Source organism: Sinocyclocheilus grahami, unplaced genomic scaffold (genome assembly GCF_001515645.1).
Source record: "Sinocyclocheilus grahami isolate Dianchi unplaced genomic scaffold, SAMN03320097.WGS_v1.1 scaffold350.1, whole genome shotgun sequence".
In the NCBI taxonomy this organism is placed as follows: domain Eukaryota; kingdom Metazoa; phylum Chordata; class Actinopteri; order Cypriniformes; family Cyprinidae; genus Sinocyclocheilus; species Sinocyclocheilus grahami.
The window spans coordinates 32,515-99,683 of NW_015505529.1; the positions used below are offsets into that span (position 1 = coordinate 32,515).

At 37.6% G+C, this 67,169-nt stretch overlaps 4 protein-coding genes across 4 annotated transcripts; 1 reads left to right on the forward strand and 3 right to left on the reverse strand.

The window, feature by feature from the left end:
• Window positions 1–4,350: 4,350 nt before the first annotated feature.
• On the reverse strand, window positions 4,351–32,839 carry LOC107548543 (replication protein A 70 kDa DNA-binding subunit-like). Its single transcript, XM_016229259.1, has 16 exons — window positions 32,816–32,839; window positions 32,578–32,656; window positions 32,000–32,108; window positions 31,357–31,445; window positions 31,116–31,184; window positions 25,113–25,230; window positions 24,906–25,008; window positions 24,764–24,832; window positions 24,444–24,636; window positions 23,741–23,877; window positions 22,840–22,988; window positions 15,488–15,614; window positions 10,855–11,031; window positions 8,881–8,988; window positions 8,510–8,596; window positions 4,351–4,981 (listed from the first exon to the last, which is right to left on the reverse strand). Exons 1-16 carry the CDS (start codon window positions 32,837–32,839, stop codon window positions 4,877–4,879), a joined length of 1,743 nt encoding a protein of 580 aa, XP_016084745.1. The 3' UTR covers window positions 4,351–4,876.
• Window positions 32,840–32,842: 3 nt separating this feature from the next.
• On the reverse strand, window positions 32,843–38,502 carry LOC107548563 (alpha-2-antiplasmin-like). Its single transcript, XM_016229282.1, has 9 exons — window positions 38,407–38,502; window positions 37,489–37,560; window positions 37,292–37,369; window positions 36,911–37,211; window positions 36,584–36,727; window positions 34,543–34,731; window positions 34,204–34,346; window positions 33,469–33,673; window positions 32,843–33,350 (listed from the first exon to the last, which is right to left on the reverse strand). The coding sequence occupies exons 2-9, from the start codon at window positions 37,543–37,545 to the stop codon at window positions 33,019–33,021; spliced, it is 1,449 nt and encodes a 482-aa protein (XP_016084768.1). The 5' UTR covers window positions 37,546–37,560; window positions 38,407–38,502; the 3' UTR covers window positions 32,843–33,018.
• Window positions 38,503–39,155: 653 nt separating this feature from the next.
• Window positions 39,156–52,222, reverse strand: LOC107548562 (WD repeat-containing protein 81). The gene is made up of 11 exons (XM_016229281.1): window positions 51,819–52,222; window positions 48,013–51,539; window positions 47,788–47,895; window positions 47,493–47,686; window positions 47,207–47,388; window positions 46,932–47,097; window positions 45,856–46,021; window positions 44,537–45,364; window positions 42,760–42,905; window positions 42,419–42,601; window positions 39,156–41,058 (listed from the first exon to the last, which is right to left on the reverse strand). The coding sequence occupies exons 1-11, from the start codon at window positions 52,175–52,177 to the stop codon at window positions 40,732–40,734; spliced, it is 6,186 nt and encodes a 2,061-aa protein (XP_016084767.1). The 5' UTR covers window positions 52,178–52,222; the 3' UTR covers window positions 39,156–40,731.
• A 2,183-nt stretch (window positions 52,223–54,405) lies between these two features.
• LOC107548552 (solute carrier family 13 member 5-like) lies at window positions 54,406–63,308 on the forward strand. The gene is made up of 12 exons (XM_016229271.1): window positions 54,406–54,507; window positions 57,844–57,972; window positions 58,079–58,215; window positions 58,330–58,541; window positions 59,541–59,712; window positions 59,787–59,909; window positions 59,990–60,202; window positions 60,404–60,510; window positions 60,619–60,740; window positions 62,001–62,162; window positions 62,539–62,676; window positions 63,009–63,308. The coding sequence occupies exons 1-12, from the start codon at window positions 54,406–54,408 to the stop codon at window positions 63,132–63,134; spliced, it is 1,743 nt and encodes a 580-aa protein (XP_016084757.1). The 3' UTR covers window positions 63,135–63,308.
• The last annotated feature ends 3,861 nt before the right edge of the window (window positions 63,309–67,169 follow it).

Consider the following 67,169-nt stretch of genomic DNA (forward strand, 5'->3'; position numbering starts at 1 on the left):
TATTTATATGAACCAGCAAACGACGCTATAGAAGCACTTTTATGGCGTTTTTTTACTCATGTCTCTGATTTTATCAGCGGAAAACACCATGACTAGCGTTCCAGTGCTTCACCTCGCACTAAGCACGATCAGATTCATCAACTAGACTAGACCTTAGGAATAATGCCACTCAAAACTACAATTCACAGCAGCCTGGAAGGAAGAAATGAAGGATGTGCCAAGGTGGGATGACGAAGAAAGAAGAAAAGGATAAAAGGAAAACAGGCTGTTTGGCCTTCACGCACAACAAAGCACCTCTGATGTGAACAGTGCGCTAGAACGGTGTTTATGTCGTGTTGTGTGTTTGCTGCTGGGGGATTTCACCAGAGGAGGCTATTATCAGACAGTGGGCTGAAACAAACAGTTTTAAGGGGACTGGGACCTTTATAGAGATGTCTTTTAGTATTCGGCAGACGTAATGGGAGAGAAGAACAACAACAGTCTCACTGCTGCTCCCCTCTGAAAGCCCAGAGAACCAGACTTCAAGAGATTCGCCAAGACACACAATCTTCTAATAATAAGCTAGCTGGATGCTATAAGACTTACAACAGTACATTTAAATAAAATAAATGTTTCTTCTTTAGATAGTCTATTGTCGACCAGTGGTTTTCAGTTCTGTCCTGGGGACCCACAGCTCTGTATGTCTCCCTTATTCAATAACATACCTGATTCCCTTATTCAATAACATACCTGATTCCCTTATTCAATAACATACCTGATTCCCTTATTCAATAACATACCTGATTCCCTTATTCAATAACATACCTGATTCAGATTATGCTTCTCCATGAATGGAGCGTGTCAATTAAAACAGGCATACCAAACGTGCACTGCCATGTGTCATTTTTTTCAGTCGCCGTGCGACCTCTGCAAGAAGTGTTTTTTTCCCCTCATGGGAATCTATTATTATTATTTTTCTCCGTATCAATATTATCCATTTATTGACTGCAACAGACAAAGAAGCTGTTGTAGTCAGTAACTTTTATTATCATGTACGTAATTATGAATATTGTTTTGCCATCCTGGGTCCTATGCTAATGTTATATTGAATATTGCATTTTGAATATTGAATTTAATTCAATATTTTTATACAAACAAACACAGGGACAAACAATAAATCTAGTCACAGATTATATTTTAAATATATATTTTTTGATAAGCAATCGTTTCTCTATCAAGGAGGCGTTTAATACCACGAGAAAGCTATACTCTGTAATTTCCATTCATCTAAATAATGTCATTTGCTTCGTTGATGGTAGGCTGTTTGGGAAGTTTTTATTTTTTTTTGGCAGTTACAAACCTGCTATTATGTGCCTCAGACAATGCCACAAATCTTGCAAACATTACCTAAGTCCAGTGAAATTTCTTCCTTGGAGTCAGAGGTAGTTATTGTATCAACCTTGTTACCTTGTGACTCAAGGCTGTGAGCACGACTTTCTGTGCGGATTGTGCTGTTGTGAATGTCGTGCGCCATTATTCCCAGAAGCAGAGTGGCCAATCAGTTCTTTCTTAGTCAGCATTTTTACTTTACATGGACTGAGACCACACTTTCTAACCTCTGAAGACAGTCACATCCGGAAATAATCAACTATTAGCGAAAACATTGTGCTGTATACTGAGTAGGGTTGCCACCTTCAGCGAGGCAAAATAAGGGACACCTACTCATGACATTAAAAAAAAAATCATAGCTCAACAGTAAACCAGAAAACATGCTCAAGTAGGCTATGTAAACTTGCAACAGAACACATTAATATTGTTATTTTAAATTTGATTATTTATAATTATTAAGTATTATCAGTCTTTCTTTTTTTTTTTTACAGTTCTGCAGCTGTTACCAGGATGGGATTAAATTTTTTTTATTCATTTGCTTAAATTAGGACTACAGTATTATGTAATTATTTGTCCCATTTTTGTCTAAATAATGTATTTTTTTTAACTCTTTAAAATGCCAAATGACATATGATTATTTATTATGTATATATTTATGATTAATATAAATGATAAATTACTAAATAGGGTATAACATAAAATAGGCCTATAATCTATTTATTAATCTGGCTAATAATGCCTAAAAATATAATAATTATGTCTACTAAACTCTGATAATGTATGAAATATATTAACTGACTATCCAAATTTTAATAAAACAATAGGCCTATACCTTTAGAAGCACGGATGTGTCTGTCACTTTGAAGGTATGGTTCACCCAAAAATGAAACTTCTGTCATAATTTACCCAGGTTGTTCTAAACCTGCAAGTTCTTTCTTCTGTTGAACACAAAAGAAGATACACTCTAAAAAATGCTGGGTTGTTTTAACACAATGTTGGGTCAAATATGGACTGACACAATATTAATATAAATGATAAATTAATATATAGGGTCTAACATTAATTATAATCTATTAATTCATCTGTCTAATAATGTCTAAAAATATAATAATTATGTCTATCAAGCTCTAACAGACTATCCAAATTTTAATAAAACAATAGGGTTATGCCTTTAGAAGCATGGATGTGTCTGTCACTTTAAAGGTATGATTCACCCAAAAATGAAACTTCTGTCATAATTTACCCAGGTTGTTCTAAACCTGCAAGTTCTTTCTTCTGTTGAACACAAAAGAAGATACACTCTAAAAAATGCTGGGTTGTTTTAACACAATGTTGGGTCAAATATGGACTGACACAATTTTTGGGTTAAAAATGTAATTGAAAAATGTAACCCAACAGTTGGGTTAGTCCATATTTGACCCAAAGTTGGGTTAAAACAACCCCGCATTTTTTAGAGTGTACTTTGAAGAATGTGGGTTACTAAACAGCTGCTGGTAACTTCCGTAGTAGAAAAAAAATACTATCAGTCATTGGGGACCAGAAACTGTTTGGTTACCCACATTCTTCAAAGTATTTTCTATTATGTTCAACAGAAGAAAGAAATTATTACAGGTTTGGAACAACTTGTGGGAGTGTAAACGATAACAACATTTTCATTTTTGGGTGAACTATCCCTTTAAGTCAGACAGTCCACCGTGAGCAACTCGAATGCTTCTCTGCAAACTGCGCATTCATCATTAGTTACTGGACAGACCCATTGATAACTTTCCCGTTCAGCTCTACATCTGGAGAGTCTTGTGTTCAAAGGGCGGATGTGAGCTCTAGATGTTTTAAACCGCGCAGGTTTAGCGCATGCTGCGTTCGCGTGAAAGGGCTAAACCGCGCGCGTTCTGGAGACTCCATCATCGCCATGGAAACAAAGACGCCAAGATGAACTTCTCTAACTTCTTATGAAATTCATTTGATTATAATTGCTATTAGCATTATAAACGGTGCAAAATACTTGTTGATTCAGCTTGTTGGCTTTTGTAAAATACGGGACAAATCGCGTCCCGTATTGATTTGATACGGGACTCACCATTTTACCGTTAAATACGGGACGATTCCGTATTTTAAAGGACGGGTGGCTTTTTACTTTACAGGGCTTGCAATGTGGTTACTTGTGCGAATGGTTGGTCCAATTAAGAGTCCATCCTCTAGAAATCGCGTCCCGTATTGATTTGATACGGGACTCATCATTTTACCGTTAAATACGGGACGATTCCGTATTTTAAAGGACGGGTGGCTTTTTACTTTACAGGGCTTGCAATGTGGTTACTTGTGCGAATGGTTGGTCCAATTAAGAGTCCATCCTCTAGTTCCTTAAAGGGGTCATACGTGGCAGAGTCTTAACTTTGATAAAGAATATCTCTTTGGTTTTGAGACTTTAGTCTTTGCAACTTCAGGGATCTTATCTATGCACAATCAGCTTGTAACACTCCAAAGAGAAAGGAAAACTTGAAATCGCATCATATGACCCCTTTAATATGCCTGTCCTTTCTTTAGTGGAAAGTGCCTATGGGAGTTTCTTTTAGCTTTTTTTATGGTTTACTAAAAGTAATTGGACCCCAGTAAGCAGCACAGTACAGTATTTTACAGAATGTCACGTTTTTTGTTTAATAATCTGATATTCTAATATTCCAAATTAAATCATGTCTTTGATTCAGTTAAAACACTTGGTTATGTAATTTACATTTAACCCCATACATAATGTATAATAAACAAATTGTTGTAGTAATCGTTATAAACGTGACAAACTTTTTGTAAATATTGATAGGATCTTAAATGAGAATGTTTATCACTTAATAAATTGCCTGGATATTGTGAATAAATTAAGTAATCATTTTACAGCAAAAGACACTACTTATGGTGCATATAACATGATGTTTGTTAATACTTATGAAGCAGAAAAAACAGAACCAAAAAAAATAAAACCACAAACAGACTCGAGAACACAAACTGCTTTATTATTTGTATGAGAGACATCCTGTTATATCTATATAAATACAGTGTGTGCATGGTAAGCAAGAAGTGTGAATAGGTTTATCAATGTTCTGCAGGTTTGGTCCAGGCATTCTTACAGAGACAGGGGTTGTACTTTTCTCTAGCCGACCTAAATCACAGCAGCAGACCCCTGGATGTGCACTGATTTATAATTCTCCAAACTCCAAGTCCATTTCTTTCTCAATTTGTCTCTTCTACAATCTTCACTTCACAAAATACGTCAGCAATTTCTAAAGAACTTCAGGCCCTTTCCAATCAGTCAACCCTGGCGACAACAGCACAAGCTAATCTGATCTTGGCGTTTTTGAAAAAGCTATTGTGAAATGTACTGACTGAAATACAAAATGGGGGGAAAAAAAAGAATTCAGAGATGCTATACAATTAGTACGCACAATACCATAAGTAACTCAAAAGTTCCACACAATGGCTTTGTTGGGTTTTGTTCTGTGTAACACTGTCAGTTCTTCTACTGTGCAGCCAACTTCCTTATATTGATGATCAGCCGTTTGCTGTATTCTCTGTGGTCCACTGGCTTGGCGTCCACTACTGTCACTTTAATGCGCGATTCGTCCTATGAAGGCAAAACAAAAAGGATTAGCATCCATGTCCCCAAATGTTCCAACTCATCCTCATCCAAAAGTAGTTGTAAGGTCTCCTAAGGGAATGAATATTTTTAGTTTGAAAATGAACTGTTCCTATTTTTAAGCACAAATCAGCAGCAATTATTTTAAGTTATAATCATGAAGCACGTATAAACAAGGAATGATCTTGGGAGGGAAAAAAAGTGGTGAAGAGGCACAAGCTTAGAATAACCTGTAAATAGACTACACTCATAATTTTGGAAAAATGATGAGTATTTTCTAATGACCCTTGTGGAAACGCCGAACACCATTAGTTTAACCTAAAAACCTATTTAGCCACAACTGCAGGTATTAAACATCTTTTAATGTGATATTGCCTCTGAGACCAAGGGCAGATTAAATGTAAATCTGCCATACATTAATAAGATTGAATAAAATCATTCCCATCAAGACCCACAGGATACAAAAACAATCAAATGAAACTGCATAAGCAGCATTTTGAAGATTTTAATGTTGTTTTGGCATTGCAGAACTAGATGTAGCACAATCTTTAAAGATGTATGCAGATTAGGGCTGTGTATCACCAGCAAAGTCACGATACAATACGTATCACGATACAGGACTGCACTGAATTTCACCTCAGCAGAAATTAGTAAAACAGCTGTTTATTAAACACTGCATACTATAGGGCCATTGCTAACTATAGGCAGAGCAGGGAGTTGACCTCCGCATTATGAAGGGCCTTCATAACTGTACCACAGTACAATATAGGTAATGGCATATGTTTCATGTTTACATTGGTCACTCCATACCCTCCCAGGTACAATATTCTGATTGTTTGAATCTTGTTTTTAAGCCCATAAATAATAATGTACTCATTTTAATACATTTATATTGTAAGGTACTCTTACTAATTAATATATATATATATATATATATACACATACACTCATTCTAATATATATAAAAAAATTCTTAACATTGCTGGTAGGTTATCATTGCACAAATTAACACACTCGACATTTAAAAAAATAAAAATACAAATTATAAAGGGTACTAAACTAATGCGCTGACTTCACTGTATCTAACGCACACACGTTTAGTCACGCAAACAGATCACGTTGCGTGCGCGCACATTCAGCAACAAACTTTTCAGTGCTGCCACTTAATTTTATCAATAAAATAGCTTAATCGCTCAAGAGCTATTATCTTTCTCAACACGGAGCTGGTAACATCAGTTTCTAAAGGAATTAAAACCACAGCTTCACTGTTAATAGAGAAACGCAGCAAAACTGTGGTAATACATACGCAGCCTCTCTCTCTCCTGTAAATGAACACTCGATGAATTACACTTTTCTGAGAATAGAATATTGAAGTGGAGATCCCTAAACTGCAAGCTTACTGGTGTTTTCAGAAAGCAAGCGTGTTTATCCACAGTGGAGAGAGAGAGCGCGCACATGGTTGCCAGGTTGACAAAGATAAGTAACACACGTCTCTTTGTATCAGGCAACCCCAGTTGTGTTCCTCTGCGGCCAGATTAAATCTTGTTGTAACCTATATATTATGCTCTATTCATTATTTTTTAGAAACCTTGCACTTTTCTACTCCATTTTAAACAGTGTTCTTGTATTCAAATTAAATGTGGTCCACTGCTGCACACGTGCCACAATATCAAAACAGGGCCAGCTGTATCGATACTCGTATCGTCAAATCTCTGTGATGATACATTGTCATATCGATGTATCGAACACAGGACTAATGCAGATCATGGGCAAAAGACACAATCCTCCACCAAATTTCAGCAATCTTGTATTAGTCATTTGCAGATTTAATCTTCCTTTTGAGTCCTTGATGGCATCAAAACTAACAAACCAAAAACACCTCAGCCTCAAACCACTGACCACATATTTCTCAGAGATGAACACTGGTCGTATCTGCAAATCCTTGAGTTTTGCTCTCTGAACACTGGACTGTGTTTTAAAGCAAAAGTTCATTGCCTGTAATGGTTTATGACAAATGCTTTATCACATTCAAAAGCCTCCAATTTAAATTTTTTTTTTTTTTTAATTTAAAAAAAAAAATCACCAAACAGCCTGTAGATATTTTAACACAGACAGAGCAGTACTGAAAAAGATGAACAGCAATCTAATAGCAAACAAATTAGTGCATACTATTTGGGTAAAATTTAATGACTATGAAACAAGACCGCTTTCTATTAACTTAATCTTACTGCAGCTTGCTTATGTCTCAATTACAATTAGATCATCTGCAGACAACATTTCAAACTGGAACCAAAAGGAAAGAGATTTGTTAGTTTCGATCTTGATTAAGAGGCAGGAAAACATCTAAATACTACTTTTGGGTTCACTGGTCTCATTCACTAATTGCATAAAGTGTTATGCGTGCAGAAAAGTTTCACACACCCACGGGATTCACAACTTCTGTACACAAATCTTTTCTGACATCTGGGTTATTCTAAATAAATAATAGTAATCATCTAAACAACATATTCCAATTATGTGCTTTCTACATACATTTATTCGACAGGGTTCCCAATACCTTTGATTTTCCGAATTTCCAAATAAAGTATTAATAATAATAAATAATTATAACAATTATTAATCATCTGCCCCACATTTCCAACTACTGAATACAGCTAAAATTCCCATTACTTTCAGGATTTTATATATATATTTTTTATAATTTTCCAGGTTCGTAAATCATAATTTTAAAATTCCCTCACATTTTCGGACAGTTTACTCCTAACTTGTCCTCTTCATGTCTATACCTGGAGAAACTAACCCTGAGAAGATCCATATTTTCATACACCCAAGTTAAAGGTGACCTTACCCAGTGCTGACTGTGGCCTTGGCTTGAATTCTGATTTCATTATCTGAACATATAATTTAACGATCTCCAGCAATGTGATGGCTGGGAATTCTGATACTGATACAGCATTTTAGATGCATACTAATTTCCCTGCAGAATAATAAATCGCATTACACAGAGACCGACTGCAGCACTGCTATATGCCTAACTCGATTAAAGAAATAAGCTAGCCAATTTAAAGCTATAAATTATATGTAGCTAATATGAAATGGAGTTAAATTCAAGTTCATTTGAATTTAGAGAAGTAACATGAATCTCAACTCTGATAAGACGAAAGAAGGTGCTAAAAGAAAATGCTGAGATGTTATTCTTTGCATTACATTTGTGAGCCGGTGTGTTCGAGGAAGGCAAATGGAGTAGGTGGTGTTCTTGGCTTCAGGTTCACAGAAACAACACCAACATCCTCAATATTCACAGCTAATCGGTCAACGTGGTTCTCACACGGCTCTCATGTAGCATGTCATGCGGAGAAATTTTCATCAGCAGCGCTGTGATGGACGGGTCGGCAGAAATGCGGTTTCATAAATTAGTCAAGCTTAAAGAGATCAAACTGTAATTGACAGGCAACCAGCTGTACCACCATGGACCACATGCAGAAGGGCCCCTGAGATATTTTCTGATAAACTTACATTGTAGGTCTCCAGCTTCACTCGGTTCCGGAAGACAAAAGTATTGAAGTTTGCATGCTGAAAGACCTCATCAAATGCAGGTTCATTCTGTAAAAGCAAGGCAAGACAGTAATATAAGAGGACTACAAACAACACATTGTAAAAGTACACTCCATGAGAGATTGAATCAGCCTCTTGGAGTAAGACCTTGGGCATAAAAGCGTACTTCATAAACACACCACAGAAAAAAACTCAGATTCATACACAGTGTGCTGCTTCTCAAAACGTCTTTGTAATATGCTGGCCAATCCTTGAGGCCACACTTTCATGTAGCACACGGCTGGAAAGCGTAGAAAAAAGAATGAGTGAGAAGACTGGAAGAAGAAACTCACTGAGTCCTTGAGTTGGCCGAGATAACCTGAGTTTTGGCCCAGGAGGGTCTCGGCACTGTCCTGAAAGCAAGACACCCATTGGTTGTCTCCAAAATCAGCAATGTTGGCCTGTAAGAATGAAAGGACAATTAATAAAAAGCACAAAACAATCACTTCACTCCTAGTTGGCTAGAAGTCACGTCCAACGGATACAGGCCAGACTGAATTGAACATTTTGGTGGTAAAGATCAGAAAAATGAGAGGCCATGCACATCAGATCCAGTGTTAAATACAGCGATGTGCTCTGTAGATGGGATGAAAAACAAGAGAAATTGACTAATTTCCACATGTCTGGATGCTGGAGCCAAATGGAGTCTAAACATTTGAAAGTTTCTATTTTTTAGGGCTGCAACAACTAATCGATAAAATCGATTATTATCGATTATGAAAATCATCGACAACGATTCTCATTATCGATTAATCGGGTCTGCCCACAGTGCACGTCCAACGGAGTTTACATACATGTCCAACTTCAGCCGGTCACGTCAAATTAAAGCACTGAATTACTTATTTCTATGGACAAAATGCATCTAAAATAGTGGAGGAAACAGAATGAGATGCTGCAGGAGAGTTACGTGATCCAAGCTGCCCAAAACATGAGAATTCTTTATTTTAAGCTTTAAGTTAATGCATTAGCGTAATGGCTTGCCCTGTCAGGCGCTTTAACAGATGCGTGTGCATCCTCAGCGCAAAAAAACTTTGTTAACGGTCATATCCTTATGTAAAATTGTCACAAATTCACGCGAGCATTTACATTTTTGCACAATTGTAAATGTATTTTTACAGACATCCATATGAGAAACAATTACCGTCCGAATCGGGCTATGACGTGACTGTGGTCAAAGTGAACGTGTTCCTGCAGAACATTACTCTTACCTATTGGTTACCACTGAGTTTGTGATTTTATTCATCTTTATCATTATTAAAATTTTTAATGCAGAGATTTAAACTATATTCACTATACACAATGCTTAACACATTTATTAAAACAATTTTATGTAAGGTTTTTAACAAATTATGGTTTGTGCCACTGCTGCTCTAAACTAACAGTACTGATGATTACCAAAATCATTTTTTAGCTTTCTGTATGGGTTAGTCCTCCAATATGCATAAGCTCTTTCGTAACAGTAGTAGGCTGTTTCTAATGCTATAATATACTTATTGCTGTTATCTATGAAAGAAAGGCAGAGAGCTTAGTGTTTTTTTTTTCAGATACCCAATTACAGTCAAAAAGTACTTAAACAATGCCAGCGAGAATGCAAGCTATGAAGGGCATAGGAGGCCTTTTTTGTTATGTGAATAAATAAAAGTATTTAGTTAAAAATAAATGACAATAAAATTTTTTTTTTTTTTTAAGATTCCTAAAATGTGTTTCTCTTTATTATGGCAGGCGGTATAATAAATTGTTAAGCACTGTATGTTTTCATAGCATTCAGTTGGAACGTTTGTTTTAAGGACATTGGGAAGAATGTGGAATAGTGTGTTTTTGTCAATAAAATAAAGAAAACTGTTTGTTTTTAACCCGATTAATCGAAAAAATTATCGACCAACTAATCGATTATCAAAATAATCGTTAGTTGCAGCCCTACTATTTTTACAACATTTTTGGCTGCAGACCAGCAGCAAGATTTATTTGCCCATTTCTATCCTGTCCTGGAATTCGAGATGCAGCTTTAAATACAAAAATGGGCAATTAACAAAACACAGTCTGAGCTGATAACCAACAAAACAGAGGGTGGCCTCAGATGAACGATGCTTTTAGAGCAAGAAAACAGCAACTAACTCTGTTACCAAGTCATTTCAGAAATGACTATTTTCAGAAAGCATAAAGGGGATGGCAGAGATATTTATTTTAGGACAACCAGAGAATACCGACTGGAGGAGTTTGGTGTGTTATTTCAGAAGGGGCAGGAGAGCCAAGGGCAAGTCCCTTACCGAGAGCATGAGACGATATTTGAAGTCGGGGAACTCTTTGTCACATTTCTCACAGCGGTACATGCCATTCTGCTGGTCCACCACCTTCTTGTTGCAGTCTTTACTGGGACAGGCCTGATACAAGCAGTTCTCTTTACGGATGTAGACTATGGTGGCGATGCAAGAGAAATAATCAGCCTGGGAAGAGAAGACCATTGACATCACTTTAAAAAAAAAACATCTTATACAATGAGACATTAGTACATATTCTGCAAAATAAACCTGATTCTATTAAGCACAGTAGCAGTTTATTACTATTTTACACAACAATAATGATGGAGTTGGTGTGTCCAAACGTTTAACTGATACTGTACATTCTAACTACCACTTCTATGGTATACAATCCCTAAAGTTATTAGGTGGTAGATGCAGAACTTATATAACATGATATATAAAGTTTAAAAATACAACCTGCCTGCAAAATGGGACAAGCAGAAAGGGGGGGAAAAAAACTTGCCTATATTCATTTAAAAGTGGTATATGCAAAACAGAGGATATGCATAAACATTAAAAAGGCTTCTGAAAGGGGCTGAAGGCAGAAGGGAAACAGCAGCCGTAGAGCACCTGGAGGGGAGGTCAAAGGCCCTGTGCTAAATGTATGCAGAAGAGACAATGGGAGGACAGGAAGTGCACAGCCACTGGGGCTAGAGATGAAAAGGGAGACACAGCGATACTAGGAATTATTTTGTGCAGTTGGCACTTCCTGCTTAGACTGTACACTCTGGTATTCCTATAAATTTTCTGAAAGCCTTAGAGGCACAGACAGCATGTTTTGCTGTGAGAATGTCAGATAAACTTATCTAACATAACAGCATAAAGAGTTTTTTTTGCATCTGAAATATCTGTATTTTTTTGTTAACTACATTGTTCAAGCTCAACCATTCAACCCTGTTATCAAAGTTATTGCAAGAAAAAAAAGGTCAAACAAGTATTTCTTGAATTCATGGGAAATACATTTACAAACCAAAATTTAGCCCTAAACATTCCAAAACTTACTGATAGCTTAAAAAATATCAATATTTGTACCAGTTGTTGTGAATTTTGCCATGTGTTTGATTTGGGATTTTTTTGTTTAAAATAGGTTACAGGGTTGGAATTCTTTCACAATGAATAGAGAATAAAATATGCACATTCAGGTACTATTCTATAGCCTTTTATGAAAAATACCTCTACTAGAAGGTAGAGGGGGTTCAAATAGAAGAATTGTATGTTTGAGGGTGAGAAGAGAAAGGAGGTTAAAAAAAAAAAGTCTTGAAGAGTCAGCTAAGGGCACCTTATTGTTTTACACACATCACACATCAAGAAATAAGAGAGGACAGACACAGGAGATTGCGCATAACAGGGTGAAAAAGGGTTCAGTGGCTGGACATGAGCATGACTCTGCTCTTCACAAGGCTCTGGAGAAACACGTTAAACCAAATTTTTCCTACACAAGCACACATGGCACCCATGCTTACACTGGTGACAATGGTGTTGATGACAGCACTAAGATGAGATTCTTCTGCAATGACCTACAGTGGGCTTAAACTCACGCTACTCAGAAAATCAGGGCTTGATTCATATTTATGCTGTAAAATTGACTCTTTAGTGAAATGCAAAAAAGGGCACTTTGCCTTTCTGAGGACCGAGAATTCAGCTCGCAGTGGATTTATCATCTCACTTTGGACCATAATATATACAGAGCCTCTGGCAAAGTCTTAACCCCATATTTTCTAAGGAAATGGGATACGAACACAACAACAAATGGCAAAAACGTGTTACTACTGTAATTGATTTCTCTTCTAACAGGTTTACTGCTGACCACCCAGTTGTTTCACTTTGAGAATTTGACCCCAACTAACTTCTCGAAGGGCTGGAATTGATATTCTGTGTCATTTCAAATAAATAAAAAGCCTCCCGGGAAATGTGAACGACAAAGGCAGAAAGCAGACAGAAAAAGGCTTGCTATTCAATAAGTGAAATATCCCCGTAAATTACTCTTTCACTTAGTGACAAAAAAACAATTCCCTCTGAACATTTCCGCCTCTTGGAAATACAATAATTAATCCAGTAAATACCTATGTAATTATTGTCACATTCGCTTGGTAGATGAATTGGTTCTCACAAGAGGGTGCAGAGCAGAATATTTTTCTAGTTGCCAGTCAATATGGCTGACAATTTTCCCTTCTTTTTTTTTTTTTACAAGATAGAGTAGTCAGAGTAAAGTCACTTAATTCTATTAGCACAGACAGATAAAATGCAGATGTTAAAGTACCATTCACTCAATCAAACATGATTTCAGCTTTTCATACCAGATAAGAATTTTCAAATTATTATTTTTTTTAAAGATTTCCAAAAGCACAATTCCTTGTAGATTAAATCTTTTAAAAATGAACTTAACCAAAGAAAAAATGAAAAATCTACATTCACTACAGAAATATCCCTTACTTCTCCAGGCCTGGAAATCAATTAAAAAATTATCTTCCAATAACTTTGACAAGACATTTCATTCTGGTAACATGAGGCAGAAAACTAGGACACAAAAATGTTTTTGCGAGGAGCGTCGTTAATTAAATACAACTGGCTGAGAGCTTTTAGCAGCCTAACCTTGTTTCCCAAAAGAGCAGATAGGATGAGATCACGGTGAGGGCATGAGTACATTTCATCTGAGAATAAACTCTGATGGGGTTAACATTCTTGCCAGTGGTCCATTAGGGGCCAGGTATTAGAAATAATAGTAACTTTTTCACAAGTACCCTTAACACCTACAGTCAGTCTTAAATAATTTCCCCAGTGTAACACCACCAATGCGCAATAACTCACAATAACAATAACTCAACTTATAGACAGCTTATTTACCAATATACATGATCAACTGAAGGCAAAGTCTGGGTTGTTAAGCCCCAACCAGATTGTGAGATTCCATTTCATTCTACATGCTTCCTCTATTATACTATGGTGTGAGTCTTACATGCTGCTATTTTGGTTTGCAACCACACTTGACTGATGATACGGTGTTCAACAGCAGTATCACGCAACACCCAGTGTCTAAATCACATATTTCAGAAATGTATAATGCTGAGGAAAAAAAAAAAGTCTTGTTTTCGCTCTGCTTTAATAATTGATTTCTAACTTATGTGAAAACAGTCTTCCCATTTTTCACATACTCATGTTATTGTGGCTTCATTCTGCAGCCCCTCTCTTTTTCATTGTTGTGCTACACCTGGTAAGCTTGCCATTTCTCTCTCTTTTCTGGACATCCCGCTTTAATTTTGCCACCCGAAAAAAGATCATCATGTATTGTTCATGACTTTAAAATAAAAAATAAAAAAAACACAGGCCATTATGCTTAACTCGTGTTCTCAGCTATAAAGAATATAGACCCTTGAAAAACAATGGTGCCAATATGGCAATCGCCATAGAAAAATAGGAAAAATATACGACAATGTGTAAACACACCAATAATCTCAAAGGTTAATGTCAATGATATTAACCCAACAATAACCTTCCTTTAATAAATCCTCTACAACCAACAAGAATATTAAGTAAATAAATAAAATGTATTTAAAAAATAAATACGATTACAAAAAATAATATACTTAATATTTATAACTATGCTAATTTAATTTAGAAATACTTGAAGGCCACACGCCATACTTTGTTAATATTAATTATTTTGCTGTGGCATTGAAATTGTCATCTATAATTGCCAATTCATATAATATAATCTCTGGTACTGGTATCAACTATTAAAACACTGGTATCATGACAACCCTACTCCTACATAGACGCCAGAAAAACCAAAAATAGACAGCAGACAAGGTCAGATTTATTATGCAGCTTATCTGCAGTATAATCTCTTAATTATTAGGCTTAGTAAATGGAGTCCTGCTAATCTCCATTCTCTATTTCCAGTGCTGAATGTGAGTAATGCTTAAGCACACACCTTGGGAAGATGGGAAGGGCATTACATTGAGTGATTAATGAGCAGAGAGAAAAGTAACAGTGTAGCTAAATGACTGCATCCCTGTGTCTTTTGTTTCAGAACATGTGTCACGCAGGACTGACTGATTAAAACTAATCAGATGAACAGACAATGGCACACCCTAATAAAGTGATGCTCCACAAGACAAGGAATTCCTAAAAAGTATATCATTTACGGCTTATTTTCCCCTTCTGTTTTTTTTTTTTGCACCAAAACGAGTCATTTTGATATGGCTATTTTCCACCCTCTCTGTGACCCTTAGAATTAAACAGGCCATTCATTGCTGCAGTTTCGCTATATGTACAGAAATTTGACATTCTACATAAGCACTGCTAATGTATAAATGTGGGCAGTCAGGTGCTTTAGGTTTCTAATGTTTGAAATTCTGCTATTTTAGAATGAGCCAATTGAAAAGATGGTCTTTTTAGACCAGAACAATTGATTCCTCATGATGACACCCCTATGAAAATATTTATTTATAAAATACAAATTTGAGATTTAAACTTAATTTTATGTAAATATTATATAAATAAATGTAAATAAAATAAAAATGTAATTACGTAATTGTTTATTCTAGTGTATTCTCACAATTTTTTAATTGAGGCCAATCTTAATGTGTGGATGACATACTTTGTCTCCATGTCCCAAGTGCTCATTCTTGACTTCCGCCAGGGTCTTCCAGTTTGTGTTTCCACCGCCAGGTCCTCTCAACTCAGTCATCGACTGTCCATCCACAGCATGTCCTTCCTTATCATACCTGTTAACAAATACACAAAAAAAATGGTCAGCCTCTAATGCTGTCAATCATCAAAATAAATCAGTCAGACATCTGTTCATCTCTACATACAAGGCAATAGCTCATCTGTTCAGGCAGATAAGTAGCTGGTATCTTAACTAGATCTACAGAGACAGAGAGAGAGCTAGAGAAAAACAGCAGCGGTGGCCACAGAGACGCTGGGGGCTACTTGTGAAACGAATCAACAGTGTAGGAATGGTTCAGGGAGATGGGGTCAGGGCTGCAATGGTGAAATCAGAAACCCATTTTCACTCACGCTCCAGAGTGGCTGGGAAGACAGAGGTTGGAGAGAGAGAATAAAAAAAACAACAAAGCTCACTCAGGATGAAGCAGTGTGTCTGAAGAATCGATACCGCATTATAATCTAGAGACCGTAGGCCTGGTTACCAGAGGGGTAGGACAGGGTGGATCGGTAAATACAAGGGTTCAGGGCTTGTTCTGGGTGGCACGACTAATTGAAAATATCCACGTTAATAGACAAGCGTGTGGCCCTGGCTGCTTGTGCTGTGTTTGCCACGTGAAAAATGGGTTTAATTCTAAAGCACGGTCTCTACCTTACGTTTTCAGCTGCTTTGTTATATCACCGCACTTACGTACTTCCCAAAATAACATCCTAAATATAGTGCTAGTTGTGCACTGCAAAAAGGTTCAGCCGACTTCTGATTAAAAAAATTTTTATTTTTTGTTTGTTTGTTTTTGTCCCCAGCGTTTCCAGCACAATTAAATGAAAAGCGGATATTCAGAAAAGGCAAGCGTATTCATACGACAGTGACGGGAACTGATACTATGCTGGAACAAAGTAAGAAACTAATTGTGAATCTTGCGAATGAGTCATAAAAATAAACAATACCGTGGAATAAAACAAACGCTTCACATGGCCAAGACCTGATGGTGTGCAGTAATTGGCTGACTGAGCCTGAATGTATGGATGACGGGCGGTGCCATCGAGGAAGGCAGAATGAACACCGGAGGAGCAAATTGGAAATGGCATGTGCTTTAGAGCAGTGGAGTGACAGGCTGGCGCTCAGTGCAGCGTGTCTGAACTGAGCAGACAACAAGAGGAAAGCAGCGAGATTGAGCACTGAACGGACTGTCACAGGACATGAAATACTTGTGACAGGAATAGTAAGAGAGGCAAGAAAATTAAGAATCTAGGAAGGGATGTTATTAATAAGTCTTGGTTGAGTGCCGTTTCTCTGTAGCTTTGTAAAATGATTGCGGTTTTAAAAAATGATGTGTAAATAAACTATATTTGAACAAATTGTCAATATAGTATAACTAGGTCCTTAAACTAAGAGATGTAGATTGTTAATGGGTTAGTTCACCCAAAAATAAAAATTCTGTCATTACTCACCCTCTTTCTGACCCTGCAGAGACAGCAAGATAGTAAGGACATCATTAAAATAGTCCATGCGACATCAGTGGTTCACACATTATGGTAATCTCCTGAACGTACAGCAGAAACTGACACGGAAGAGGATTAAATTGCTGAATGAAGTCGCAATTTTAGTTTTCTTTGTGCATAAAGTATTATTGTAGCTACATAACATTACGGTTGAACCACTGATGTCACATGGACTATTTTATCAATGTCCTTACTACCTTTCTGGGCCTTGACCGTGGTAGTTCAGTTCACTTGCTGTCTGTCTATGGAGGGACAGAGAGCTCCCAGATTTCATCAAAAATATTTTAATTTGTGTTCCGAAGATGAATGAATGTCTTACGGGTTTGGAATGACATGAAGGCGAGTAATTAATGACAGAATTTTCATTTTTTGGTGAAGTATCCCTTTTAACTTGCCGATTAGAACCAATGTTAGTACACTATGCATGTTATAATAGCTTAAGATAATCAAAGGAATAATTCAGCCAAAAATAAAAATTTTAATTTATTCACACCACAATAATTTCCTTCTGTGTAGCAATATATGTTAGGCAGCTATTCAAGCAGCTCTTTTTAATATAATGAAGTCTTCTGAAGCCATATGATGCATTTAAGAAACACAATGAAATTGAGTCTTAACTGACTGATTTCTTCTCTACTGCTGCAACTCTTTGGTCAGTTACATTTCAGCAAAATATTACAGACAAAAAAGGTCCATTTGTCAATAGTGTAGTGATATAGCATTAAAGTCATTTTAAATTGAAAAAATTCGATATTTAAGATATCATTATAAAACTACTTCAGTTTCAAGCTTCAGTTTGTTTCTCACACAATGCTACAGTATGGCTTCAGAAAACTTAAATATAAACACACCAGTCATACGGACTGCTTTCATAGAGCTTGGCAGTATAAATCCTCTTCTGCTATATGGAAAAGCTTAGACATTCTGCCTAAGATCTCCTTTTGTGTTTCACAGAAGAAAACAACACTGGGGTGGAATGATATGGGGGTGAGTAAACAATAACATTTTCATTTTTGGGTCAACAATTCCTTTGACCTAGAAACAGCACGGCAGCAAATGTTCTCTTAAAGCTCACTGTACAGTAGGGTTGGGTATCGATTGGGTTTTTTACGATACCGGTGCCAAATCGATACTTTCAAAAAATAAAAATAAAGGACAACATTAAAGAGAGCATTAAAAAAATATTTAAAATAAATATACTTTGCATTCACATAATCCTCGAATGTGCTCATTTCCAGAGTTGTGCTTCCCTTACTCTAAGGCTAATAAATGTATTTCACGATCTGGGTCATTATTTAATACAAAACAATATTTACTACAAAACCACACATAATGTTTCTACTTAATGTATCTGTCAATCACTCTGATATTTAGTTAAAATTAGTGAATTGACTGAGTGCTGTCTGTCACTGTCATTAATCAGTTCTGTGAATGACTGTGGTATGCCACATGCACTGTAATATGTTTTATATTATGCATCATGATCATTTTATAAAGTTTGCGTTCATATGCGTTAAGGGCTAACGTTAGATTTTCGCTGGAGAAAACAGCTGTGGTGTGATGAGGGGTGAACGAACACAGCGAAAACTTGGTAGATTGCTCCCTCGTGATCTTTTGTAAACTGTATTTAAGACAAAGAACTGCACAGATACAGATATAACAATCCATTGATAAACACACCTTGTGTCCTCTGTTTTTGTTTGAGTCCGCTCGCGCTGCACCACTGCGGATTGAAGAGCGCGCTGAAAGATGGGGAGGAGACGAAGTCTGCCTCCGTTTTCATATGAAATTTAAAGGGGACTGACTCTGAGGCGATCACAAATTTGTTTACAATTTATGGAGCTAATTGCTATAGCCCCCGCTAAAAATGGCCTAGTGACACCCATGCTTGGCATATTGGCACCGGGTTTCGGTACCCAACCCTATTGTACAGTACAATAGTGTTCCCTGAGGAGAACTTTGCTCATGTGTGAGCCAAGCGTAGACCCCCCAAAAAATGTATTTAAACAAAACCGAGTCACCGAAATTAGCGACCCTCGCTTAATATCTCAAATTGAGTTTGATGGAGACATCTAGTGTAAGTGCAGGGAGTGTAAGCACAGACAGACTTCTGGGTGTGTTGCTTTATTCTGCATGCTGGTTTGAAGGCTCTGACAGGTGGGGTGGAGGCAGGAGAGGTTTTGCTGCCTCTGAGAAGACTGTCGAAAATGAGCCAGTCAAAGTAATTGGCAACCTATGAGTAAGAGTGCATCAGCGAACGAGAAAGAATGATAATGAACAGGGTGAGAGTGGCAGGGTGAGAAGGAAAGATGGGAGGCATGACTGATGGTGGAGTATGCAGTCCACTCTGCAGGAGCAGACTAAGAGTGGTCCTAATCTCTGACGCCATCTATTGGACAAAAGAACACTTGCATCAAAACGCTGAGATCCATGATCTAGTATCATTAAGGATTAGTTTATATACTGTATATAAGCTTCAGCCAAATATGTAAACTGACTGCTACATTAAAAACAACCAAAGCAACTACCTGTTGATGAAATATTTCAGAACTAAGCATTAAAAGAACATAACATAGGACTTCCTAGGCTCAGACATCATAAATGCAAATTCCATGATATGCCCAGGTTCTTCAAATGAGAATTACACAAAATTGGAGGAACATGCATCAAATATTCCTTCAATTCCTGCACTATAAATTTAGAAGAAATACAACACCCACATTATCAACACCAAATTACACAAAGCCAGAAATACTGACTGTAAAGCAGCACGGTGATGACAACTCCCTATACTGAGCTCTGGAGCATGAGAACAAAGGATCCTCAATCAATGTGATTAATTGGACTGACTTTAAAATGGCAGACAACACGTTTGTGCCCCAACATGCTGCCTCCCACGAGGAACAGACTTCAAGGTTAAATCCCACTGGGCCTACAGCTTAACAGATCAAAGATGCACATTGTCATTTAAGTCAACATAGTACCGTGTTCGCACATTTTACTTATATAATGTCAAGCATTTCCAAGTAAAACAGGATATGCAACTGAAAAGTTAAAAAAAAATTATTTATTTGACAGATGGTTGGAGGAGAGGGGCTGATAAACAAGAGTGCTTAGTGACAATCAAAAAACTTCAGAGGCAAATTGCTTAGTCAAAAGCTCTTCCTTTGTATAAAGAATAAAACAGCAGTAGTATTTGGATTATATAAGCTGAATATTTACAAAATAATATTTATTAACAATAAATGCTATAAAAAAACAATCATGTACAGTAATAGTTTGTTTCTCCAACAAGTGGAAGTAAATGAATAATACTGCAAAAAAAAACTGCACTTTTATCTATCTATTGCATTATTTTTAACCACTGGTGGCAGAAAATTGACTGCTACAACAGCGGTAAAATAAAGTTACAACTTTAAGAGGTCTCAAAAGCAAAAAAACTGGCAGTGTGTCAAGTGGCTGAATGAGTCCTCATGCTGCAGACCTCAACAACACCTCCAAGTTCAAAACAGCACTTACTGCAGCTCTACTAATTGAAGGGCATCTATCGATTCCACAGTGGCCCGCTGGACCTTCAGAACGCTGGCCAAGAGGCCATGCACTGCGCATTGGCCCATGATTTGAAAGCTCATTATCTCTGGCTCTCCAAGTGAGAAGAGGACAGACGTGAGCCCAGAGAATAAGCGATTGAACTTACCTACGACTGGATCAGCAAAACTGAAGTTCTGAAACATCGCTGACAAAGAGCATTTTTAGCCCCTCAAAATGCAAGGAAATATGCCAGTCCAAGCCCTATGTACAGCCATGCATAGAAACCAGATGCTTCGAGCTGGCACTCTGGGACTATAAGGAAAGCTGCTGTGAGATCACTACCTCTCCACTACCTCACCCCGCTGTGTTCAGTCACATTCCAATACCCTCATTATGTAAATGAAGCCTCCAGATCCCCCCAAAATAATTACCCTCTCAAACCTGCAGACTAGAGGCTGGTGAAACAGAGGTTTTAATCGCTTGTCAAAATATGCAAAAAAAAGTGGCAGAAAATAAAGCGAAATTCAACTCTGTAGCCCTGTTATGCACAGCTTTCATCTTATTTCCCTTCAAGGCTGGGGGTCTGTGTTACTGGGAGATAAATAAATGGAGCACACGGAGAGGAATTGATTGAAACCTGCAGGAAGAATGAAGAGAGACACTCATGGATGGCTTCGGCCAGGTGGGCTGTTAGGTGGTGAGTATGGATTGTTAACAGGTAGGGAGGAAGGATTAGTCAGTGTGGCACTGTAACAAACAGGTTTAAGTGAGGTTGAAGGCTGAGCAACACTTCATGAGTAGTACATGGACCATTTAAAGGGATAGTTCACTCAAATTAATTAATTCCAATTAAACCTGTATGATTTTATTCTGTTTTAAAGAACGTTGGGGTTGAAACAACAGTAGACTCTTAAAAAAAAAAAAATTATATGTATGTATGTGTGTGTATATATATATATATATATATATATATATATATATATATATATATACACACACATACATACATATAATTTTTTTTTTTTTAAGAGTCTACTGTTGTTTCAACCCCAACGTTCTTTAAAACAGAATAAAATCATACAGGTTTAATTGGAATTAATTAATTTGAGTGAACTATCCCAATTAAGGTTTTGGAGTGGCCAAATCAAAGTCCGGACTTAAATCCGCTTGAGATGCTTAAACAGTCCATTCATACTCAAAAACCCTCCAATGTGGCTGAATTAAAACAATTCTGCAAAGAAGAGTGGGCCAAAATTCCTCCACAGCGATATGAAAGACTCATTGCCAGTTATCGCAAACACTTGATTGCAGTTGTTGCTGCAAAGCGTGGCACATCCCGTTATTAGATTTAGGGGGCAATTACTTTTTCACGCAGGGCCAGACAGGTTTGGACAGCTTTTTTCCCTTAAGGTGGTGCACCTCATTTTTCGTATTATTTTATGAAATGGTAGAAAATGTAGTTAATGCTGCAAAATTTGTGAACTAAGATGATTCCCGTTCAGCTACCACATTCATATAAAACTATTGCAATGGGAAAAATGCATTATTAAACACTTTTTTTTTTTTTACTGAAAGCGTACAATGACTGTTGTTAACTGAAATAATCGCAATCTGGTGATTGTGTAATAACTGTGACAGGTCAATCCGAGATATTTTAAGCTTCATAATTATATATTTGGCAGTCCCAACACACACCTAAATTGGCAAGAAGGCAGAGGAAAACATTAAATGAGTCATAACGGTTTTTCAATTCCTTCAGTAGCCAATAAAAATCTGAGGATTATGACAGCGCCTGTGCTCCAAAAACACAGGCAGCAATCATATACTTAGAACAGCACCATCTCTTAACAAGGCATTCAGTGCCATCGTTTCCCCATCTTCCTTGTTTCATATCCCCAGAGCAGAAATAAACATTCCTGTTCTCAAAGGAACCAAGTCACACGAGTCCACTAGGGGAAATTGAACATCTTGGCAGGGGATTAGCCATGATTTGCATTCCTATATCAGCCTGAATGCAAAGCCCACCAGAGCGCCGCTGATAGAGCTAATCTTGATATCAAAGGCATGAGCATGCTCACCCTCTCGGAGTTCTAGAGTGTGCATTTTAGTGTCTGCTCTCTGTTCGTCCCAATTCTCACAAGTGGAGAAATAAAAACAGGAGCGCATCAGAATGCATCCGTTTCATCTAGGACAAACACTTAACAACAGATGCAGCGTATTGTCTTTGAAACAGAGAGAAAAATCACTCACCATCCCCGCAGTTTGTATGCCTCGGGAATGTCAGGGTTGATCATGACCGTGCTGCTGTAGAGAGTGGAGAGAGAACGCCCACCAAAGTCAGACAATCTTGCTCCCTTAATGGCCAAGATAGGCTGCCCACTGCCATCAAACGTCTCTGCCTGGAGAGTGAGGGACGGAAAGAGAAATAGTTAAGCACTGAACAACTGCACATACTCCATCAACAGTGTGACATTTTTCTTGCAAGCACTAGTGCAAAGGATCTAAGTATTTTCCATCTAATTGTGGTTTTATGCATTTGGTCTTGTATGGCAAATCCAGATTAGATGAGAATGGCTGGCATCCCAAACAGAAGCAGACATCTGGCAGCTGTAATGGGAGAGGGAAGTTTCTCCCAGTGCTTGACAAAAACATCATCTGGTACAAGATCAGAATGTTTAGGGCTGGATGTCACTGTTTGCATGAGGATTCCAATCAGCTGTGATACACAAATGTTTGGAGTCCATAATTTATTTTTATATTTCCTTTTTCGAGAAGTATTACGAAACGAATACTTTTATTCAGCAAACATGCATTAAACTGATTAAAAGTAACAGCAAAGACATTGAAGTTACAAAAGATTTCAAATAAGCACTGTTCTTTTGAACATGCTATTCATCAAAGGATGAGAAAAAAGTACAGTTGTTCTGCCTAATATTTCAAACAGAAACAGCATTGGATGATTTCTAATGTGAAACATTACTATCAGTTTTGCAATACTGAGTCTTTATGCAACTTTGTGATCCACACAAAATAACTATAATCTTAAGTAGTATTACAATTATCACAATATGGACTAATTCCACAAAATCAATTTATTTTGTACAAGGCACTTGATAATGTAAAATGAATAAAGATTGATGCAGTTACGTACATCACTACCCCACATGGTGAGCTGGATGATTCTGCCGGACATGTCCATCAGTTGGATGTTCCTCTTCGAAACCTCACGACTGTTCTTGGTCATGATGCGCATCACATCCTCTGTGTTTTTACACACTCCAATCACATCTGCAAACACACATGCCACGCGGGTTTACAACACTGCTACTCCAACCAATTTACCAACAGTAAATAGGTTTGGGATGACTATACCACTCATCCAGAATGTAATTCCACAACACCCGTCAACGCTCCATTACAGTGCGCCATCTTAATCCTCTCATATCAGACGCCGTTATGAATCATTTAGCTGCCATTAGGAGCATTTCACAAATCACTGCCAGCACCTGACTCAAATCTCAGATAAGAAATATGCCTGCTGCACCTCGGCGTGCTCTGACTGCCATTACCATAATTAGAGGCATGCTTATTGACTCTTCATTCTACCAGTGACAGCATCTTTCTCCTCTGGTTCTGCTAGAACCCGACAGGGACACAAAGTCAATCTGTGCCACAGGCCATTACTGTCATAAGCATTATTAATATTGCGTTCATCATCAACGTTATAATTACCACAACCTCCTGGGTCTCAACACATTTGTTACGCAGAGCTGCGCCACTGTCTCCATCGCAGTTAATTATTAAAATGCTGGTTACAGATGATGCCGATCGCACAGGTTGGCGAAGACGCTCACCTACGATGGTGTCTTTCTCCCGGGACTCCAGGTCAGCAATGGAAACAAAGTCGCACTGCACCACGGGTACATCATGGCTGTCCTCACAAGGGCTGATGGTTGTCTCACCGTTTAAAGTCATCTCATAGTCATTCTTAAGCGAAGAGAATTGTTTGTTGGCAATTTTCAGGGTGCCTTTTGAGATGTAGTAGACCTGAGGACAACAAGAGGGATGAATCAGGTCATGTTATCAACACATATTTTTCTAATAATTTAATCTAATATATAATCTAATAAATTCTTACACACCATATTAAACGAGAACATGTAGTAGGCCTTACCTTTCCTTGCTCGATGTGTGAGTAGAATTTGTCCACCTCGTTATTAAATCCAGTTGCTCTGATCTCCCCCTATAATAAACAAAAAGCAAGAAGTTAATACTCTTTCTAGTTTCTAATCTGTTCATTGCTGATGAATGCTTACGCTTTCATCCACAAGCTCCATGGAGAAGAGCTTCCCATCCCCTCTGGAGTTACTCCATGTGCGGATGGCACTCTTGTTGGTGACTCTGGCTCTAACAGTCCATCTGAAGAAAACAGCACACTTATGACAACACAGGATGTTACGTGACATGCTACAGTCAATTGGATTTGAAAGAAAAATATTCAGGTGGGTGAGATTTAGACTGACTTTGACTGGTATGGATTGAGGCTGGCAATGGGAACGACTTTAGAGCTGCCTCCAGGAGTGTTGGGGGCAGCCATGGGCTTTTTCCCGAAGCTCTGAGCAGAAGGTCTGTTCATTGAACCTAATGAGAGTAGAAGAGAAAACCACAGATCACTGCAAAGAACTATAATAAGGTAGACAATCACAGACACCTAAAGCACATTTTGAAATAATGACTGACTGTAATAACACAACACTTCTGAAACAATCTTATGTGACAATCTTGAAAGTGTGAATTAAAACCGCTGTCGAGTACAGCTTGTGAAGTTAAAACTGTCGAAGATGATTAAAAACTGTGCTCAAAATACATAATTAAAACGTCTTCAAATGCTTTTTGATTAAAAAAAAGGGGTATTTGCATGTTAAAAAGAATGAAATGAAGACTTTCTATTCTAAGCAGATCATGAATTTTCACACAATCAAAAACACCACTTCATGCATGGCTAGACGTTTTGGGGTTTCCACTACAAAACTATATTTATATATTCCTTAGTGAAGTAATATTATATCCCTCCTCAACAAATCACATGGTTTTACATTCACCAACTACAGCACAGGACAAGTTACAACATTTAAGTTGAATACTTATGAGTTGGATCAAATCCCTGACAAGAAGTGCAAGCAACTGCCTATTATTAGTCATGATATTAATAGTCATTCACTAGCACATGTACAGTAACTCAAGGAATAGCACACCAGCTGCAATATGATTCCTACCTTTTCTACTGCTGTTCTACTTCAAGTTTAAAACATTTCCAACAGACAGTGCAAATAGTAAAGTGGAGGAAAACGTTGTTTGATTTAATAGTTCATTCATCAGTTCACCTAAAAACCGTTGGTCAGTGGTTAGTTTTCAAATCAGTTACCATAGTTACAATTAGCTTTTCATTTAAAGGGTTACTCCACTCCAAAATGAAAATTGTGACATCATTCCAAACCCGTAAAAGCTTTGTTCGTCTTCGGAACACAATTTAAGATATTTTGGATGAAAACCGGGAGGCTTGGGACTGCCAAGTAAATAACACTGTCAAGGTCCAGAAAAGTATGAAAAACATCGTCAGAATAGTCCATCTGCCATATTACATTAAAAGAATTTAAGGTGCTTACTAGGGCCATTCCTGCGGGTGTACATATGCAAGTCGCTTTGGATAAAAGCGTCTGCTAAATGACTAACTAACTAACATATGCTGTTCAAAAGCAGTGTATATACTAGAGCCCAACCGATATGTTTTTTTTTGGGCCGATACCGATATTAGGGAGTAAAAAAAATATCGGCTGATATTCTTTGTGTATATTATAGTACAGTACCAGTCAAAAGTTTGGACACTTTCCCATTCGTGTCCAAACATTTGACTGGTACTATATATAGAATACAGAATATACAATTTTTTTTTGCAATGATCACTCAAATGTGGTGATCAAACACTTATAACGGTGACAGAGATATGTAAGGGAATTTAACAATAAACTTGCGATGAGTGTGATGCACAAAGTAACGGGGTGTTAGTTGTAACCCGTGGTTTGAATATTTATTTTACCATAGTAACATTTAAATTCTGGCTTAAGCTAATTTTTTATCTCAGTTTTTATTATTCATTTAAAATTAGACAAATCTGAGTCAATGTTTAATGTTTAGAAATTATTATTTCAAGACATGTAACGCATTTTTGCTCGTTTACGTGGGCCGTCCCAAGCATGGTTGCAATGTGTTCATTGTCAAACTCCAAAATCAGATTATTTTTAATTCTTAAAAAACACCATTATTTTATATAAAAAAAAAATATATATATATATATATACATAAAAAAACAAAATATTTTAGTTTGTCTTGTATATTTTTTTCATTCGATCAGATAAGATTTTAAGCTGTCATATGGTCAAGTTACAACATGCCCCTCAGATGTTACAATGTGTTCCACCTACGGGGCATGTTGTCACAGTTCACTTCCATTTTTTGAGGGTAAATAAAGAAAAACGTATACACTAATTATGAAAAAAAGTGACATTTGTACTAGAGAAGTGTAAAATTACCGTGGATAAAAAAATTAAATATTCTGAACCCCATGTGGATTTACACAAACTGAGAAAGTCAAAAAGTGTTACTATCGGTCTATCGAATAATATACATCAAAACGATATATCGGTCGGGCTCTAGTATATACATCCGCACTTTCTGTCTGTCCTCCTAGACCTGAACATACCTTAGTCGGCTCTATCTGTTTCTCGGGGTTAAAGCCTAACAACTATAAAATTAGATCCTTGTTTTTAAAAAGAGAATATTTCTACGCCTTATGTTATTTTCTACTGGAACAATATCTTTAATAATGTAAATCGGACTCAAGTTTGGTCATTACCTCAAATTCATCTTTACAAATAAGGTTAAGGAAATCTCATAAATTAATTCAGAGTTTATCCAACAAAATAATTCCTGCAAAAATTTAAAATTTATATTGATTTAAAATGCTCTTTTTGTGAATGCTCATTTTATGGTGTTTGAAAAAGAGATTCAAATGTATGTGATGTCAAAATCTAAAAATAGTAAAGCAATTAAAATATGCTCCTCCTTTTACATTTTCACATAATATAAAATTAAAAAAAATAATAATAATGGTGCTGACCTGCAAAGTATATTTTCTGTATTAAAACAGCATTGTAATATCCTACGGAAATGTAAATATATGTATAATATATATTCGTCTGTAAACTGATGCTTATGTACCCACTCTTCTTTTCTTTTTTCTTGTTCCTTCTGGTTGAGGCATGTGAAATGTTTTTGTTATATAGTGAGATGGCACTGTACATGCTACTTGTTGACAATAAAGCATTATTAAAAAAATAAATAAAAATAAAGTCCATCTGCCATTAGTGGTTCAACTGTAATGTTATGAAGCGACAAGAATATTTTTTGAATGCGATAAACAAAAAAAACGACTTTATTCAACCATTCGTCTCCTCTGTGTACTAGCATAACCGTAGCGCCATTTTGGAGAATATCCACTGAACGCAAGCTGCGTACGCTAGTGATGCGCGGATGAGCTAAAACGTCACCCGAATCCGCAGCTTCAAATAAATTATCCACCCGCCAACCGCCTGCACCTGTATTTTTCTCTGATTTAGATAACCGCACCCGATCATCACATTAGGGTTCGTACAGTCATAAAAAACCTGGAAAAGTCATTGAACAGCAATTTCCAGGCCTAGAAAGTTTTGTAAAAATTAATAAACTCAAAGTTTTTTGAAAAGTCATGAATTTATTTCACAATTCTCTGTATAATAGAATTATGTTTAATCAGATACTGAATTTCGTTGCAGGATTGCGCATACATCGCATTACTCATTCCCGCAGCTTTCGACTTTAAAATGAGGGAAATTACTGCAAAACCTTTATTCAATATAGCGTGTAAGTTAGATTTGTAAATAAATCCTCACAAACCATCAGATGAAAAAAGCGTAGGTGATTCAGCTGTACCACGTCTTCTCTCTTTGACTTTCGCTTCACATCGACGCATCTAGAGCTGCTGCACGCTGCGATAGAAGACTTTAGCTCGCGTTTCGGGACAGTTGACAGAATTGTCAATTGCCTGATCGGTCATTGTTGCATCGTCACAAAAATTTATTATTTTCACGTCTTTTTAAGCCATTCTGTACTAGCGCTCTCCAGAGGTGCGTGCGCTCACAGTCACATCCAAAGCGCGTACTGCGAGTACCAAATTGAAAAAGTACTGTCGGTTTTGTCTCAAGTTAATGTAAACAGTTGCAAAATAAAACGCATGAGTATCAGTATTGGATCCGTGAAATAGGTCTTGTGATAGCAGCCTAATAAAGCTGTGCCGTCTTTTATTAATGTTAATCAAACAACAAAACTTACTGCTCTTGACTAAATGTTTTGTTGAATAACTTTTAATGTTAATTTACAGTTTATTCAATTTCTGTAGCCTATTTAAAACACATTCATAGTTTAGAAAATGTAGTTAATACTTGCATCATTAATGATTTATTTTATCCACCCGCGACCCACCCACAAATAATCAGAATGCATTTTTTTTATTACCCGACCCACTCGATCCGCGGATTATCCGCAGCGCCCACGGATATAACCACCATCCGCACATCACTAGCATATGCTATTCTGTGTCAGCTGCGCTGCACGGATGTGCTGTTTTCATTCAAATCAAAGCGTAATTATACACACAGAAAACTTATCCTTGTGTCGCAGCCGACACAGAATAGCGTACGCAGTTTGCATTCGGCTCATATTCTCCAAAATGGCACTACGGTGATGCGGAGAGACACAGAGGAAACAAATTGTTGAATAAAGTCGTTATTTTAGTTTTCTTCGCATACAAAAAGTATTAGTCGCTTCATAACGTTACGGTTGAACCACTGATGGCAGATGGACTATTCTGACGATGTCTTTCATACTTTTCTGGACCTTGACAGTGTAATTTACTTGGCAGTCAATGGGAGTCACACGCCTCCCGGTTTTCATCCAAAATATCTTAAATTGTGTTCCGAAGACGAACAAAGCTTTTACGGGTTTGGAACGACATGGGGTAAGTGATTAAAGGGGTCATATGATGCAATTTCATTTTTTCCTTTCTCTTTGGAGTGTTACAAGCTCTTGGTGCATAAAGAAGATCTGTAAAGTTGCAAAGACTAAAGTCTCAAATCCAAAGAGATATTCTTTATAAAAGTTAAGACTCTATAAAAGCCACGCCCCCCTAAAACGGCTCGTTCGAACACGCCCCCACATATCTACCTCACGATGTGGGAAGATTTGCATAACGCCGCCCAAATGTTCACGCAAAGAAAGAAGGCGTCACTTTTATTCTCGCTGTAGTATTGTTGTTGCCGCGGCCGCCATGTCGTGAAGACGCTGTGTGCTTCGTTGTGAAAGCGAAACTACTTTGTTTGGCCTTCCAAAAGAGGATGATATTTGCTTCGTCATGCCTGGAGCTGATCCGTGCTGGTCGCTGAGGAAATACAACTACTTAGTGCTGTGGATCGCCGGAATCGGCTTTCACCGTTTTCACCACTCCTTCATCGGATCCGCCAGGACCGCCTTTCTCGATCCCGCTGCCTCAGCTCACTCTTGCCCGGCCTTAGCTCACGCTAAGCCGAGGCTTTCGCTCAAGCTAGGCCGCTGTGTTTTTCGTTGTGAAAGCGAAACTAATTTGTTTGGTCTTCCAAAAGAGGACGATATCGCTTTGTTATGCCTAGAGCTGATCTGTGCTGGTCGCTGAGGAAATACATCAACTTAGTGCTGTGGATTGCCGGCACATTTTATGGAGGACTGTTTACTGATCCTGGGAGAGTAACGTTTGACTAAAATGCCGGCAGTTCTGACTCACAGTCTGTAAGTACGTTTTCATTTCATTCAAACGCGAGTTTTGGGCAGTAGAGTAGCACTTGTTGTTTGTCATTTCTCCAATCACAAATGCAGACATGGTTTTATGTTTACACGGCGCAATGCAACGCGTAAAAAGACAGTATCAGTCATTATAATAAATAATTATGTCCCCACTGGATGCAAAAAGTGCCTCGTTTGTAATGGGTTTTCATGTTTTTGTGTCGTCGCTCCGGCCGGGACACGGCATCATCACAGTATGGTGAGGGGCGTAACATTTCCGTCTCACGCTTGAGGTATTCGGTCAATTACAACGCACTAGATAGCTGGCCAATCACAGCACACCTCGCTTTTTGGTCTTAATTTTTTCTGAAATTTATTGTCAGCACTTTAAGAAATATCTTGAAAATGTGTCACATTTTCAACTAATATATTTTAATTTTAGTAATCATGTAATGTTTATAATCTAAAATGCAATCAGAACTTCATAATTCAGAACTTCATAACACAGCTACTGCATTACAGCTCAGGAACCTATTCTTATAATTAATATACATATTTGAGGTTTTTATACACAAATATCTATAACAAAAACTGAATAAATTTGTTTATTTCCATACCATCACTTCCATTCGGAGGCTGTAATGGACGTACAGTTGGAGCTGCATTCTGTTGTGGCTTTGACTGGCCTGTTGCACAAAAATTAGACACTACAGGATAAATTTGATAATCTTAAATACCTCTAGACAAGGTGACTGACATAGTAGAACCTCAATGCTAACAACAAAATGTAAAATGTTTTAATATGAGCATAACTAATGTAAGTTTCCATAAAATTTGACATTTCAAATGTACTCTCACCCTCCACATAAGGAGTTGGGTCTCCAATTTTTCCTGCCATCTGGTCAGCAGACTTGATCACATCCATGTCAAGTATAACTACCACACGTCTGTGTACATCAAACACAAAACCTTGATAATATGCATTAATAAATATATGCTATTGTTAAAAGGTTTGAGGTCAGTAAGACGCATTAAATTGATCAAAAGCGATATCAGAGACATTTATAATTTAATAAGATATATATAGATATATTAAGTTTTCCATTTCACAAAAACAATGTTCTTTCAAACGTCCTATTCAGCAAAAAATCAGAGAACAAAAAAAAAATCAGTTTCAACAAAAATATTAAGCAACTCAACTGTTTTCAACATAGATAATACAAATTTTTCCTGAGCACCAAATCATCATATTACAATTATTTCTGAAGGATCATGTAACACCAAAGACTACAGTAGTTGGCTACTGAAAATTCAGCTTAGCGTACAAGAATAAATGAAAATTAGAAACATTAAAATGGAAAACAGTCATTTTAAATTTCAATAATATTTAATAATTTTTTTAAGTATAACTATATTTAAAGCAGAGCCACAAACTCACACATAAACATCCTAACAACAACAACTGTGAAAATCAGATCAAGACCTGGAGACTAATGCTTACCGTCCATCTTTGAGAACATTAGTGACGCTTCTTTTCAGCATACATACACAGTTAGAGGCCAACTGGTTTTGCTCAGCCATGGGATTGAGCTGTGTGGAGAGCATGAATGCTGGATGCAAGGGGGAAAATAAACAAACTTAAAAAAAAAAAAAAAAAGTTACATGCATACAAAATACATGGTGCCAGGTAATTTGCATTTTATAGAATAGCTGGGGTTTGCATCCCACTGATGAGACAACATTAGATTTTAATGGCTAATGACCATACACATCACTCACTCCTAACTTTAAAGAAACTCCTTGTCCAAATTATCCCACCACCAGCTTTCAAAGACACAAGCACCTAACATTGACATTTACATGTGTACCTAACAAAAATATTGCAGAAAAATATACGGCTTTGGGGCTGATGTCTATCCAACCATAAAGTTCCACATGTGGACTAAAGTAACGGCTGTTTTGCAAAACACTTTAACAGAACAAGTCCAAAACAACATTCTGAGCATGGAAATTACATTCGATTTAAAGGACAGACACATCAAATTAAATTAAACACATCTGAAAACTAATCGAACTCACAGGACATGGTGTGTAGCCCATCACTCATCATGAGACGGAAACGGGACAGGCCATTTCCCCCATCAATCTTACGAATGTTCTGGAAAGGATATTCAACAGAATAAAGTTGACTTGCATGAAAATAAATAGTCTGGTGCCTTAACCAACCAAAGAAACCAAAGCAAAAAGAAGAGTAAGTAAACTAAACATTAAATAGTAACAAAACTGATCTGTTTAATGAAAAAATGAGAAACAAAACAGTCTGATACACAAAAAAAATCATGACTTTTTAACAAAGATTAGGATATTCAGAACAACATTAATTTACATAGGGCAAGTAATTTCAAATTATCTGCTAGAATTAACTTTTAGAAGATATGTCCTTAACTGCCTCCCAGTGGGGACCAACTACGCAGTCAACAATCACTTATGGACTCATTCTGCTAAATGTATGAAAACTATCTACTTTGGAGGAACATCAAAAGAGTGTGGTTTGTCATTATTTTTATCTGAATTGCCAGGGTTTGTGACCATAGTAGATGCTCCAGGGTTTGGGTTGGAAATTACTCCCAGGAAGAATGGAGTTTGACTTAAGTCATCCATTAGGGCAAAGAAAAATGGCTGATTGACAGTAAATGAAGGGTTAGAACGTGAGATGACCACACTTGTTGCTGCCACTGCCTCTGCCCCCTCTTCATTTATCTCAATACTGGACATATGCTGTACACTGGACACAAACAAGGGGCCCTCAGAGATGCGGTCCAGCTTCGGACCACTAAATAGCAATCCTAGACCTGGATTGGAGTAGAATTATATATTTGTTAATATAAATAATTAGGAAATATTAAGATGATTTTGAATCCAAGGTGATTATATGCATGATATGCATGAATTAGATGCAAGATATCTTACCCATGTTTGTCATGGCCTCTTGAAGGTCCTGGTTGAAGTCAAGTTTGAATTTTGGGAGTTTGACCTGCATGTTTCTTTCTCGTGGTAATCGACGGTAAAGATCTGAGATATTGAGCTTAGCTGCAACGGCTGATACATTCACATGTCCAGATGTTGGCATTATTACTAGCAGACTCTTGTCACCTTTAAAGGGGAATCGAGCAACCTATAGAGATCAAATAGTGAGTAACAGAGTTCAGTAGTGAGGAATAGAGACCACAAACAAGGGGCCCTCAGAGATGCGGTCCAGCTTCGGACCACTAAATAGCAATCCTAGACCTGGATTGGAGTAGAATTATATATTTGTTAATATAAATAATTAAGAAATATTAAGATGATTTTGAATCCAAGGTGATTATATGCATGATATGCATGAATTAGATGCAAGATATCTTACCCATGTTTGTCATGGCCTCTTGAAGGTCCTGGTTGAAGTCAAGTTTGAATTTTGGGAGTTTGACCTGCATGTTTCTTTCTCGTGGTAATCGACGGTAAAGATCTGAGATATTGAGCTTAGCTGCAACGGCTGATACATTCACATGTCCAGATGTTGGCATTATTACTAGCAGACTCTTATCACCTTTAAAGGGGAATCGAGCAACCTATAGAGATCAAATAGTGAGTAACAGAGTTCAGTAGTGAGGAATAGAGATTTAATCAGTGCTATTTATAAAGTAGCATCTTAAAGGCAGTAACCTGGGCATCCAGCTCATGGTGGGTGAAAACGCTTAGAGGATACTTTGGCCCAAGCATCATATCCACATTAACAATCTGGTTTTCATCTATGTAGAAGAGCTCAGTGGAGGTGAAGTGAGGGTCAAAACGAGTGAGCCACTCTCCTGTGAGAGAGAAAATTAGACTTGTATACTTGACTTGTTTAATTAGACTTGTGTGGTCCTTTATCGATTTACACTTGTGAAATAACAAGGGAACAATAACGCAACAGATCTGAGTAATGCAAAACCTCCGATGTGACTCACTGATGTAAAAGAGGAAATTGTGAAATACTTGCTGGTAACAGGTGTTTGTTCTGACCTTTGTAGTGCATAGCATTGATGAGCATCATAACGGCGCTGAGAGGCTGGCTGGACAAAAACTCTGAGATGTGCCCATTTGTGACTTTCTTAACCCATTCATTGATGTCATTAACATCAGTCAGTGTGGCCGGCTCTGAGTCATACAGTTTCTGAGAGTCTTCCACAAAGTCCTGTTTGGCTTTAAATCCTAAGGGAAAAGAGAAAACCATTCATAGCTTTGCGTAGTACGGTAATAAACTGTCACTCAACGTTCAATCAGAAAGCAAATATCAGCCAGTAATCAAATTCCCAATCCTATTTAAAAGAAAAATAATTCAAATAACCTACATACATGCATACAAACATATACTATGTATGAAAAATAAAATGTATTGGGAGACTTTTAACACACCCTTTTTTAAAGTAAAATATTTGCAATATTACAAATTTTTTACCTAAATATGAATAACAGAGAGAGATGGATATTTTCTGGATGTCAATCATTAGTGGAAATATTCATGAATTTCATAACTCAAGCTCACTGAAGACAAGTAAACAGTCAGCGATTAAATGAGAATAAAAAAACTAATTATAAGCAATAGAACAAAAAACTACAATAGAACAAATAAACAAGAAATGCTACATACAAAGTAATTATCAAAATGTATAAAAACACTGCATCATTTTCACTAATTAAATTAAATATATATTTCTTATTATTAAAGTTATAAAAGTGATTTAATCAAGAGCAGTAAGAGATTTTCTCTCTTTTGTTGTTTGATTTACATGAATGACAGACAGCAGGAATATTAAACTGCTGTCACTTTAAGAGCTGCCCGGATCCAATATACCGTTACACTGTGTTTTCTTTCGCAGCTGTTTGCTTTCACTTAAGAGACCTACTATGTTTTTGAGGATACCTGCAAAGACAGGCATTTTGACACATAAAAGTGTGTATTTAATTGTTCAAGGCCTATAAAGCAGCAAATAATTAAATAACTCTGTTCAATACTTCCGCACTCTATGAGAAGCATCTTCACGTGCGAAACAGTCTCTCAGACAGCATGTGCATTTAACAAAATGCTTAAACCGCAATGCTTAAAGTCGGCATGAAACGGAAGTTGCGATTGTCTTTTCTTCTCTACTGTGACGTATATCTGAGTGAAACGGCATCTGAAATGAGAGGGCGGGACTTGATTTTGTCCTGCGGGAATTGATTGGATCGTTGGAAGGTGGGGCGCTGCAAACAAAATGGAGGCAGATCTGAATGCCAGTTTGCAGTTAGTGGTGGGGGATTTCTCTCCACTGGATTCACAGCCGACACCCTAGCATGAATAAATGTTTTATTTATTAAGGATGACGACGACGATCAAAACATGCCTAAACAGCGCGCCCGCGCGCGAGAGAGGGAGAGAGAGAGACTGTCTGAATGACTGAGTGCGTCCTCCATCAGGTTAAGTCATATTCATGAAAAAAATTAGTTGGCGATGTCCTAAGAGTAATGTTGTCGTAATATCCTAATATCTTTTCAATGTTTAGGGGTAACGTACTCCCTCATGACTGGTGTCAGTGCTATAAAGTGAAGCATCAGCTTCAGCTTTTCCCCCTGTCATTTATCCCAGCGTTTACCCCTCACGTCACTAGCTCCGCCTTTGCGCCATAGCTCGTGACCGGAAGAGAAGATTAGTCGTTTTGAGGGGGAGGGGAGGTTAACGTTATTGATTAAAGATTAGGAGGGCACATGAATTAAAAAAAATAATAATGAAGTGCACGGATAAATTATTTATAATAAACACTACAGTATTCCAATAAAAAATTAAGAATTTTCAATTTTGATTTCATGGTGACTTTAAAAACGCGTGCAAACGATATGTTTCCGTGACCACGTAGCACAGAAACGTCAGGTGAGCGTGTAACCGCGATAGAGACAATAGTCCAAAATCTCTACCGATTGAAAAATTTCTACCGGTATATCGCCCACCCCCAATTTTAAGGGACCAAAAAAAAACTAACAAAAAAATTTTTTCAGCCACAATATTAACCTCCCTGACAATTCTCACCAGTTTTCAGATAGATGCGGCTGGCGATAGACAGGCTCCTTCTGCGGAAGTTGCGCAGGAGGCTGCTGAGGGCAGTGTGGTAGCATGGCAGTGCATCCGCATGCAAGTGATGTAGAAGCAGCTCTTCTGTCTCATTAGTTGCTCCTATTCAGATAAACAAATAGGAGATAAACAGATAAATTCAGATAAACAACAAGATTGTCTTATTGAGATACATATATTATCAATAAATTTGCGAAAATAAATGCATAAAAAACTCAATATAAACGTAATGAAACCAAAACATTTGTTATTCTCTGAGTCTTTTGTTTTTCATTGTAGACTTACCCAGTGCTAGCTGTGAGAGTGCTACAGACAAGCTAAGTGGGGAAATGATGACATTGGGCTGCTCTGGACTAGGCTTCAAGTTTTCCAAGAACCAAAGGCCAAGCTTCAGAATGCCGTTGCCTACGGTCCGCTTAATCTGTTGGCTGGTCATGTCCCCATCACAGAGCGAATCAAGGTCTTCCTCAGAGGAGCCTTCTTTCTGCCCAGGAGAGGGAACCGAGGCTGAAAGATCTGCTTCTAGGCCATCTGGAGAAACTGTGAGTGCTTCTGTTACGGTGGGGTCAAGAGTGCCTTTCAAATCCTGAGAGGGACAAGGCGATTGGAGTGTCAAAAGTCTAAACATGTATATACCTTCAAGAATGTAACATTGAGGGTTCTTACTGATACGGGTTTACTAGGCATCAGTGGGATGAGAGGAATTAAAGGCACTGCTCCATCCTCTGGTTCAATCGCATCTTCCTGCAGTGACAAGGAGCAATTTGTGGCATTTAACTAATAGAATAAAATCAATAATTTAATAAAACAGAATGAAATCATTTGGAAAAAATAAACAGCATAAAATCAGTTGAGTGCTTTACCGTCCAGCCTTGCTTGGCATAACAAAGGAGGAGGAATGCCAGAAAACACAATTTCATGTTCTAGAAGTTAGTCTAAGAACCAAAGAACAGCACAATTTATACAGAATATGGGATGATTTGACGTTGATCACTGCCTGGTCACTGGTCATTTGTACAAAAGTACTCTTTCCATTTTACATATTATCCATACGTATTAAAATATTATTAGATAAAACATATTAAAATCCATTGATACAAATTTTGTATACACTTCATCAGATCAGATTGTTCAGCAGAAACAGAAGAAAAAAATCCTCACACACAATTTTAATCAATATATTATTTTGGATAGAAACTATCTTAAAAAATCATTCCTGAAGGTCTCCCTCACTTGCACAGAAATTCATAATCTAGCTACTGGCAATAAACCAATACATAATCCGATTAACACCACCAGTTTCAGGTGGATTGTTGTTTTTAAACTTACAGATTGAACAAAATATACAGTCAAATAATCAATAAATGCTTCACATGGCTAAAGGTCTGTCAGATGTTGCATAATTCCAGGGTTAAGCATTTTAAATTCGTTTAAAGCTACAGGTTAAAAAAATTCAGATTGCAGGAAAATTTAAAATATATATATATTGTTTTTAAATCAATAATGTATTTATGGAAATGTTACTGCATTACTACTAATCAATTTTCTTGTGCACATAAAATATGCTTTGTTTTATCAAAACATTCTTGTGGGAATTATTTGTCATTACTGGGCATTACACTTCAAAAATACACAAACGAAAGACGAAGTGTACATATTTACAAACCAAAAGAGCTGGCAATGGATTAAACTTGTATATTTTAACACAATATCTACATAATATATTGTAAACAATTATTTATGCTGAGAATGTATGAGAATAAACAAAACTGTGAGCTTACCGTGCAAATCTCCAGTGGATCCAGCCCTGATTCGGGAAAGAAACACACAAAATAGGCAATGGGAAAATTCTTTGCTGTAGGGGTTGGCAGTCTCAGAGCAAGCAGTTACATTTCAACTTTCATTGATCTTTACCTCATATAGCTCTTAGACCTACCTCTTCATAGATGTAAATATTGAGAGACCTTGGGGTCAAACATCAAACTCAAGTGTGTAGATTCGTGGATCTGTGAAGACTTTAAATGAAGTAGGTTATAAACTGGTACTGTATAGTTTGCCGAGCTAAATAATCTCACTGCTGACAGTGCATGCGAGACACTGAATAGGAGTAAACATGCTGCACAAGAAAAACTGCACATAAATGAGGAGGAGATGACAAGTCAGCACTGCCAATGCTGATATTAATATAGACCGTTATTGGATAGAGGGCTTTTATATTGCTTTCTTATATGCCAGACAAACAAGCCAGTGCCAGACTCCACCATTACCTTGGGTCATCCGCAAGCATATGCCAAGAACTCCAAATTGAGAGCAGTTGAAAGGCAGTGTGTTGCAAACACTCAAATGGACTTTGTCCTATCAGAGTAACCTCTCTGTTGGGTGCTCAGTTTCCAAGCATGAAAATCTACAGAGCAAACCATATGACGGCCCAATCTTGCTCATTCATCAATGAGTAGGTCATCAATCACCCAGTTTGAAGTTTTTCAGACAAAAAAAAAAAAGACATTTATGATCAATTTCTTTTACTTTAAATCATTGAAAAGGTTCATTTTAGTCAGCATATAGAAAAAGGTCACAGTTTAAAAGTAAAAAAAGAAAAATACTCGCAATGAAATACAAAAGAGCAATGGTCAATGTCAAGACAGTGTGTTGCTTGTGTTACTGTACATCAGACAGATGTTTGTCAATCTCAAACAGACATCGTCTTTAGCACGAATCATCAAAATCATCAAGCTGTTTGAGGAGTAAAATACAACCAATTGTATTTTTAAATACTTAGAAGAATTCAGATATAAAGCGATATCCACTTTTCCAAATTGTCTGGCCATATAGGATTCACCACAATCCTCTACTTAGTAACATAAAATAATGTGCTTTTCAAAATGAACACTATAACACTAGTAAGCCTGTTTCAACACAAAATAATAAAGGCATGAATTCATATCAGAACTCATAATCCACAAGCCAATTTTCCAAACCTGACAAATAGTGGGTTACGGAAAGTATATTGTGCTGAATTAGAGAGCCAGTAACATGTTTTAGTAATCTGAATAAATTCTCATTAAATATTCGAACATTATATAATTGGAATGTCTGGAGACGATAATGTTTTACATAAAGCATTCCAGTAATAAATTAAATAGTTATTTCCTAGTTCATATCTATTCAAGGATGTTGCATAAAAGTATTCTTTTATATAGTAAGCATTAGGCTCAACAAAGATACATATATAAATGTGTATGTATATACAAACATACATACAGTATGGTGTGAGTAAAATGTAACATGTTGCTTGACCTGGGGTTGATGTGACAAGTGAATTACTACATCAAGGTTAATATAGCATCAAATTGCTAGTCATTAGATACATTTTAAATGTCAAAGGTCCAAGTTCAGGATTAAGGACCGTCCCGTTGCATATTAGGCGTTTACACTCTCAATCGCTGTACAGTAACAGAATGAAGAGTCATCTTGGACTCTTGCACATTTGCTTGTTCATTATGCTTCATTGACGTGGATGAAGAAACGTACTGTGTAATATAGAAAAAAAGTGCCAAACATGGTGCACTATAAAGGTCTACCATGAATACTGCATAGTTGCTGAGCAAGTCTGGTGAATCGAATCATATGATATGATCAACATAGCCTAACCTGTGATTCTCACAGTGTTGTTTTTGGTGATTTCACTCATCTAATGGAAAGTGTAAATGCTACACTCGAACCACACTTGAACTTTCCTGAGCAGCTCATCTCATGCATGCCTCTAAGAATCCATTAATTTGACTATTTTGAAAATAATTAACAGAGTTGATTATTACATACAAAGCAGCTAGTGCAGTTATATCACATGAACCCTAAAAATAAAAATAAAAAAAGATAATTCTTTTGATTGTATGAATCAGAGGCAATATTCCGTTTTGGTCACTTACTAAAGAGCGAGGTTTTAAGTTCTCTTTCAGCGAGTTTAAAATGGAAATATCAGGTTTGCTCCTTCTACGACTGAAACAGGTTTCTTTGTGCATGGTTGGCAAGATCGTTTCATTCTGGGAAAGGAGCCAAAGGTGGCACGAGGAATATCATTTTCTGAAAAAGCAACACTAGCTAGTTTAAGCCAGCAGCCTGATGGCACCGTTGTCAGAGCCGAGCAGCAGAAGCCTCTTTGTAGGCAACACGGACAGACTTGTGAGAGTCCCACGGAAGTTCTCTGTGCTGAGCTTGGTTGATCCCGCCAGGTTGGCCGTGCTGTCCAAAATAGAGTACACACCGATCCTGTTAGCAACAGTACCTGCCACAATCTCAGCACCATAAAGATCAAATGCATGGATGGGGTCGGATGGAGTCCTGTACTGGTGGAGTGGCTTGTGCTCCACGTCTTTCCAAACGGTCAGTGTGTGGTCTGATGAAGAACTAATCAGCAAATTGCCCTCTGCTGCCTACAAAATGATACACACACAAAAATCACTGTAACAAACAGATGGGGAAGTATCGACATTTAGACAGCCAAGTACTATTTATTTTTTATATTCTATATAAATAATTATATTTTTAATTTCATCAAGTTTAAAAAAAAATTCCATTCACAAAAAATAGCTTTTTCTTTACAAATCACAATTTGTAACCCCAAAAAATGTTACGCATCTTACCAAAAAAAAAAAAAAACCCAGGAGGCTAACCCCATAAATTCATAATTACACTTTTGCTGGAAAAGAACGGCAGATGAAACAAACCATTAATGATTTATAAGTAGTTTTCAACACATACAGCACAGTTCAGAACTTTGGGGTCAGTAAGATTGTTTGTTTTTGAAAGAAGTCTCTTATGCTCATCAAGACAGTATTCATTTGATTTTTTCAGGATTCTTTGACGAACATAGTTAAAAAGAACAGCATTTATTTAATATATTTTATCATATATTTAATTTATCAAATTAAAAGCTAAAAAAAAAAAATAAAATTTCTTACTGACTTTCTTACTTTAATTTATTAAAATTATGAACCCAAGTGTACTTACTTATTGATTACTAATGAGCAGAAGGTGTAATGATTATGTTGAATATATCACAGAAAACCAAATATTTAAATTCATAAAACATACAAATGTATGTACAAGATTCGTGAATGTGAGATTATTAATAGCAACAAAGCATGAGCCTGAAACTCCCTCACACTGGCCCTGGTCCAGCAGGACATCCTTATTGTTGAGCCCTACTAAGGTTCATCCATTTCCTGATTAATAATAAAGTAATTGTGCAGCAATCTGCAAAGCTCATAGATTTTGTCCTAATGAGTAACTCATGTCTATATTTGCCCAAACATGGGCCTCTGGTGGCAGAGACAGACCTTTGACCCTACAAATCAGGGTTAAATAAAGCTTGCTTAGTTCTAGTCCCTTGTTGACTGCATCTGAACAAACCAACAGGGTACAACTTTTACTCATACAGAAATTTCAAATACAGACGTGAATCAAGACACCAAAACAAAGATGGGAATCTAGTCCATGTTTTGTAACGATTCCTGGTTCTTCTCCATTCTAATATTTGATTATACTACAACTGGTGGCTGACTAAATACTTTTTTGCCCCACTGTATATAGTACATGTAGTCGTCCCGTAAACTCTCGAAAAACGATTTTTTGCTTGTTTCAGTCATTTTTATAAACAGTGTGTATCCATATAACATAATATTCCCTAAAATCAATGCAGTATGTGAGCTACAAAAACATCAAAGGACAACAGAGGCATGCAGTCATTTGCACATCTTATATTACACATTAACCAACGACATGCATACTCACTTTCATTTGCAGTATATCTCCCTCGTGACCGGGCCAGCCTCTTAGCACCAGACCCGTTCTTGCATCCAGCAGCACTATGAATCCAGTAGAGAAGCCTGCCGCCACAGTGCGTCCACTCGGACTGACAGCCAGGCAGCGGATCAGGCCAGCGCTCATGTTACTGTAGGCCAGACGGAACTCATGCTGTCAACAGAGAAAAAGCAGGGACCTTACCATAAGCTTTGCAGGAAGGAATATATAGAAACCAGCCTGGCCATTATAATGCTTGATAAAAAAAATTGATCTGAAAAAATAACTGCTCGTAACATAACATGTATTAAAGAAAAAGGAATGAGCAATACCTGCAAGCCAGGTTTGCGCGCATCTATGAAACGCAGCACAGAGTCTGCGCTAGCAAACACTACACTGCAGTGAGGAGCAGGCATAGTGGCGACAGCCGTGATGGGGTTCTTCCCGTCCAGAGCTTCATAACAACGAATATTCTTACCTAGTCATATGAAGGAGAGAGCAAAACAAGAAATTATGCGAAAGCTGTTGGTCTGACAGACACAGGCAATCTAAATAAGAATATGTATGTATAATTTGTAGTGGAATTTGTGGTAATGTATACATTTTGTATATTAATGATCTAATAATAATATCATTATGTAATGGCGATGACAGTTGTGGAAATGCATTTTTGTAATAAAAAGATGCTATGGCTAATTTAAAAACTACCATTTTATGTATCTGACATCAACCATATAAAATAATATTTTCATACTGTATGCATCATATACAGCTTGGCTGAATGCACAAAAATATATCATATTTAATATCTATCTGCTTACACTGGAAATGACTGTGGGACAATCATAACTTTTTAAAAAATTTATAGAAAATATTATACAGTAAATAATATTTTATTATTTAATTATTAGATTATTTCATTTAAAAAAGAAATGAGGGTAAATAATGAAGTCTACACATAAACCTATCTGAAAAGTACAAATTCTGAAGGTATGATTCAAAGCTGACATTGAAATCTCTCAAACATTACTTTTCAAAATTTTGGGGTGGGAATTTTTTTTTAATGTTTAGCCATCTCTATGTTCACCAAGTTTGTATTTATTTTAAATCAAAAATACGGTAAAAACAGTAATATTGTAAAATATTATTAAAAAGTAAAATATATGCTTTTTATTTTAATATAGTCTAAAAAGTTATTTCTTATCTCATATGACAAAGCTGAATTTTCATCAGCCATTACTTCAGTCTTCAGACTGGCTACGTTTACATGCAACCAAATAATCCGTTTGTAATTGGATTGACGGCTCAATCGGACTGAAAAGCCTTCATGTAAACACCTTAATCGATCCGATTGAGCTCGATCGGAATGAAATATCGATCGGATTGAAGGGGGTGGTTTATTCCTTTTCTAATACGATTGACAGTGCATGTAAACACTCAATCGGATTGAACCCCAAAACTGAAAGGACTGCGCATGTGCAATGACGCAGAAATAGCCTAATGACGTATGACACGCGGCGGAACGAGCGGTTCTTCCTTTTGAATAAAGTGTTGTATAAATGTGTGTCCTGTCATTATAAAACTCTCCTTTCACTCGGCAACTGTGAAGTGGAGCAGGACAACGTCCCACCAGTCCTTGTTTTGGATTCTCATCCACAGGCAACCTGTTTTGGGAGCGGGGAGGGGCATTTTTACTGCGTGATAAATAAGAGCAGCACGGCACTGCGGTTTATATGTATATTTATCCAGAAATTGATAAATATTAATTCTGCTGTTAAAAACAAATAAAGAAACCGTGTAGGAGAGTGGTTATTATGTGCAAACAGTGAGAAACTCTATATTTGTGCAGTATGCGCATGTAAAAAAAAATCTATTCCGATTTGAAGCTTGTGACATAAACGTGCACATATACAGCATCCTTTCTGAATAAAAGTATTAATTTCCTTAAAAATATATACCTTACTGACCCGTAACTTTTGAACGGTAGTGAAAGTGAATGCGAAAAAATGTAGGAGATTAATCACACAAAATAACCTATCCTATGCCACAAAAGGACAGTTACTGTAATACTGTAAGATGCTCAAATTAACAGTACTGTTATTTTCTCACCTGTGAATTGATCCCACAGATGCACAGTACCATCACAGCTCACCACTTCCTGTGAGGCCTCTAGCTGGCCGACATAAAAGACAGATTTGCGGTGGTCTGTGTACATGAGTCGAGGTTCGACCTCTCGTGTGCCATCACCGTGGTTATAAAGCGGCCACAGCCTCACCGTTTTGTCTTTACTCCCAGACAGGAAGTAGTCCTCCCTTGCTAGTGGCGCCAGACATTTTGCCGTGCCCGAGTGGCCCAAGAAACTCTGAAGACGGATCTGGTGGAAGTGGAAATGCAAGTCCTGCTGGTTAAGACCAATTTCATACTGCCAGTAGGCAAGCCAATTACCCTGCAGGGAGCGACTGCTGCGTGGGAGGTCCTGTTTCAGTGCGCTGTCCTCTGGAGTGGGTCCCAGGACCCAAGAGTATGAGGAGTGAGAGAAAGATGGTCCGGCTGAGGAAAGTGCAGTGGTAGCTAGACTCGTCTGAGGAGCACTGCTACCATATGGCCGTATCCATGTTTCCAAAGAAGGCAAGTTAGGACTCCCACAGGCTTCAGTGTCCCGGCGTACCTGGATACGGTTTCCCACCAGATGACTGCCAAATGTTCCTGACTCAGGCAGGATGTCTCCACCCAGTGGTGTGGAAGTGGACGAGGGAGCAGGGAAGGGACTACGACCCATCTGGTGGCCCATGCTGGGAGAGAGGCCCATAGCAGTAGTTTTCTGACCTCCAGCAGGGTTGGTTTCTGGGCTACCTGGACTTGCTCGTTCATGATATGATTGAGCCAGACTCCAAACTAGCTCATGATTTGTAACTAGTTTGCGAATCGCTGCATCACCTAAAAAAAGAAGGTACAGTGGTGTGAAAAGGTTTTTGATTTTGTCTCATCAGTCCACAGAATATTTGCCCAAAAGTCTTGGGGATAATCAATATATTTTTTGTCAAATGAGAGATGAGGCTTTGTGTTCTTTTTGGTCAGCAGTGGCTTTTGCCTTGGAACTCTCCCATGGATGCCGTTTTTGCCCAGTCTCTTTCTTATTGTTGAATCATGAACACTGATCTTAATTGAGGCAAGTGAGGCCTGCAGTTCTTTAGGAAATTATCATTTAAAAACTGCATTTTGTATTTACTTGCATTATCTTTGTGTAATATTAAAATTTGTTTGATGATCTGAATCTTTTAAGTGTGACAAACATGCAAAAAAAATAAGAAATCAGGAAGGGGGCCAACACTTTTTCACACCACTGTATATACACAACTCAGCTAATGAAGATGAATAGGAACACATTTATCAATGCTTAAAAGCTAACCAGTAGAAATGTGTCTTACCAATAAGACAGTAGAAAGGAATATAAGATGCATAAGCCATTTCAGGATTAAACACAGCCTGAAGTTCCTCCAAAACTCCAAGCTCACAAGTAATCTCTGTTCCATCTGGACTGCACATATCCAAGTATGTGCTGTCTCCAACCTCCCTACGCGGGGCACTTCCCATCTGCACATAATGAAAATGAATATAAATTATTAAGTAATGATTTAGTTGTTTATGAATCGGACTACAAACTATTTAGGCCAAGTATTAAAAATCCTCTGATAATAATTTCAAAGTATACTTGGATTTTTTTGAAAGACATCAATTATTTTAATAATTAAAAATTTTATGACAGTAAAAGACATTTATAATGCTACAAAAGAAAAAAAATGTATCATGTTTTCCATTAAGCAGCACAACTGTTTTCAACATTACTAATAATATTTTTTTTTTCTTAAACACAATTATAATGATTTCCAAGAATCATGTGACACTAAATTTAAAATGTATTAAATAAATGCAACCTTGGTGACCATAAGAGACGTCCTTCAAAAACATTAAGAAAAAAAAGACCCCAAATTTTTAAACGGTAGTATATTCAAATTTGACAAAACTGTCAGGAAGACTCATATATACAACATGAAACTAAACAAATGAAAAAATAAATAGGGATGCATGATATTAAAATTCAAAATTATTTCCAATACTTTTTTTGTTAAATAAATTAAACATTTAATAAAACTAAAACCAACTGTTTAAAATGCTATAAGTGAATTTAGACATCACAACATTTAGTTCTACAGTATGAAAATAGGATACTGTTAAGGTGTGCATAAAAGTACATCTAACCGTGTTGTAAAATTATAAAATTATAGTTTTTAAAGATTAACTTTATGGTAAGTGTTATATGATGGCAAAGGTTAAACGTAAAAATAGATTAAGTTGATTGAGCAATTAAATATGCAATATCCAGATAAACTAAAAAAAAACCTCTATAATATCATATGATTACAAATATTAATAAAGCATGCATCCCTACAAAAAAAAGGACTGAATTATACATTATACAATATTGTAAATTGTCTTTGGTTACCTGATTTTGCAGACACTGCAGCAAGGGGAAAACTTGGAAGAACCTGGAGAGGGTTTCTGCCATGTGCTGCTGTACCATCTCTCGGCCAATCCGCAGACAGATCAGTGCCATGAGGCTCAGAGTCTTTAGACACACAGCGGAACGAGTCTGCACTCCACTAGGAAAGCTGAACACAGAGGGGAAAAAAAGTCAGAGGACAGCTTTTTTATATAAGTTGCAAACTTTCTTTTTTTAACTTCCTGACTATGACTGATGCACTATATGTAAGCTATTACCCCATCTTAATTGATGTTAACAAATCCAGCAGAGGCAGCAGAACCTCCTGGTTAATCTTCATCAGCATATCCATTAGAGTGGTGTCTGACAGGAACACTATAATCTTCTGAGTGAGTACCACTGCACCCAAAAGCCCTGCCTCCTTTCGAGTGTTCAAACGACAAGAAGAAGGTGGAGAGACCTGCAAGTTTCAAGGAAGTTAAATTTTAAGTAAAAATCTATATAAAAAAAGAAATTTTACAAGCCGAACTGTTAATCAGTGAGATTCAGAAATGTCCAAGTTACCAGGTAACCAATGTAGGGTAGATATTGGTAAGTCAAGACTGGTTCTCCATAGAGATGTGCTATGTAAATAAGACACTCGAGGACTGGTCGTGCAGTCTGGTCACCAACAACTGGCTTCTTCTCATATACACTTCCTACGCTCTCAAGGCTATTTTCCTCATTTGCAGAGAGCATGAACTGGTGTTTATCAAGACCTTAAAATGAAAAAGATTACTTATAACAGAGATAGTAAATTAAGCTAAAACCACCAAATACAGCAGAATATAGAGATGTGTATGCAGTTCAGAAATTGTACCTATGTAACATGTAGTAAGAAGTCTCAGCAGGTTCCTAGCTATGAATCGAGATGTCAATGTTGGCCCCAGTTTTGCAGACAGCCATCTGACAGTTTTGCAAACAGTGTCTGGAAAACACAATATTTTTTGTTACTGCATAATTCAGGCATACTGCTACTTTGAATACTAAACATGTACAAATAAATCAAAGAAATGCACAAAAATTACAAAAAGTTTTGACTCACCTAAAAGTATCTTGTGTTCTTTTTCCTCAGAATCTTCTAAAGGGTCGTGTTCAGTGTCTTCTTCCTCCATGTTTTTCTCTGCATCTTCTTGCACAATTGCATTCATGATGTCTCCCTCAAGTGTGATCACGGTTGCCTCGGACTCCTCTGTGCAAACTGAAAGAGTCATCTCTAGACTGGGCACCCTTTGCACTGTATTTTCTCGGTTTTCCACTGTCTCCTCATCCTCAAGCTCTCCACCATCCTCACCATCACTAGCTTGCTTTAGGTCCTGACTGCTGTCAGCAGACTTTAAACTTGCACGGTCTCCAATGGACACCTCACTAGCGCTGCTCTTGTCACTCAGTTTCCCCACGCTGAGAGATTCCTGGTCTTGATCTTTGTTTGCTAGGCTTTGGTTCTGCTGTTTGGCGCCCAACGCCATTGTTGCCCCAGATGCACTATTATTCACATAAAAGCCATTCTGAAAGTCCTCGCCTTCAGTCAGAAAAACCTGGTCATTGAGACTGATGCCTGAGGAGTAATCCACAAGACCTTGGTCTCCACCAACACCTCCACTACCACCTCCACTGCCTCCTCCTACTTTGCCAGATGATGTGGCAGTAGACGGCCTCCCATCTTCACACTCATAGTCCTCCTCTTCCTCATCTAAGGCACCAGCAGCTCCCCTTAAAACCTTCAAGCCCTCCCATTCAGTCCCTGCAGCTGTATTGCAGCTTTCAAAGCCTGTCATGACCTGCAGAACATGTGGAAGAAGGCAGGAAAGAAAGGCTTGCAAACCCAGTCTTACAATAAGCTGCAGCACAAAGCAATCCGTGTAGAGGTAGAAGCGGCCTCGAAGGCATCTGGGATTCTCGTACACACCTACCAGAGGCTTTAGTAGGTACTTGGAGGCATTGCGAGGCCCAAGAACCCTGGACACAGGCTCAAATAAGTACCAGGCAGCATAAACAGCAGTGGTCTCCTCTGACATCAAAGAAAGCACAAAGGGTAGAAGAATCTCAAGCCCCTCTGCATTTATGTTATCCTTGAGAAGTGTCTCCAGCTGTTGCCATAAGTTGAACACAATGTCACGGCCCTGAACACTGTTAATGGACTCCATCTTGGAGTGGTAGGAAAATATGAATCTGTGCAATGTTGGGAAATATGCTGGAAAGGGAAGAGGGGAAAGAACGGGACTAAGCAATTGCCAAGGGTTTGGCGGTGGAAGACCCTCACAAATAGGGTCATATTTGAACAGATACGGTAGTCCATGCGGGTGTATTGTGAATGTTTCTATCTTAGAGCAATGCTTGTGGACCTGCAGAAGTGACTCTAGTGCATGATGGAGTGGTAGTGGAACATCTCGAAAGTTTGTAGAGCACAGCTTCAATACTGCTTGAAATCGATCACTCAGATGTGTTCCAGGTCTCAGTCCCCGCTGTTTGGAGTAATAAAAGATCTCAGCAATGAGAACACCCAAGGCTTGCATATCTCTCTGGAAAAGATCTGCAAATGACAGAGGAACTTTCAGTACAGGTCTCAAGTCTTTTTTGTTCGTGTCAAGACCCATCGTATGCTGGGCTTGACAGTGTAGACCTTTCACTAAGAAGTTGTTTAGCTTTTCTAACTCTTCCAAAGGCTGCAAAGGTTTAAATCCCTCTGGCAGGATTATCTTAAAATCCTCAAAATTGGAAGCCTCTGGCCTTTTACCAACAGAGGCTGCTCTGTGAAGCATGGATGCTCTAATACCTGATCCTAGGGTATTTGTGACATTTCCAGGTGTTTCACCAGGGTAAGAACCATGAGAAGGAGACATAGCCAAAGCAATACTCTCTCCACTGGTCTTTCCACCAGCAGAACCAGCCAAAGGGATTGGAACAGAATTAGATGATGACGAGCCACTCAAGTCAAGGGCTTCCATTGCTTGCTCAAGCTCCTCGTCCCGGCCTACAACTGACCACCCACTGGATTCACAACCTGTTGTTTCTGGGACCAGTCCATCCACACCATCCATTGTGGTTTCAAGTGGTGGAATGTGCCAGGTTGTTACGTTGACAGGCCCAAAGTGGGGAGGCTCTGGAGGTGAATACTGGTAAGGTGCAAGACGAGGTGGGTGAGGGTTGTCAAACAGCTGCACAACTCCATAGCTGGTGAGATGGGTGTGGCTATCCACCAAGTGCAAGCACACATTCTTAGCTTTGACAGCTTCTTTACCTGATAACTTGTAGCCAAATGTCAGGTCAATCCAGTGATGCAACTGTTGAGACACTTCTCGACTCTCTAGCAGTTGTCTATGCACAGCAATAAACTCTTCGTAGGAGTTACACCATGAAGGTATATCAAGGTCTGGCATGTCTGGGTGAATGGAGTGGAATATTGAGGGATCGGTGTAAAATTCTGGGATGCATTCATCTGGGGTCCAACTCTGAATACGTTCCATACTAGCTGGATATTCATTGGGCTCCCACTGGGAACGAACATGGCTGCACAGTACAGATTTAGGTGTCTGTCTAGCTTTGTAGACATAATAAGTTATGTCTGACAGAACATCTGAGATATGATGGGGAACGTGGAGGTGATCCAACTGGCCTGACCCACCAGATACTACCGGCCCACCAAGGTCTGAGGCAAAATTGCTTCCACCACTTCCATTAGCTGCTGCTAGTGCTTCTTTGGTCATTTCATATGTGAAGTCCAGTTGTTTATCACCTTTATTCAGACGAAATTTTGACTTCTTGAGATCACGAAACCTTCCATATGGCACAGTGAAATCCACCACCCAAGGTAAAACCGGGTGATAGTTTGGGTCTCCCTCACGCCTCCCTGCCAGTCGGTTTAATTCCATCAGATATTGGAAGTTGCTGACTTGACCATTAACCCAGTCTAAGACCAGAGATCTGAGCTCATCCAGACAATTTCTACAAAGATGTTCACTCACCCCACTGTTATGACTCTGATTGTCTTTTGCTGTAACACTTGTTGGCGCTTTACTTCCTAATGCATGTGGCACAGAATCCCTGTACTCTCCAAACTTTTCATAATGTGCCAGAGATATCTTTAGGCGACTGCAGAGTTGCTCATCAACTGCAATGTCAAGTAAGGAGAGTTCGCCACACAGTAGCCCTGAGGCATGACATTCGCGCATTGCTATGAGCAGTTGGTACAAAATGAACAATATCTTAGCATGGCTGTTAGCCAGCTTAGCTGGACTGTAAGTGACAATGTCATGAACAGTGTATTGTGTGTATGGGAAAACCACATAAAGAACCTCCTCCGACTCCAGCAAGCATTCTGCAGGTAGCACATTTGGACACAAACTGTCAGTACTTTGTTTAAGAGCTGAGCAGTTGGATGGGAATGGGCTGTCTTTCTCCTTCTCTTTGGCTGGAGAGAGGGACGGTGACATTCGATCGGTAGAGATAATGCTGGAGCAAAACAGTTTCTGTAAGGCTTGGCGAACAGCATCAATGGCCAAAACAGGTGTTTGCTCAATGGAATCTGCATATGGTTGCACATGAGTCATGTAAGCTTCACGCCATAGATTTCTGAAAATGAAATAAAAAAGGATATTACAAGTCAACACTGATTGAAAAAGTTAACCAAATGACCATTGTTATTATAAAAGAAACAGCACAGAGAAGTATTCTATATGGAATAAGCAAGCACAATTAAATATCCAATTCTAACATCAGATATATAGTGAACGTTTTGAATCTGAATACAAGGTGATTTTGAACAGATTGTTTTAATCAACAGAATTAAAAACACAACAATTACACAAATATGTTCTCACAAAAACATCTAGAAAAGACAAAGTATTGTACCTGAAATTAGACTGGGATACTCCCTGCATCAGAGTCATGAAAGAGTCCTGTGAGAGTCCCTCCCCATGGCAGCCTGGCTCCCTGGCTAATCGGTATCCCAGTTTGCACTTTCTAAGGCCTTGGATACAAACACGTGTCCAACCAGATGGCAATTTCATCTGAGAGCGCTGGAGGAGAGTGCAGATTTCTCCCTCGCTGAAGCACTCGTATCGCGCACAGCGAGTAACTCTCTTGTTTCTCAGGGCCATTACCCATCGAGTTGGGACCAGGACCACCAGTTCATTGGGTCGCTGACTGGGTCTAGTCTGCCGCTGATCAATACCCAGGTCCCTCTCCAAGGCTGGTGCTAGCCACTCCATGATCTCTTTAAGTTAACCAGACTGTAGCCCTTGTAGGCCCCTATAAGAAGCTAAAAAAAATTCAGGACAGGAAGTTAAAAGAAAAGCACAAAAGATACTACTATCGGTTTCTGTAGACACTATTACACATATGTTCATGACATAAAATAATGAATAAAAAATTGACTTGTATGGAGACACATGAAAAGTGTGTTTTATATCCACTGCAAACTTGAATAATATACTTAATGTACTTTGTGCAAGTCGAGGCGAAATCCAAATAAAAGTTATTTTATCACAGATGATCTTAAAAGTGTAATCTAAATATTGTTACTGATTACACTATTTATAGTAACATCATTTGTACAGTTTCATATTACATTTTAGAAGAGATCCACTCAACACTGTATGGCAACAACGCATATTACTAAAACTATTACTAATAATAATAAAAACATTTAAATGCAATGTTTATGACGTACAGATGTAAACTATTTTAAAATAAAATCCTGTAGAATAATGGAAACAAAATAATTACAGTATTTAATAATTATAGAATGATTTTATTGTTCAAATAAAATAATGCTATGCAAATAACAATACAAAATATGTATCAGTAGAAGCTTGCAGATCAAATCATCTTCAGGATAGCAACAACTAATGATTTGTCGAGGACACTGATGTCATCACTAAATGTCACATACCTGGCAATAAAGCTCATTCTGATTCTGATTCTGATAAAAAGTAGTCCAGACTCCAGAGCATGAGCTGAAGCATGAGAGATATTTAAAATGTGCAGTGGTGGGGGGCCAAGAGCAGGAGAAACTTAGATTGAGAAATATAAAAAAAATAAAAATATATAACGTTTAGTTACAGGCCTATTCACATGCGGCGTGATAGAGTACTTGTACCCATTTTGCAATTTACTGAGCAGCTTATTATAAACACATGACATGCCGCTGATACATAGAATCTTATGCTGACTCCGAAAAATAAACCTGTTGCCTAAAGAAATCCACTAGAGGGCGTCCTGCTTTTAATTCTGTTGTAAGACTTATAACTGAGCTACTCTAACGTTCTAAATACACAGTCACAGACCCACCAAACAAACAAACAAACCTTATGGAACAGTATGTAGCCTATACAATCTTCAGTTTCAGTATAGTCAGATTTTCTTAGCTTTTACTATGCAAAAACTCAACTATGGGGGGTTCGGCCCTATAGTTGTCACATGGGAAATTGTCGGTATTATAAAACTAGGTTTTGAATGAAATGTCCAGTTACACAAGTGTGTGGTTTCTATACTCCAGAGTATCTTATGCTGGAGTGGTTTTCAAAACCCTCTTTAATTTAAATTTTATGCAAGTTATGTTCTCCGATCTACAATTTCAGAATCATCAACTTTTTAGCTTTTGGGTAAGAAGTGAACAAAATAAAATAATTTTTACTCGTTTTAAAATAAGTTTTAAAAGAAAATGCTGCTTCTGTCTTTCTACTTAAACGTGTCATGTCAAGTGCAACACACTGTCAAGTCACTGTGTTGCTTGACATTTCTTTGTAAGTATTTGTGAAATTTACTTGCAATTTCTGAGTGGGAATTGTTTCAGAATCAGGTTTCAGAACCTACACCAAATTCACTGTATTCCATTTTAATTATGGTTTAAATTGAGCAAAATTTATAATATGCTTTTTTATGGCAGGTTAAATTGTGACAATATGCTTTCCAGACTTTAAGGTATGTGTCCATACAAAAAAAAAAGTACTTTAAAAAAATACAGCTACTCTGGGGAATATTGACTAGCAAAAAGTGTCAAAACTACTCCCTTACTTCTAACTTGATTATAACAAGAATTCATCAATCAACATGCAACTAAACATTTGAGTTCATGGATTTATTTAATCTTAAACGATGAAACACAGTTGAATAAAACGTTTGTAACCACTTTTGTTCAAGTCAAAGTTGTTATCACTTCTAAACAAGCACATGTCTATAACAATGGTAAATTACATCCACTCTTCTGCTAAATCTACACATCCCAGAAACAGCAGCTGCTTCCTTACAGTATCATCAAGTTCTAAAGATAAGAATATGATTTCAAAGCTGGCTGTGTGCAGGAGTTTGTAATAATAATTGCTTTTCTCTCTCACTCTCTCTCTCTCTCACTCACTCCACCCCAGAGAGCAGGTTAAAAGGACGTGTCCAACACTGTTAAACTTACTTTATATGAACAAACTTTCTTTATTTTGAGATGATCCCAACACTAAAATCCATATGGAACTTGAAGAATGGGATAGTTCTTTTCTTCACTCCTTTGATTTTTCTTCCACTCCCAGTGGTCATCAACACAAGGGTATGTATCAAACTAAACTTCCACAACTTTTTAATTCAGTGCTTGAATTAAATGACTTCTTACACTTGTCTAAATACTTCTATTATAGATTTTGTATGCTTTTGTCTGAGGCTATTATTGTTTTTATGCACCTGTCAAACACTGCATATACAAACACTGTTTAATACAAATTCTGTTTAATACATGGAGATTCATACCCTGAGGCCTCCATGTACAATAATTCATTGTGCCTCAAATTTGTTTTTTTAACCCTTTGTCATTGTGTATGTTTAAGCGTGGGAACACATAAGTCTAAATTCCTGACTCAGAGTCAATGTGTTGTGGTCATGACCCTCATGTGCATATTTGAGACAGTGCTCATATGAACCTTTCCCATAGACAGTTAGATCAAAAATAATTTTTCGAAAAAATCCTTATTGCCAGGTCTATACTCTCAAAAATAGTTTTTTGCAGTGATACCATAGAAGAATCACTTTTGGTTCCCAAAAGGACTTTTCAGTAAATTATGATTAGTGTAAAGAACATTTAAAAAAAATCTAAAGAACCTTTTTCCTCTATAAAGAGACTTTTGTCCAATGGAAAGGTTCTGGGAATGTTAAAGGTTGTTCCTGGAACAATTGATGCCAATAAAGAACTTTTATTTTTAAGAGTGTTAAGTAAAGATCATGTTTAACATATTAAACAGGGATCTAAAACTACAATGGGGTCAAAAAACTAAATAATAAACATAAAACAAAGAGCACTTCACTAAAATCAGTAAATTTGCCTTTGCAACTTCAGTAAATCTGTGATACTGATTATGAGAACCACTTTGTACAAATAATCAAAAACAGATGTCCTTGTGTTCATTGAATCACAAAATACACTTTAGATAAATTTCAAATCATGCTGAATAACATGAGCGCCACTGTCGTTAAAATACTAAGACACTGTAATTTATTTTAATAATAAAAAAGATAACTTCAATAAAATACAGTATTTGGAAGGGAAGCCTCATGGTTTGTGTTTGCATTCCCCAACATGATCATGCTAATGATAGCTTTGCTCTAAGTATGAGCCAGTTAGACAATTCATTTGGTACATTTCATCTTTGCTTTTTCCATTTTCCAAGCAAAAGATCATATCAAATACTAAAACATTCTGAAAAAAAATTATAATAAAATGATATGCATCACAAAATGGTTGCAAATGAGGATGAGGCGGTATCTAAGCAGTTTAGATTTACACAAACTCAAAACTGGAAACAGGAACTGAACACAACAACCAGGTTAAACGCAATGATAACTGACAAAGAACAGAAGAAAACACAGGGCTTAAATACACTGAAACAAAGCAATGACCTAAATGAAGGTGCAAACACCAACAAAACCATGAGTAACCATTTAAACTAATGAAAACTGACAAAGGAAACTGAAACCAACACAAAACACAGATGACCCGTAACAGTACCCCCCACAAGGAGGCACATCCTCGTGCCTCAAACAAAAAGTTCCAACAGAGAAGGGCGGGAGGGGGCTTAGGTGGGGGGGCAGGATACAGGACAGGCAGGGCCAGTGTGGAGACGAAAAGAAAGAAGCAGCCAAGGTGGAGACTGAAGCAGTCTGAGCCAGGGCGGAGTCAAAGGTGGAAAAAGCCAGAATGGAAACCACAGCATAAGGACTAGGACGCAAGCCCACGGCAAAGTCCAGGAAGGGAGGAGCCATGGTGGAGCCTTGCCAGGCAGAACCAGGGATACTACAGACTGAGACAGAGCCAAAGGAGGTGGAGACCCAGGTGAAGCTAAGGAGACGGAGACCCGGAGTGACAGCGGAGACCGGGAGGGCCAAGGTAGAGCTGCAGACTTGAGGGGTCTAGCAGGCCAGGGTGGAGCTAGAGGGAGTAAGGACCAAGATGAAGCCGGAGGGAAGGAGGAGCCCGACAGAGCCAAAGGGATGGAGGGACGAGGCATAGCAAGAGGAGTAGAAGACTGTGGTGGAGGCAGGTTGACAACTGACCAAGATGTAGCCGGAGGGATGAGGGAGCCCGGTGGAGTCAGAGAATTGACAGAACCTGGTGGAGGCGAGGGAGTGTGGAGCCAAGGAGGCACTGAAGGGTCGGAAGGCTGAGGTGGAGTACAGGGCTCGGAGGACTAAGGTGGAGCTATGAAACCGACATCCCAGAACAGAGATGGAGACTGAGATCTGAGACTCATCCACATTGCAAAGTGGAGAACACAGAGCCGAGGAGCTGGAGGGAACCATTGGAGGCAGAGCTAAAAGACTCTGTGGTTTTAGAAGAGGAGGCGGGAGAGAGAGGCTGGGTGGGAGCATCAATGATGACACAGACTTGGTGCTGGGCAGAACCAGTGGATCAGATTCAGGACTGGCTGGAACCAGCGGAGACACATCAGATTCAGGATTGGCTGGAACCAGTGGAGACTCAGGAGATTCAGGAATGGCTGGAACCAGTGGAGACTCAGGAGATTCAGAGCTGGGCAGAAGCAGTGGAGACAAAGGAGATTCAGGACAGGGTGGAAACACAGACACTAAAAGTGTGGTGCTGGGTGAAGCAGAGGCCGTGCACATAAATTAAACAGATAGAAATGACTGGCATTGGCTCTAGCTCCCGTATCATGGCAGACTCAAGCTCATGGTCTACGGTGGGCTTAAGCATTGCTGCAGCTGAGCTGGTGGGCTGATCTCCTCCTCACTCTCATGGATGGTAAAGAGGGAACCATTATGAAGGAGTACCCACTCCATGTACTCCATTAAAGTCCCTAGAGGCTCATTTCCGGGCAAGCACAGTCTCGTTTTAGCATTGAGGCTTGTCCAGAAACCACACACAGTCAGTTATCATCATAAGGGATGAGATGGTAAAGGTTCAGAAACTCCTGTGGGTGCCTCTTTATGGACTGGTTTCCCTGCGAGAGAAGGGGGATTCTTTTTGCTGCTAGATCCATCCTTTGGGACCAGTTCTTCTGTCACAAAATGGTTACAAATAAGGATGAGGTGAATGCAGCAGTTTAGATTTATTTACACAAACTCAAAACTGGAAACAGGAACTGAACAGAACAACCAGGCTAAACGCAACAAGAACAAAGAATAGAAGCAAACACAGGACTTAAATACACTGAATCAAACCAATCAACTAAATTAACACCAGGTGCAAACACTAAAAAAAATGAGTAACCATAGAAACGAATGAAAACAGACAAAATAAACTGATCTAGAAACAGTGAAAACTCAAAGTCCAACTAAAGCAAACACAAAACACAGATACCCATAACAACATGTCCCCAAAATATGTCTAGAATCATACTAGCATGCAGTTTTGAAAAAGCACGTTTCCATCTTCCAGGAGGCCAGCTGTGCCTATGTGATCATACTGATGGCAGTTTACTGGTGTACTGAGGCTCTTCCTTTAGCTGTCACTTCACTGCTACCTGCTGTCCTCTTCCCCATGCTTGGCATCATGCAGTCCAAAATGGTAAGGTGGTTTTAGTGTTTCCGGTTAAGAAAGGCATAAAATGAATTAGAGATGAACAACAAAAAATAACACATCAAAAAGCTAAGGCTCTGATTTGGTTCTCTAGGTGTGTATGCAATACCTGAAGGACACTAACATGCTGTTTGTGGGTGGACTGATGGTCGCTGTGGCAGTTGAGCACTGGAACCTGCACAAACGCATCGCCCTTAGAGTGCTTCTCATTGTTGGGGTGCGCCCAGCGCTGTAAGTTTAACCCTGTAATGGTACAATCATTGATAGGTTGTTAAATCCAATCTTTACTCATATAGATTTCATGTTTGTATTCACATTCTGATTGCTTCCTTTGTATTAATACAGCCTGATGCTGGGCTTCATGGGGGTGACAGCTTTCCTCTCCATGTGGATCAGTAACACAGCTACTACGGCCATGATGGTCCCCATAGTGCAGGCTGTGCTGGAACAGCTGAACAAACAGGAGACAGAGTCATCACAGACAACCTGTGGTGAGGAACGGCCCCAGGCCCCTGAGGCGGAATACAAACAGACGGCAAAAGACAGAGACACAGAAGGTCAGGTGAAGAATTGTTTATGAGGTCCATGCAATAAGATGTATTTTAGCAGTACATATACTACCGTTCAAGTTTGGGGTCAGTAAAAAAATATATAAAAATTTGAAAGAAACTTTTATTTAGCAAGGGAGCATTAAAGCCAGTTTCCTGTTTTTTTTAATTATTATTTTATAATTTTTATCTTATCTTTCAGAATGTTTCTTGCAATTCAGAAGAGAGAATGAAAGTCAGAATTATGAGATATAAACACAGAATTCTGAGTTCCGAGTTTATCTTTCAGAATTATATCTGGCAATTCTGACTTCTTCTCTGAATTCTGGGTTCCCATCTCACAATTCTGAAAGGTAAAAAAAGGTAATTGTGACTTTTTATGTCACAATTCAGATTTTTTTCTCACAATTGTGATTTTATATCTAACAATTCAGAATTTAGTTTATTTCTCACAGTAAGTCACAATAGTGAGATAAAAGGTTGTGATTACTGATTATAGTAATTTTTTTAATAGTTTTAGAAAATTTCTATTTCAAACAAACAAATTCTATTTATCAAAGAATCCTGAAAACAACAACAAAAATTGCATCATGCTATCCACTAAAAGCAGCACATTTAAAAGATTAAAGGAAGAAATGTTTCTCGAGCACCAAATCAGCAAAAAAATTAAACTTAAAAAAATTCAGCTTTGCCATCACTTGTATAAAATACATTTTAATTGCAATAATATTTTACAACATTACTGTTTTAATGTTGTGTGTTTTTGCAGCCTTGGTGAGCAAGGTGACTTCTTTGGTGACTTCTTTTAAAAACATCCAAATAACTTACTGATCGCAAAAACCTTTATTATTATGAGAGTAATGTATCATGTTTTTTAAACTTTTATCCCCCAGGGGCTTTTTTTCTCACCATCTCACCAACCCCATATTTTTGAACAGTATAGTAGTTGTCTCACAATTTAAATTTTTGGATGAACTATCATCACTCAGTGCATTCCCTATTTCTTAGTGGTTCTACGCACGCTGGATGTCTCACCAGAGGCCAAACAAAAGAAATCAGCAGAGAAGCGGCTCATGGCTAAAGGAATGACTCTGTGTGTGTGTTATGCGGCCAGCGTTGGGGGAACGGCCACACTCACAGGCACTGGACCTAACCTAGTACTGAAGGGTCAGATGAACCAGTGAGTACTGAATAAACACTTCACTTCTACCATTTTGTTTCAAGAAACTGAACCCGTTCATTTATTTGCCTCAGATTATTTCCTGACAATGGTGATGTCATCAACTTTGCCTCATGGTTTGGGTTTGCCTTCCCCAACATGATCATCATGCTGACGATAGCTTGGCTCTATCTTCAGTTCATTTTCATGGGATTCAAGTATGATAGATAATTGATTTGTTACATTTCACATTTTCTTTTTCCACTCCTTTAATGAAGTGCTTTATTCATGTCTCCAGCATTAGGAAGACATGGGGATGTGGAGCGGTAAAGTCAGAGAAGGAAATAGCCGCCTATAACGTGATCAAGGAGCAGCATCTTCAGCTGGGACCGATGTGTTTTGGCGAACTCAGCGTTCTGGCTCTCTTCAGTTTGCTTGTAGCTCTGTGGTTTACTCGAGATCCTGGATTTGTAACAGGCTGGGCAACACACACCTTTAACACCGAAGCAGAGTATGATTTACACTACATGCTTACATCGATGAATTTATTGCAAAATTGCAATTTATCAAAGTCACTAACCATGTTAGTGATCAAAATAAATCAATAAAAATATGTATATTCATATTTAACAAGAGTATGTATGCAGGTATTATTCCAAAAATATTGGAGTAATAATATGACTTTTTGGTGTTTAATATTCCATACATTTAGATATGTGACAGATGCTACAGTTGCAGTCTTCATTGCCCTGTTGCTCTTCATTCTGCCATCTAAACCACCCCGGCTTTGCTTCTGGTCATCAACTGGCTCTGAAACAGGTAAGAAGAATTTTACACAATGAAAAGGTCTACAAAGAAGACTCGGAGAGTTTGGATCTATTGTTCTGGTTTGGTTTGACTCGCTGTACTACATATATTAATTTACAGAGCCTCAACTCTCTTCTGCGCCCAGTCCAGCCCTGCTCTCCTGGAAAGTAGCTCAAAAGAAGTTACCCTGGAACATAGTTTTGCTCCTAGGTGGAGGATTTGCCCTGGCCAAAGGTAGCGAGGTGAGAGCACTCAATGAAAAAAAGAATGTCTCTGCTTTAAAATCATAATTATTATGTTTCTTTAAACTGCTGTGAAGATAATCATTTAAATTGTGGCTGTCATAACCTGTTTTTGAGAAAATGGCTTCTGAAGTGTGCAAACAAATTTCGTTTTTGACAGAAGATTTATTCAAACATACTTTAAATTACAGGATAAATAAAATTACAATGTGTTTATAATAGTGCATCTATTTAACACTACATTTACAATAGTGGCAATATGCTTAGAAATCGGTCACATTAGCGAAATTAAGCAGGGAAAAGGGCTGTATTGTCCGTAGTCAATAGTGTAGGAATGCATACAGCATGGCCCACATAGAGATCACTTCCCAAGCAGCTTTCTGTTTGTCAATGAAGCAAATTCGCATGAGCCAAATTGAGCCAATGCAAAATCTATGTGGGGAAATAGATTGAAATGACTGGATTTCGAACGTAAAATTTCAGCAAGCAACGCTGACCGTACATTTAGGTCTCAAATGGTAAACCGGCTTGAATTACGCAAACGGTATGAATTTTTTTTTAAACGGCAAGCTTACGATGTGCAAAATATAGGAAGAAAATTCTAAATGCTAAACTGAGGGTGAGGGGTTTATATGAATGTATCTTTGAGGGGAACTGACTGTCTTCAGAAAAGTTTAGATGGTATTTTCTTTTCATCTTATCTCCGTATAGCGCATATTTAAAAGTGCAGCGCTGCTTTGTTTACAGCGGTGAAGGAAACGTGGTATCGCTGCTGTTAGCGCCATCTGCTGTCAATGAGTGAATTTGCGTTCTCATTCAGCCCGTCTGCTGTTTTTGTTTTGTTCAGATGTTTTATGTAGCATTTCACAAAGGTTAGACCATTCTGCTTTTACATATCAAATTTACATCAAAAATCACTCAAGCAATAGGCTATGCATGTTTGTTTGGAATGCAGTGGTTCTGCAACTGTTTCATGCATTTTGATTAATATAAAGGCACAGTCAGGGAAAAACCACGATAAACTGTCAAACCGACAGAATTCTAAAAAAAAAACTGTGATGCATTTCTTTTTCATCAAACCGCCCAGCACTATCTCATACTTTACTCTGATAATAAAAAATATTACTAATTAGCTAAAACATACTGATGTGTTGACTTTAATTATCTTTATGATGAAAATGGTGAACAACTACCATCATTTTCTTTATTTACTCCATTTGTGACCTGCATCTGACTTCATATATTTATTTTGTATCTCAGGAGTCAGGTCTATCCAGATGGATGGGAAACCAGTTGACTCCCCTTCATAGTATTCCTCCCTGGGCCATTGTTATCATCCTGTGCCTCTTGATTGCCATTTTCACTGAGTGTACCAGCAATGTTGCCACAGCTACATTATTTCTTCCTGTCCTTGCTTCTATGGTAAGACCGGTATATAAAACCTGTAAAATTCTGATATTTACCAAGTAATAGATCTTCAGAAGAAAATATTATGAAATATGATAATCATATCTGTATGCATCATTTTTAGGCAGGTGCTTAAATTCTTGAAATAGCATCAGCTGTGAAGTTGTATTGCTCACCAGCTGTGCAAAGCTTCACTGAAACGTTAGCCTCCGTGCAGACATGACTCACAGTTTGTTATAATCTTTAAGAATTACAGCCCAATTACAGACACTTTGTGATGAGCTTAGAAAACATGCAGTTAGATCAGAGACATGTGAGTCAGCACTGGCCACAATTAAATCTTATTTTCTGCTTTATAAGTACATCAGACATTTCTGTTTCTGTTTCGCAGTCTCAGTCGGTTGGAATCAACCCTCTTTACATCATGGTGCCATGCACACTCAGTGCGTCCTTTGCATTCATGTTACCTGTGGCAACTCCACCAAACGCTATAGTCTTTTCCTATGGATACCTCAAGGTTTCAGACATGGTGAGTTCCAGAATCTGGCAACCAATTTTATTCCAGACAGAAAAAAGGGTTCCCTGGTTTTCTCAGCCCAAGTGGCAATTTCAGCCTATTTCCATATTCAAAGTGTGTTTAAAAACTCATCATAATACAGAGGAAACAGTTTACAAGATCAGCTGCCAGACATCAATCATTTATAAGTAGTTATGTCAGTGACGTAGCATTGTTAAAACAAATGTGGCTCCATATATAGACAAACCACAAGTCATTTTACCACATCTAAAAAATTTTCCTTCCCAGCTGCTCCAGTGACCAATAAACTCACTCAGTGATATTTAACATTTTGTTTTTCTCAGGCAAAAACTGGCGTGATGATGAATATCATAGGGATTTTCTGCATCACCTTATCCATCAACACCTGGGGCAAGGCCATGTTCAACCTAGACTCTTTCCCTGCATGGGCCAACCAAACAGTAATATGACAGACAGTACAAGGCCATACGAAAACCAGCAAGCTGCTTATTTTCTTCGCATCATTCTCATAAACCTCGTGGATCAAAGCTGCAGCAGAGAGAAAATGAAATCTGCCATGTCTTGCAGGACTATTTTGCACACTCATAACCTCTTTCATTGAAAGACCTACAGTAACCAAGCACCAGGATATACTACAGTATGTTCAAATGTTTGGGGCTCTTACCGATTTTTTAATGTTTTTGAAATCTCTTCTGCTCATCAAAAATGCATTAAGTCTGAATTTAAAAAATAAGTTTTGCAATTAATAATAACAATAATATTGTGAAATAGTTTTTGCAATAAAATAACCATTTTCTATTTTAATATATATTAAAATTGAATTTATTCCTGTGATGGCAAAGCTGAATGTTCTAGCAGCCATTACTCCAGTCTTCAGTGTCACACAATCCTTCAGAAATTATTCCAATATGCTGATTTCTTATTATTATCATTGTTGAAACAGCTGTGCTGCTTAATATGTCTGTGGAAACCATGTTTGTTAGGATTCTTTGATGAATAGAAAAGGGTGAATCTTACTTACCCCAAACTTTTGAACACTAGCGTACATGGTCATCACATTTTGTAACACAATTTAATCAAATAAATATGCAGGACAGATGTTTTAAACATTAAAACAATCAGATGTTTCAAACATTTCATATATTCGCAAACATAGCTTTAGATGGCATGCTTATCTGATAAAACCACAACTAATTGAACTATCCCTTTCTCAACTAAATGATGACCCAGGAAAAACAAACAATATTGTGGATGTTCATTCTAATTATGATGAATAATTTGAATTTCTCTGGGACAAACCTGACTGAGATGTGAAAGCCTCACCAACAACTGCCTTAAATCTCAGGGCATTAAACTAGTAAGACACATCACGGGCAATTTCCTAAATTCTGCAAATACCTCATGGTTTTGACACATGAAATAATCCTAGTTAATAATAGGTGTGCTGAAACATTTGAACATGTATAAATGATATATATATATATATTCATTATATATATACAATTTATATAGTGTTATACGCCACAAACTGCATGAAAAATGCATTATTAAATCACTGGAGAAGTGCAATTTTAAAATGTTAACATTTTTCCTTGTATCAATGCAACAACTGATTTTCTTTTGTTTTATATGAGTGTGTCTTGTTTTGGGCCATCAAACTATTGTAAAATCTCTAAACAGAGTTCAGATATGCAACTTTAATACTATGTGTACATCTACGTTTTTATAATTCCAGTCTGTACCTATAGCATCAAAATGACTTGAATATTTCTAAAATGAAAATACTGCACAATTGGAAAGTGTATGACATTAACACACATGCAGGGATCGTCTTTCAGAGTTTAATGCACATTACCAGTGTGATGTGTGAGTTCACTGATACACTGTATCTCATTTTATTTGATTGAATACTGCAATGCTTCCTGAAACATTATTTTGCAATTTTGGAGAAATTATTAAAAAAACATTTTTTTTTTTAAATCTGTTTATGAAAAATAAAGCACTTATAGGGCATGTGAGTGGAATTGAAACTGCTGTTCTATTATGTTAAAGAGATAAAACGGAATAAAACTCTATACAATCTTTCCTTGCATTATGCTTATTATTATGGATGAAATCCTGCATTGTGTATATATATATACGCAATATGCTTTTCGTAACATCTCAGAGGCCTAATGTTAAATTTAGCATCAATAAATTCTATTATATCATACTGGTATATGAAGATGTAGAAAAACTGACAGCTGCTGTTTAAAATAACTATAATTATGCAACTTAAACTTTGTACATCAAGTACACTAAAACTACAACGTTCATTAAGTTCAAGAAGTTCTATTATGTTCAAAGTGATTCCGCCAGTACAAATTAAATGTCAAGCAAAAACTATTTGGGGAAACAACATGGCACAGAAGCAATGACAGTGTACTATAAACACTGAGTCCTATACAATAGCTCAGCTGACTCTCTCTCATACGAGCAGAACCAGAAATACCCTTTGTCACTTAAAAATAAAATGCCAGTCTGTAATATAAAATCAAAGCAAACGGATTTTCCCAAAAGTGCAAAGTCAAATTCTTAGTGTTTTAACTTGCCTGGAGCACAATAAAAGCAGTTTTCCACATGATGGATCAGTACAAGAAATAAAACTTCGAGATTGACAATTCAATATATTTTTTCTTCTTAACTTTCCTTCCAGAAAACACAGAATGTTCCTAAAATTGGAATATAGTTCCCGCTTGGATATTTTAGAAACTAAATAATATTTTTTTTTGCAATCAGACTATAGTAATCTCTCTATGTTGTTGTCATTTAACAGAGTTTACAGTTGGTAAATATGCGACTTCAATATTCTGTGTACATACATGCTTCTTCAATTCTCCAATCAGTGCTTACTGTGCCCAGCTGGTTATTTTGGGATCCAAATAATAACATTCTAGGAATATTTTCTGTAGATTTTTGTAACCAAAAATGATATTTGTTGGAACATTTCAGGGAGTTTTGTTTTGTGACAACCTAAAGAGAACATATACAGAACATTCTCTATGGTTATTTTTACGGTTTTATTTTATAACCAAAATGTTCTGGGTACCAAAAGTTGTTAGCTGGGCTGAGTCTCCTTTCTTTGAAAAGAAAGTGTGGGAAAGCTCTGGACTCAAGCAGGGACATGATGTACGCTTACAATTAATGTCAAAAGAAAGCAGGGGGTTCCACACAAAAAGGGTGGAAAGCGGTGAAATCAGTAAGCTCTTGGTGAAGACTTTAAAAGTTAATGTTTTACTGGTTGTAACTATGACTCTCAATGAAAATCTCTAAGGTCAAGCTAAATCCTAAGAGGAGACAGCACTGCACCACTGCAAATCCACCTGATGATTTCATAAACCTGCCGGAGTCAGAAGCACTGGATTAATGATAGTTCACGATCTTGTGGAGACAAAAGACTAGACTTCACAACCATGTGTTTATAGTCTCCAGTCAGCAGCCACACAGCAACCCCATAGTGCATAGTAATCCTCAATTGCTGAGGTATGACCAGGTTAAAACCTCATGATAATTTCTTGTGATTGTTGCAACAACTACAGAGGAATGTTGCAATTTTGGTTAGGTTTAGATCACATGCATGATGCCAAATGGGCAGCAGTAAGAGGGAAGTGTGCCAAACAAAGAAATCGTTCTTAAAAATACACAGTCACACACAAATTAAAATCTTTGGCATGAAACAAAGCAATAAAATTGAATTACAGAAAAAAGGTCTGCCATTCACCACAGAATGCCTGTTTTCTATTTAAGAAATTAAATTGTTATAGGCCTAACAAGTAAGCAGCTAACAAGCGGTTGGGTGTGCAGTGACACTGTGATCACTATGATCTTAGATCTTTGAGGGAAGGAACAGATATAATTACAGTGCCCTTTTCTGCTTTTCGGCAACTTCAACACCCACTCATTATCCATCTGAACCAAAAGCGCATATACCTCAGTCTCCAATTTGGCTGTATACATATGAGAGCACAAAAAAATAGTAAGAAAAAAATTCATTTTTGCTTGGAAGTTATTCTTGTATAAGACCTTTTGCTGAACTAAGTGAATATAGTTAACTTTTATTCTCTCTTTAACTCTTATGGTTAACTCTTTCTGGAAAATAATGTTGGATAAAAAGATAATTAATTTACATTTAGCCAGTATTAGTGTCACAAAGAAGTATATACTGTGGTGGAGAGGGAGGTTACCACAAGGGCCAATGTACTAGCATCTATAAGGGTTTAAGGGAAAAAGTAAAATTTTCTATAGCAGAGGTTTCTTCTTGAATTAATTAAGTAAAATTAAAAATTTATATTTTTAAAAAAATTATATATATACATTAGGGCTGCCAGTCGATAGATTTTTAATCTAATTAATTACAGGGTGCTGCAATTAATTGATCTAATTAATCGCAAACTAAATTTGGCTGTGAAAATACCCCCAAAAGATCATTTAAACCTATTATTGTG

What these genes read in the sequence shown, in the direction of transcription:
- LOC107548562 (XM_016229281.1), bottom strand. Translation starts at nt 52,177, where the DNA reads ATGGAGTGGCTAGCACCAGCCTTGGAGAGGGACCTGGGTATTGATCAG. An exon ending in TACCCTACATTGGTTACCTG is followed by an intron (nt 47,389 to 47,492) that starts GTAACTTGGACA and finishes TGAAACTTGCAG; the next exon opens with GTCTCTCCACCTTCTTCTTG. An exon ending in GAGATATACTGCAAATGAAA is followed by an intron (nt 41,059 to 42,418) that starts GTGAGTATGCAT and finishes ATCATTTTGTAG; the next exon opens with GCAGCAGAGGGCAATTTGCT.
- LOC107548543 (XM_016229259.1), bottom strand. Translation starts at nt 32,839, where the DNA reads ATGATTTTTTTTGTGTATCAGACT. An exon ending in TCACCATGTGGGGTAGTGAT is followed by an intron (nt 22,989 to 23,740) that starts GTACGTAACTGC and finishes CTCACTCTCCAG; the next exon opens with GCAGAGACGTTTGATGGCAG. An exon ending in TGAAGCTGGAGACCTACAAT is followed by an intron (nt 4,982 to 8,509) that starts GTAAGTTTATCA and finishes TTGCCTTCATAG; the next exon opens with GACGAATCGCGCATTAAAGT.
- LOC107548552 (XM_016229271.1), top strand. Translation starts at nt 54,406, where the DNA reads ATGATCCCAACACTAAAATCCATATGGAACTTGAAGAATGGGATAGTT. An exon ending in CAGTGGTCATCAACACAAGG is followed by an intron (nt 54,508 to 57,843) that starts GTATGTATCAAA and finishes TCCATCTTCCAG; the next exon opens with GAGGCCAGCTGTGCCTATGT. An exon ending in GCATCATGCAGTCCAAAATG is followed by an intron (nt 57,973 to 58,078) that starts GTAAGGTGGTTT and finishes TTGGTTCTCTAG; the next exon opens with GTGTGTATGCAATACCTGAA.
- LOC107548563 (XM_016229282.1), bottom strand. Translation starts at nt 37,545, where the DNA reads ATGAAATTGTGTTTTCTGGCATTCCTCCTCCTTTGTTATGCCAAGCAA. An exon ending in ATGCCAAGCAAGGCTGGACG is followed by an intron (nt 37,370 to 37,488) that starts GTAAAGCACTCA and finishes TTGTCACTGCAG; the next exon opens with GAAGATGCGATTGAACCAGA. An exon ending in ACTCTCACAGCTAGCACTGG is followed by an intron (nt 36,728 to 36,910) that starts GTAAGTCTACAA and finishes TTATCTGAATAG; the next exon opens with GAGCAACTAATGAGACAGAA.